At 47.8% G+C, this 66,375-nt stretch overlaps 3 protein-coding genes and 1 long non-coding RNA gene across 8 annotated transcripts; 3 read left to right on the plus strand and 1 right to left on the minus strand.

Annotated features, from left to right (window-relative positions):
* The first annotated feature begins 23,943 nt into the window (after positions 1–23,943).
* On the plus strand, positions 23,944–24,884 carry LOC114095735 (metallothionein-1E). The gene is made up of 3 exons (XM_027939126.2): positions 23,944–24,094; positions 24,374–24,439; positions 24,656–24,884. Exons 1-3 carry the CDS (start codon positions 24,067–24,069, stop codon positions 24,745–24,747), a joined length of 186 nt encoding a protein of 61 aa, XP_027794927.1. The 5' UTR covers positions 23,944–24,066; the 3' UTR covers positions 24,748–24,884.
* A 14,113-nt stretch (positions 24,885–38,997) lies between these two features.
* Positions 38,998–40,209, plus strand: LOC114095743 (metallothionein-2). The gene is made up of 3 exons (XM_027939143.2): positions 38,998–39,125; positions 39,612–39,677; positions 39,981–40,209. Exons 1-3 carry the CDS (start codon positions 39,098–39,100, stop codon positions 40,070–40,072), a joined length of 186 nt encoding a protein of 61 aa, XP_027794944.1. The 5' UTR covers positions 38,998–39,097; the 3' UTR covers positions 40,073–40,209.
* Positions 40,210–40,744: 535 nt separating this feature from the next.
* LOC139702661 (uncharacterized) lies at positions 40,745–48,902 on the minus strand. 5 transcript variants are annotated; one of them, XR_011705224.1, is made up of 5 exons: positions 48,780–48,902; positions 47,950–48,051; positions 42,961–43,825; positions 42,408–42,626; positions 40,745–42,095 (listed from the first exon to the last, which is right to left on the minus strand). It is a non-coding gene; the product is annotated as an uncharacterized lncRNA (long non-coding RNA). The 5 variants fall into 5 exon arrangements; XR_011705223.1 differs by adding an exon at positions 47,624–47,778 and having other exon boundaries at positions 40,745–42,626; positions 42,961–43,063; XR_011705221.1 differs by having other exon boundaries at positions 40,745–42,626; positions 47,950–48,034.
* LOC114095757 (metallothionein-2-like) lies at positions 42,792–44,681 on the plus strand. Its single transcript, XM_027939159.2, has 3 exons — positions 42,792–43,037; positions 43,801–43,866; positions 44,440–44,681. Exons 1-3 carry the CDS (start codon positions 43,010–43,012, stop codon positions 44,529–44,531), a joined length of 186 nt encoding a protein of 61 aa, XP_027794960.1. The 5' UTR covers positions 42,792–43,009; the 3' UTR covers positions 44,532–44,681.
* Positions 48,903–66,375: the final 17,473 nt, after the last annotated feature.

Raw genomic sequence — 66,375 nt, forward strand, 5'->3', positions numbered from 1 at the left:
CCTTGCCTCATTTGAATGGCTTCTTCCCAATAAAAGGGACATGCTCCTCTCTCTTTCCCTGCCTTGCCCCCCCCCCTGTGGGAGCTACAGCTGAGGAGAGATCACTGAACCCAAAGAAAAGGTACTTTCTGTGTCTGGGTCTTTATTTATTCCCCAAATTCCCTTGGAGTGACCCTGATCAGACGAGACAAGGAGGGAGCCATCCCTCTCAGTTCCCATGTTCGGGAACCTCAGTCTGTTGGAGAAAAGTCCCATCTCCTACAGGAAGGAAATATGTAGACAAGATCCAGGAGTTCCAAGGAGTGCCGGTTCCAAGGAGAGGATGTCTTGCTGCCCGCAGGAATGGAGAATTCCTGAAGGAGGTGGCATTTGAACAGGATGTGTAAGATGGTAAACAAATGGACATTATGTGCAGGATAGTCCAGAAGAAGTAACAGGAAGCAGAAGCACAGAGACAGGGAACCTTGGGATATATTTCTGAATTAACATGATCACATTTGATTGGCGCAGGTGAGTGGGAGAGTTGTAAAGGCAAGCTAAGGGGAACTGGGTGTTATTTGCTAACCCCAGCTCCTTGAAGATTTCTAAACAGGAGAGTAAAACTAGGGTTACTGTTAATTGAGCATCTACTATGTGTTGAACAATATGCATGAAGAATTTCCTTGATGTTAATCATAACCCAAGAGTTAAATATATTAATATCACCATAGAATAACTGAGAAAAAACTGGGGAGAATCAAACTCTGCTCTGTCTGACACCAAAGTCATTGCTTTTTAAGAATGTCAGTCTTCAGGCCACACACTTACAACCATTTGATGCTTCACAAAAGTGCCAAAAATGTATGTCGGAGAAAAGACAGCCTTTTTAACAAATGGTTTTGGGAAAACTGGATATCTACATGGAGAAGAATGAAATGAGATCCCCGCATCTTTGCACAAAAATCAAATAAAAATGTACCAAAGATTTAGGAATTAGACCAGAAACCTTGCAATTGCTAGAAGAAAACATAAAGCCAACACTCTGACACATTGGCACAGGCACTGACTTCCTCCACAAGACCCCTAAAGCTCAGAAATAAAACCAAGAATCAGTAAGTGGAATGGCATCCAGTTACAAAGCTCTTACACAGCAAAGGAAACGATGGAGAGAGTGGAAAGATACCGCAGAATGGGAGGAAATCCTAGCCAGCTGCTCCCTCTGACAGGGTTAAATCCAGAATATAAAAAGGACTCAAAAAACACGGTGTCCCCAAAGCAAATAACCCAATCAATAAACGAGCAAAAGAATGAAACAGACATTTCTCAAAAGAAGAAACACAAATGGCCAACAAATACATTTTTTAAAAAAATGGTTACTATGTCTAGCAATCAGGGAAATGCCAATCAAAATTACACTAAGATTTCATTTCACTGTAGTCAAAATGGTGATTTTTAAGAATATGAGTAATAATAAATGTTGGCAAGAATGTGGAGGGAAAGGTTCACTCATACATTGTTGTTGGGGCTGCAAATTAGTACATCCTCTTGGGAAAGCAGGAATGGAACCACCATATCCATATCGCCCAGCCATCCCCTGCCCCGTATTTATTCAAAAGAACTAAAATCAGCCTCGACAGTGATACAGTCATTACCATGTTCACAGAGCACAATCCACCAGTGAGACGGGCCGACAGGAGCCTGGGCTTGGCGGTACAGCCTTCCAGTTATCACTGCATTGTGGATGCTTCTGTGCTCTTATTCTTGAGTTGGCCCAGTGCCTGCCCCTCCGTGTCCTGTCCTTGCCTTGCTCACCCTGGGTTTCAGCAGTGATCCTAAGGCTCCTGAGCACCGTGCCAGGGGCACCATCAGCCATCAGATGAGGAAACCAGAGACAGCATGAGTCTTGGCCAAAATCACAAGGTGACCTCTGTCCCTATTACATTAGAAGGTGGTTCAGGGACTTAGGAAGCACCTGTGTTGCAGAGGTTAGGGTCAGGGGCAAACATCAGGAACCCGGCCACCTTAGGCACTCCTGCAGATGGAGGCAGCTTTCCCTGACTCCTTTCCCCCAGTGCACCCCATCCCACCCAGGACCAAACTGGAGCAGAATCTCCTGTGGCCTTAGCATCGGCACAGTGGCACCTGGCTGGGGAGACGCAGGGAGGGAGTGGAAAGAGAATTGGCCGCCAGAATGGATCTGTGTGCTCAGGGCACCGGCCTGGTGGAGGGCAGTGTTCCCCTGATTGCTGTCCTTGAGAACCACCTAATTTTAGTCATGATTACATATCAGCTGGTCTAGTATTATCCTGAAATTTATTTTAAAAGGAAATCTTGTATCACTATTGTTGGGGAGACACGGGGTCCTTTGCCATAAACAAGAGGTAACCATGGAGATAAATACAGAGAAAATATAAATATAGCAAACCCATAACAGTTGTAGCCAGGTACCGAGGCCTTCTGAGGCTCCCTCCCCTGTCCTTTCCCTGACTCCTCTGCCCTCTCTTTCAAAAATAAAGGGGGTGGGGGAGCAGCATGGGAGACTGCACTGAAGACATCTTAGCACCAAGCTGAGTCTCCTTGAGATAATCAGGAAGGTTGGCAGGGAACCAAAAGGAGAATCACCATGTTGTTATGTGATTCAAGATTGATTTATTAAAACCATCTCACTCCGGAAAGTTAGACCAGTGGGATGTGACTTGAAGTCAGGAGACATGATTCAAATTCTAGCTTCATTACAACCTTGCTATATGACTTTGGCCGAGACCCATGTGGTCTCTGGTTTCCTTGTCTGTTAAAATAAGGAAGTTTTCAGAAAGGAGACTCTGGATCACCACTCAAACTCTGGGGTAAGTGGGACCAGGATAGGACAGGGAGTGATGGGGCATTTACCAGATCAAGGGTAAATTGATCTGAGGAATCAGTAATCTGGTGACCTTGGGAAGTCAATTTAGGAAAGGGTAGAATTTAGGCACCCAGAACCTCGTTATTACCACTCACAATGACTACTTCCGATTCAGAGACTTAGTCTCCTGCAGATGAGAGTGGGCTCCCTGTCACATTGGAAAGATAGGCTTGGTCTGCTTGGAGTGGATGGTTTATGCACACAGGGGAGTGTGAGGTCAAAGTTCTGACACCCTTTGATGTGGGAGATCACACACAGTATCATGGGCCAAGCTATGGGTTGTCTCAGGGTTGTGGCAGGTCACAGAGGGTCTGAGTGGGGCATTTCCAGGGACTGTGGGCCTACCATGGAAGTGGACTTTTCTAGTTGCATACCGGAAAGTTCCGTGATTCCATGAAGTTGGCACATAAAGTATCAAAGTATAATCAACTGTCTGAGAGCCAGTGCATAGCATGCCTAAAAACTGGAATTCGTGGTGAATTGAATTAAAGATATTGGGGTGGGCTGAATACCGTGGTACTTAGAGTCAAGTTCTGGGTCTGATGCCAGGATAGTCACTTAATCTCCCTGAGCCTCAGTTTCCTTTCCTACAAAAATGGTATTCACAATGTTTAACGTTTACATCCTGTGCATGTACGAATATGTAACAACCAATCTCACTATTCTGCATAATTATAATGCACCAATAAAAATATGAAAGGGTAATAGCTAATGTAAGTCAATGAAATAATATGTGAAATTCTTAGCTTCACATGATGTTCAATATGGCGCCCGGTGCACAGTAAACCCCCAGCTGATGAACCCAGCCTAATTCCATCTGAAGATTGGGAGCCATCTTGTCACAGAGTCATGAAAAGTTAATTTCTGTTTTACTATAAATTTCTGTGATTTCTAAACTTGTTTGGAATTCCTGCCTGTGCCTTGAACTCACCCATGCCTGGCTCCCCCTGACCAGATAACAACCCTCTCTGAAACCTCAGTGGCGTCTCATAAATTCTGATGTTGGAATCTGAGTTTATTTCTTACCTTGAAATGTCAAGCCATGTAGATCGTAAAGCTATTATCTGCCTTTGTATTATGCTTATCAAAATCCTGTTATCTGTAAGTTCTCAAGACACCCCCCTTTGCAACTTTTTGTGCTATACAACCGTGTTCCTAGAGAGCTAGGGTGCTGATCTCCAGCCCGGGGTTTTGGGAGAGACAGTCCTGGCCAGCTCCTGTGTACACAAATATAAGCTTGCTTTAATTGATTCAAAAGTGGAGCCTGTGGTCTTTTCTTTGCGTTATGGTTTAACACCAGCAAGTGAAGCCACTGTCATTTGGTCAACCCATGTGAAACTTGAGTACAGACTAGGGACAGTCCACAAAATTATTTCTAGGCAAGTTGGAGCTAGAAACCATGAGCCTGCTGGACCAGTGCCCCTTCTCCAGTTTCATCTGTGGACAAAATTGCTCGTTAAACATTTATTCATTGGAGAGTACTCTAAGAAAAGACTTTATTTGCAGATAAGCATATTTGCCAATTCCTTTTTGCATTCCATTGTTTACCTGGGTTCCTAAAATCCTGGCCAACTGTTCAGTCCCAGGATAGTAAATTGGGAAATTCTTTGAGAACGAATCCTACACTGGATTAATTTCAACTAGGTGTGGGACTTGCTGGGCTCTTAGCTTTTTTCTGAGATCATCTGGGGATTTTCCACCCCTTGGTTGGTGTGACCCTGAGTGATCTCCACCCTGCAGCTACTAGGTCCTGCCCATTGGCCCCAATCTAAGTGAAAAGATCCAAGTCTCAGTGAACAACCTTCTCCCACAAAGCCTGAGAATAATGTGTGACTCAGGTGGCCCAAGCCGACACCCACAATACTGCCATCAAGTGGAGGCTACTATGTTTAGGGAAACTCAGAGCTGAGGCTGACTGTGAGGCTGAGTGTCACCCAGGAGCTCTGAGAGCCAAGGCTCCCTGCAGGTCCTCACCTGGCTTCCTCATGTAGAAAAGATGAGAGCCAAAGTGGCTAAAGGCCCCATTGTGTTTTCCAAGTGCCATCCCATTTAAACCCCTGACAAATCTATGAAATAGGAACTAACAGTATTCCCATTTTCCCCTGAAGTGACCCAAGGCACAAATACATTAAGTAACTTGGTAGTCATTTACTAGTACATTGTTGAGAGCCACAGCCCAAGGGGCCCCAGCAAACTTCCAGCTGATTGGCTCACCGTGGCCCCAGCAAACTTCCAGCAGCCAGCTGATTGGCTCCTCTGCAGTGATGCTCATTGGGCTGTTTCCCCACCCTTTCAGACCACAGAGCTGCTCATTGGGGGACTCTTTTGGCTCCGCCCACACGACCCAGCCAATTGGCCTCAAGAGCAGGAGGAGTGGGGGGTTGAGAAGCTCCCTGGAAGCCGTGGTGGCAGTTGGGCTCTGAGGGAATTCCTGAAGGGCTCATTTGGTGTGGCCTGTGTGTTCTAAAAATAAAGTTTGTTTCTGCTTGACAAGTGGCTCATGAATTGTGCCCAGCCAGACTGCGGCAGTACGTGGTAGAGTCCCCGTGTGAACTCAGCTGGCATATCTTCATTCATTCATTCGTTCATCCATCACTCATTTACTAAGTGTATCCTGTATCCCAGGCACTCTTACAGGCACTTCAGTACGTCAGTGAACATCAACAATGGTCCTGCTGTCATCTGCAAAAGTTCTAGCAGAAGGAGACAGGCAATTGGAAGCATTTCAGATACATAAGTCATTTAATTTATTAGAAGATGTTAAATGCTATTTTTTTAAAAAAAAGAAAGATTAAGCAAAGTAAAGAGGATCAGGAGTACCCGGAAGTTGAGGCCCTGTTATAATTTTATTTTTTATATTTATTTATTTATTTATTTATTTATGCTATCAAAGAACAGAATTATGACAGTGTAATTTAACGATCCTAATTGGCTTCATTTTATTATTTTTTATTTTTTTAAGAATTTTTAATATTTATTTTTTAGTTATCGGCGGACACAACATCTTTGTATGTGGTGCTGAGGATCGAACCTGGGGCGCACGCATGCCAGGCGAGCGCGCTACCGCTTGAGCCACATCCCAGCCCAATTGGCTTCATTTTAAATTTTAAAATCAGGTAACACTTCTTCCCATAAAACAGAATCAGTTTTCCTATGAGCCAAGCACTCATCAAAAATAATTTGATGATTAACATCAGATTATTTATTTTGCTTACACAAAATAAGGACAAGGGAACTTCATTATTTCACCAGTTGAGAATGGCTGTTCTCCCTCCAATCCAGATTTCTCTTGGAGGTCCAGATATGTCAGCTTGGTTTGATTGACTCCATGTTTTGTTTTGGTTTTTTTCCCCCTGGAATACTTTTTTTTCAATATCTATTTTTTAGTTGTAGTTGGATACAATATCTTTATTTTTATGTGGTGCTGAGGATCCAACCCAGGACCTTGCCCATGCTAGGCGAGCACTCTACCGCTGAGCCACAACCCCAGCCGCTCCCCCTGGAATATTGTCTCTACTGAAAAATTGGCTTCACAAAGAAGGTGGCAGCAGGAAAATTTCAGAATCCAAAGCTTAAAAATAAGTCTTGGGCAGTGTGGGGTCATTTTATGTCTCTGGGGGGGATCATCCAGTGTCCGAGGCCTGGGGACAGAGGCAAAGTCCCCAGCCGCCCATCTAGGAGATGTCACTCTCAGTAGCATCTGGTGTCCTGACCAGGATGACGGTGGGTAAGGAGCAGCAGGTCACAGGGGCCCCCTGACCCTCTGGGAGACAGAGTTGTCCCTGGGCAGACCCCAGGGCTGAGGGTCAGCAACCAGGGGAGAATCAACAACTGTCCCCGCCTGTGGTCCCTGAGGTCCTGGGGCAGGGATGCAGGAGGCAGCCAGTGTCACAAGATGTCCCCTTCCCCAGCCAGGCCGGGCGCCTGGCTAAGCGAGGAGAAAGACAGTGTCCCTTCTCAGGGCCTGGCCCCTGCGCCTGGTCTCACTTCCTTGCCAGCACCACCTGGAAGGGGAGGAAGTGACACCCAGGAGAAGGCCGGGAAATGAGGCCACCGTCACATTCAAGTTCAGGGTGCGACAGCTCAGTCTGCCTCTCAACAGGCCCCATACTCGGCTCCCCTTCATGGGCCACATCCCTTCTGAGAGTCATGCCCTACCCTTTATAGGCACAAGGACCCAGAAGTTCCAGGGACACGTCCATGTTTAGGCCCTCGGATCCGGAAGTTCCTCAGGCATCCATGTTTAGGCCCCCGGATCCAGAAGTTCCTCAGACGCACGTCCATGTTTAGGCCTTGGCATCCGGAAGTGCCTCAGGTGCAGGTCCATGTTTAGGCTCTAGGATCCGGAAGTTCCTCAGGTGTCCATATTTAGGCCCACGGATCAGGAAGTTCCTCGGGTGCACATCCATGTTTAAGCCCCCAGATCCGGAAGTTCCTCAGGCATCCATGTTTAGGCCCCCGGAACTAGAAGTTCCTCAGGCGCACGTCCACGTTTAAGCCCCAGGATCCGGAAATTCGATGGGTACACGTCCATATTTAGGCCCCTGGATTCGGAAGTTCCTTGGGCGTATATCCATGTTTAGGCCATAGCATCTGGAAGTGCCTCAGGTGCAGGTCCATGTTTAGGCTCTAGGATCCGGAAGTTCCTCAGGCATCCATATTTAGGCCCACGGATCTGGAAGTTCCTTAGGCATCCATGTTTAGGCTCTGAGATCCAGAAATGACTCAGGCATCCATGTTTAGGCCCCCGGATCCGGAAGTTCCTCAGGCGTATGTCCATGTTTAGGCCCCTGGATCTGGAAGTTCCTCAGTTGCACGTCCATGTTTAGGCTTTAGGATCCGGAAGTTCCTTTAGTGCACATCCATGTTGAGACTCTAGGATTCGGAAGATCCTCAGGCGCCCATGTTTAGGCCCCCAGATCCAGAAGTTCCTCAGGTACACGTCCATCTTTGGGCCTTCAGATCCGTAAGTGCCTCAGGCGTCCATGTTTAGGCTGTAGCATCCACAAGGCCCTGCTATAATTTTAAATAGGCTGATCATGGTGGGCTTCACAGGGAAAGCAAGATTGGGGCCAGGACAAGCAGCTAAGAAAGAAGTGAATCCGGGAGTTGCCTGGATGTTTGGGGGTGGAAAAGCACAGGCACAGGGATTTGGACGACGAGATTTCACATTGTGGAAATGGGCTCAAGGGGTGCAAGGGGAATTAAGGGGGGCAGTGAGGGGACCCCTGGAGCAACACATCTACATGAAAGGCCTCTCAGAGGTCACAGAGGTTGAGGCCTGAGGGGCAAAGGGCCCAAGAATGAGGGGATGTTGTCTTTCTCAATATCTCAGCATTCCAGCTCAGAAACCTGAGAGGCCACAGGGAACGAAGAGAGGTGCCTGGATACAGAAACCCAAGGGTCGGGGCCTAGGAAGGGCAATAGGAGGCCAGAGGAAGAATGAAAGCAGGGCTGTGGTTGTGGCTCAGGGGTAGAACCCTTGCCTAGCGTGGGTGAGGTTCTGGGTTCCATCCTCAGCACCACTTTAAATAAATAAATAAACGTCCATTGACACTAAAAAAAATACTTTTAAAAAATGAAAACAAATGAACAGTCACAAATCTGGTGCTAGAGTTGGGGGCTGAGAACCACCAACCACCTTGGGCTTCAAGTTCAAGAGATGTTAAATGACCTCATCTCTTCCTCCGCCTCCTCTATATCCCCCTCCTTGTTCTTCTCATTTTTTATTTTCTCCTTCCACTTCACTGTAACTTTGCCTCATGGACCATTACATGGTGGTCCTGCAAAGAACAGTTTGGGGAAACTAGCTAGCTCGGCCCCTCTGTGGAGGCTGTTTGGAGACCTATGGCCACTAACAATGGGGGAGAAGGGTTTCCAGCTAAGAGTTCATAGAACTTGCCCAGCTCCTGTTGGGAACCGAGGCTCGGCTTTGCATAGGGACAGTCGGAGCCATGCTAAGTCTCTCCATGGAGTCCCAGTATCCCCTTCTCTGTAAAACCAAACTCTGAAACCTTCCTTGGGGAGCAGTTTGAGAACCCCTCCAAAGAGGGAGAGACGGGGTGCCCAGGGGATGTCTCTTTAAAAGGAAGTGAAAGTAATGGTGAGAAAGGTTTTGAGAGCCTTTGAGAGGACATGTGGAGGAACTTCCACTCTGGGGAAGGCAATGGATGTTCCAGCCACCTAAGGATCCTGACCCTTCTGGTCTCCAGTTTTCAAACACTGTATGGCAGGCACCTGGAATTATCTTGTTTTTTTTTTGTTTGTTTTGTTTTGTTTTACTCCCTTCCTAAGCAAGCTTTGTACCTCAGATAAACCCCAAGACAATTATGTGAAGGGCCCCTGCACCACAGGCGGGAAAAGTGAGGGCTTCCTGCGGGAGTCACCATGTGGTCGCCATGTCTGGAATGCCACACTGCCCAGCCTCCTATTTCTGCAGCCTGTGACCCCTTGTCTCTTGCTTTTCCTTTGCTCCTCTGGTTCCTGGGTATCGAGTGTCTTCATTTTCCCTGTTGAGTTTACCGCCAGCAAGGACGTGAATGGCAAATCAGTGTCAGAAATAACATTTCCACCCACACAGCCTCCTGACTCTCAACATAATGTTTCTGACTCAATTTTGGGCTCTGGAGGGCAGCGGCCTGCCCTTTCCTCACCCAGGGTTATGGTTTAAATGTTTTCTTCTTGGGGCTGATTTCCCCATTGTGACTGGTTCTTCATCCAAAACTGGCCCTAGCCTTTCTTTGGGGCCCATCATAATGCTCGATTTCCCCTGGCCCCCAACTCTGTGAAAATGTTGGCAAGCAAGGCAGATTTTTGAAACGTCTCAGAGGGACTAAGGAGACAGTTACACTATGGACCACACAATGGCATTTTAAAATGCTCTTAACAGAGTTCCTCTCCTAGCCCTGCCCCCTTCTTCTCTCCTCTACCCCAAACTTCGGAGGGGTGGGGGCTCCTGGATGACCTATCTGTTGAAGAGCAGTTTTCTCTCACTCTGCTTCTCCAGGGATCACCCTCATTACCCTGCTCAGCTGTGAAGGATCCTCTTGGCAGGCTTCCTTGGAAGGTCCTTGTCCCACCGCTGACCTTGGCATATGATGTCAGAACTCCAGCAACCAGGAAGTGGGGGAGTTATTCCCCAGAGCTGAATCTGGGTCTGGAGTTGGAGTAGAAGGTAATGGGTCCCTGTTACCTACAATGTAAATAAACTTCTTCTCACTTTGCATTTAAATCCCCTATCTAAGCATTGTTGTACCTAGGCTTTCTTCTGTAAATAGAAAAATCTTATGCGTCTTCACTGACTTTGATAAACCTCCTTCCTGGATGAATGGGGGAGGGGTGATGGCGACAAGCCCCCACTAATAATCTCTCTGAGTACTTAAGTTCTGAGTTCTAGGCCTTGTTCTATCTCAGGCTCATTCTGGGACCTAAGAGGATCTTCCTTTCGGGCCTCCTTTTCCTAATTTGTATAACGGAGCAATAGGAGTCACAGATCTCAAGGTGCTGGGCAGAATGGAGGCGGAATGGAAGACGATCCTTGTCCCTGCACGTCAGGCTCAGTGTGATGGGTCTCTTTCTGCCCCCAGCTCAGCACCCCGTTTGGATAAAACTGGCGCCAAAATTCCAGGATATCGGGGGCACAAGGCAAGAAAGGGTTGGAAAATGCACAAAACATCTTTGCCTCCCTCCACTTCCAGAGATGGTACGTGCTCACTTCCTCTGGCGGTGGCTGCAGCCGCGGCCGCGTCCCGGGTGGTTCCCAGGGCGGGGAGCCGCCGAGCACTCGGCTGCAGGGCGGGGTACCGGGAGAGCCGACCCGGGCACAGCGTCCGCAGCGCGCGCAGCGGGGACGGGGGGACACTTGCCGCAGTACGCCGGGACCCGTGCGCACAGACCGAGAGCGGGCGTTGTGCGCAGGGGCGGGCGCCCAGCGGGCTTGGCATGCGCGCCCCCGCCCGGGGCTATAAAAGCCTTGCCACCTGCTGCCACTAGCCACGCAGTTCGTCCACTTACTGGAGGAGCCAAGTCACCGTCTCCAGTGCTGCTTGCCTCGACATGGACCCTGAGACCTGCCCCTGCCCTACTGGTGAGCCCCCGCCTCCCTCCTGCGGCACAGCGCACCCCTTTACCGGCAAAGAATCCCACGCCCCATGCTCCGTTCAAGGACACTTGGGGGAGGGGCCCCTTATTTCCCATTTGGAACCTCGTGAAGGATGAGGATGCCCATGTGGCGAAGAGCACGGGATCCGGCAGCCCATCTCCTCCTAGGCCCGGGGCCACCAGGGTTTTACCGCATTAACCCTTCCTGTGGCGTCACCCACTCTAGGTGGTTCCTGCACCTGCACCGACTCCTGCAAGTGCGAGGGATGCAAATGCACCAACTGTAAGAAGAGTGAGTGCACCCCCCGCCGCCATCTCCCCCGCCCCGCACCTCCCCCCCCCCCGCACCTCCCCCCCCCCCCGCACCTCCCCCCCCCCCCCCCCCCCGCGTCTGGCTGGATACAGAGGGACTCCTAGGCTCCGCGTCCAAACCTGCAGGTAGACGTTAAAATACAGAGGCCCAGAGACTGATGCAGTGGGGTTGCGATGAGACCTTTTTGCCAATTCCCAGAAGATTCCAGCGGGCAGCTGGGGGTGGAGAACAGCTCCTCTGGTCCAACCTCTGTCATGGAGCCCGCCCTTCAAAAACCCAGGTGCCTGGGGAGGCCATGAGCCAAGCTGGGGTTAGCTCGGAAGTTCCAGTCCTTGGTCCCTCTCAGGCCTGTGGATGCCCCTCAATTTGGCCTCCCCACCTCTCAGCAGTATGAAATTCATAGAGGGGACAGGAGAGGGAAGGAAGGCTGACTTCTTCCACTGGGTGCAAGAACAGGCACAGATCCCTTTGGAGTTCCTGACCCCCCACACTGCACCATCCCAACTCCTCTGAGTTGATCCTGCAAGGCCTCTTCCAAGACCATTTGCCTGGCAAGGTTTCTCCTCAAGGCCTAGCCCTCTCTGAGCCTGGGCCTCAGCTCAGCATGACTGGCACCCACCAAAGGAGCTATGAGCTGGTGGGAGCCGGGAATACTCCTATAGAAGCCCAGTATGCAGCTGGGGCACCATAGGTGCTGAGTCAGACCAGGTGTGAGAGAAGGAAGCGGGCAGCCACCAGCACAGGCTAAACGGGGATGACTCCCCACCTCCCAGCACCTGTCCCCCTCCCCTTCCTCTGCTGGGGACAGATGGGAGACATCAGACGAGCACCCCCATTTTGTCCGCAGGCTGCTGCTCCTGCTGCCCTGCGGAATGTGAGAAGTGTGCCAAGGACTGTGTGTGCAAGGGTGGCGAGGGCGCCGAGGCGGAGGCAGAGAAGTGCAGCTGCTGCCAGTGAGGACGTGTCCCTCTGGGTGACTCGTGTGTGAATAGTGCCCGGTGGCTCAGGGCCATCTCTGCCATGGTGGGGTGTGGCTGTTGTCCCCTTCACCTGCTGCCCACTGAGAGTGACAATAAACCTGATGAACAGCATGAACCAAGCCCTGGTCTCTTCTTAAAATGGGGAAGGATGTGGAGAGATGGGGACCCACTCCAAGGTACCCTCCAGTTAAAAGTGAAATCCAGAGGCTTGACCACTGGTGTGCACAGGGTGGGGATGGAGCCCCGAGGACAGTACATTCCCTTCCACTATCAGATAGCACCTGATCCTCCTGCCCAGCTCTGGGGAGAGAGCAGAGACCAGATCCACCAAAGTTTGCCGCTCCAGCCTCCAAACTCACTTGCTCCATCTGTACAGTGGGGCTGGTACCGCCAGACCCAAGTACCCCCAGACCCAAGGGCTTGTGATTCTGGAACTCTCTAGTTGTTCCCGTGAAAATGTCTGTTTTCAGAGTCCTTGGAGGAGAATCCAGAGGCCTGGGGTTTATCTTGGCACACTGTGGGCTCTGTTACCAAGGCCACCTCCCTGAATGGCTGGTCTCCCCAAAGCGATTGTCCAGCTCTTCTTCAAATGTCACTTGGCAATTTGTTGCCTTCTTTGATCCAGGGGAAGTAGGATCATAAGAGCTTTTATCCGCAGTGGTTGTGGTCTGATCCTTGAGGAAAGAACTCCCAGACCTACCTGGGAGTAGGAGAGAAGGGAAAGATTGAATTCTGGGAGACAGACGTTTCCCTTTAAAAGAATAAAAGGAGTCAAACACAAACCTTTTCCTCCAGGTTAGTTTCTTAGGATTTTGCATTCCAGACTCAGCCACCACAGTTACCATTATTTTTTATCTAACAGGCTGAATTTAGAAAAGGAGAGTGTGTAAGAAGAGCCAAGCCAGTGTTGAAAAGGAACAAAAGGGGCTTGCTCTAACGGGCTAGCACTACTTGTTCCAAAGCTCTAGGAAGTGGGGTTGGCTCAGGAATAGATCAGTTGACAGAGAGGAGGGGCCAGAAACAGACCCTTAAAGCCAAAAGTAAGAGATGATGAAGTGTGTGTGTGTGTGTGTGTGTGTGTGTGTGGTGAGGATGCACTAGTCACCAAAGGACTACCCTTGGAAAATCATGTAGAAAATAAATCTGAATTCATCTACACACCTAGGGGCAAAAGTCAAAGCTATGAAAGAATGTGGAAGGGGGAAGATAGGAGGAGGATTTTTACTTTGGGTTCTTAAAGACACATTAAAAAAGATTGCTGGGCTGGGGTGGTGGCTCAGTGGTGGAAAGCTTGCCTAGCATGTTTGAGGCACTGGGTTCAATTCTCAGCACTGCATATAAATAAGTGAATAAAAATAAAGGTCCATCAGCAACTAAAAAACATTAAAAAAAAAAGATTGCTAAATCTGAGATCGCCTTGTGCTAAATCCTTTAAGCACCTTATCTTACTGAAATTATAACTCTAGAAGAGCAGCATGACTGTTCTACCCATTTCACAGATTAGGCAATGGGGTCTGGGAGGATTTGCATGAGGTGCATGGCTAGATTGTGGCGAAGCCAAGATGTGGACATAAGCTGCCTAACTAAAGTCTAGTTAGTTAAACTTGACTACAAGTTGTTCTCTGTCTACTGGCTGGCCTGTGGCACAAAAAACAAAGCCACGGCTGGGGATGTAGCTCAGTTGGTAGAGTGCTTGCCTTGCACACACAAAGCCCTGGGTTCGATCCCCAGCACCCCAAAAAACAAACAAACAACAACAACAAAAAGCCAAATCATCTCATACCTATTAGGATGGCTAGAAGAAAGAAAAGAAAAAGTCTTGATCAGGATATGTAGAAAACAGCCTCTGTGCATTGCTAGTGGAAATATAAAATTGGGCAGTCCCTATAGAAAGCAGTTAGGCAGTTCCTCAAAGGCTAAAAATAGAACTAGCATATGATCCAGCAATTCCACTTCTCCAAAAGAAATAAACAGGGTCTTGAATAACATATTTGTATACTCTTATTCATAGCAGCCTTATTCATAATAGCCAGAAAGTATTGAGGAAGTAACTCGAGTGTCCACTGACGAATGAATGAATGGGTAAACAAAATGTGGTACGTACAGGCGATGGAATGTCATTCAACCTAAAAACAGTACTGAAGTTTTGACACATAATACAACATGAGTGAACCTTGACGACACCAAGTTAGTGAAATGAGCCAATCATGAGAAGGCAATATTGTTTGTTTCCATGGTACCATGTCCCTGGGGGGCAGGAGAGTGAGAGTTGTTTCATGGAAGTTAAGTTTCAGTTTTGCAAGAGGAAGAGTTCTGGAAATTGGTTGTTCAACAATCTCAGTGTGCTTAGTATTACTGAATTGTACGCTCAAAAATTTTAAAATCTTAAGTGATGCTGGGCGTGGTAGTGCACCCCTGTAATCCCAGTGACTCAGAAGACTGAGGCAGGAGGATTGCAAGTTCAAAGCCAGCCTCAGCAACTTAGTGAGGCCCTAAGCAACTCAGTGAGATCCTATCTCAAAATAAAAAAATAAAAAGGCTGAGGATGTGGCTCAATGGTGAAGTACCCCTGGGTTCAACCTCTGGTACTAAAAAAAAAAAAAAAAGTCTTAAGTTGGTACATTTTGGAGAAGAGGATCAAAGTTCAAAGCCAGCCTCAGCAACTTAGGGAGGCCTTAAGCAACTCAGTGAGACCCTGTCTCAAAATAATAATTTTTTAAAAAAAGGGTTGGGAATGTGGCTAAGTGGTAAAGGGTCCCTGGGTTCAATCCCCAGTACCAAACAAAAACAAAACCCCCAAAGCTAACTGCAATAGAAAATATTTGTTATATGTATGTGCAATGAGCTGAACTATGTCCCCCAACTCATTGATGGAGGCCCTCTAATGAGTGAGTCAGGAATAAACAAGATCTAAGGGTGAGCCTTGATATAATAGGACCAGTGCCCTTATGAGAATCGTGAGAGAGGTGGCTCACCAGCTCTTTCATCTCATGCACAAAGAAGAGGCTATGTGAGTGCTCGGTGAGGTGGGGGCTCCCTGGTGATTCAGGAAGAAAGGCCTCACCAGTAACAACCAGGATTTCTAGCTTCTAAAACTGTGAGAAAATAAATTTCTGTTAAGTAACCCAGTCTACAACATTTTGTTACAGCAGCCTGAACTGACTAATACAGTGTGTATATATACTTTTGATCTTCTATCGTGTGTGTATACATATTGATCCTTTGTGCACATATCCATATACTTGATAAAAGTTCGATATCTGTGCTATATAGAGTTCTTACAGGGCTGGGTTGTGGCTTAGAGGTAGAGCACATGCCTAGCATGCATGAGGCACTGGGTTTGATTCTCAGCACCACAAAGTAAAATAAAGACATTGTGTCCACCTATAACTAAAAGATAAATATTTTAAAAAATGAGTTCTTATAAACAGATAAAAAGTGGACAACTCAATTTGGAAAAGAGGCCAAGAGCATAAACAAGCAATTCAAGGAAAAATAAACTTAAAAGATCAAAAAACAGGGAAATGATATTTGCCCTCATTCTAGCAAGGAAAACACGAACTTGCATAATATTTTGCCCTTCCAAAATACTGTAAGATATTGTGATTTTTTAAATTAATAGTGAAGGATAGATGAATGGTGACATACTTCCATCTCCTGCTGGAGTGTAAACTGGTTCAGCCACTTTGGAAGGTATTTTAGCAGCACTTTCTCAAGCTGAAAATACATACCTTCAACCTAGGAAGCCAACTGCACCATCATTTGTATCCTCAGAAGTCTGGAAGCAACCTAAACCTCCTTCAGGTGGGAGGTGATTTAAAGATGATCAGAATGAAGGTGGGTGTAGTGGTGCACACCTGTAATCCCAGGGACTACAGCCTTGATGGGAGGCTGAAGCAAGAGGATCATAAGTTAGAGGCCGCACCTGTTCCTTTAGTAGTGAGGTTGAACATCTTTCCGTTAGTTGATGTGCAGTGTCATCATTTCTGAGAACTTCTGGTTCAAGTCTTCAGTTCTTTTTTTCTACTCAGGTGTAGAAGCTGTTTATATATTTTGGCCACTGGTCTTTTGTCTTCCATTTACCAGAAAGTTCTCAAAGTTTCTAGCCCATTACAGGCAATCTCTTTTAAAGACATTTTTTGAATGAAGATAAATTTATATGCCATAAAATTCACTCATTGTAAGGATACTATTCAATGTTATTGGCACATTTTTAGAGTTATGCAACCTTCACAAAAGCCAGCTTTAGAACATTCCCATCATCCAAGTTCTCTTGTGCCTGTTTGCAGTTCATCCTGCTGTCACACACCCCAGGTCCCTAGGTAACCCCTGATCTGCTTTCTGTTTCTCAGTTTGCCTTTTCTTGACATTTCATATAAATGGACCCATACAATACGTGGTGCTTTACATCTGATTTCTTTCACTTCGTATGATACTTTTGAGATTCAAGGTTTTTTCCTTTTTTCTTTTTTTGGTCTGGATGACATTTAATATAGTACACTTAAGTTATATAAATGACTTTTTTTTTTTTGGTGGTGGTGATGCTGGGGATTGAACCTAGGGGTCTTGTGCATGCAAGGCAAGCACTCTACCAACTGAGCTATATCCTAAAGCCCCGTTAGTTATTTTTTTAAATATTTTATTTCTTAGTTGTAGTTGGACACAACACCTTTATTTTACTTATTTATTTTTATGTGGTGCTGAGGATCAAACCCAGGGTCTCGCACATGTGAGGCAAGCGCTCTACCGCTGAACCACAACCCTAGCCCCCTGTTAGTTTTTAATTTCTGAATAGTGTTTGGATACACCACATTTTGCTTACCCATTTACCAGTTGATACTGCTAAGAAAACAAACACGAACTGGAAGAAACCACTTATGAAACATATCTGATAAAGGACTGGCATCCAGAATATATATGAAAGCAGTGGTATTTGTAAAACAATGTTCACAGTAGCATTACACAGAGAGGTCGAAAGGACTCAAATGTTTATTGATGAATAGTTGGATAAAATCTGAAATCTACATATGTAATGGAATATTTATTGAACCTTAAAAAGGAATAAAGTTTAACATGTTACAACATGGGTCAGCCTTACAGACATCACACCAACACACCAGGACAGATATTGTATGGTTCCACTTTCACAAGATACCGAGAGTCGTTCAATTCAGAGAGACAGAAAGTAGCACGGTGGTACCACGGTTAGGGGGCTAGGTTTAATGGATGCGGAATTTGGGAAGATGGGAACGTTCTAGAGATGAATGACGTTGATGGTTTATACAACACTATGAATGCCCTTAGTGTCCCACCCTGTCCTGCACACCTAAAATGGTTAAGTGGGCGATATCCATGTCACAACAATGAAAAAGAAAAACATGGGCAAAATATTCAAATAGATATGTCACTAGAGCAAGTGCATGAGCAGCTAATAAGCAGAGAAAGATATCCAACCTCGCTGGTCGTTAGGGAAATGCAGATTAAAATCACACTTGCTAGAACAGGTCTAATGAAAAAGAAAGAAAAAGACAGAGAGCAAGAGGTGATAATGAGGATGTGGAGAAACTGAAACCTCTGTGCACTGCTGGTAGAAATGATGCAGTCACTTCTGAAAGCAATTTTGGCAATTTCTTCAAAAGTTAAACACAGAGTTACCATATAACCCAGCAATTCTACTCTAGATATCTAATACCAGGATCAATGAAAATATATGTTCACCCAAAGACAGGTGGACACATGTTCATCATCATTTATGAACACAGCTATCTTTGAAAATGTCAAAACACAAAAGCATGTGCCAAGAGCCCCCAACTCGGACCCAGGCCACTGCTTTTGTCCCTAGGTAGCCAGACTTGGAGGGACGCCCTAGCCTCCCCAGCCTTGGGGATGCCTTTGTGGGATGGACCTAGTATGACTTGCTTCTGCTAAATAGAGCACAGCAAAAGTGATGGGTGTCACCTGCACGATTAGGTGACAAAAGATTGTGACTAAATTCTTAAAATTGGAGGAAAAAGGAGGAGGAGGAAGAGGAGGAGGCTGGGGCAGAGCTCATGGTTAGCATGCCTGAGGTCCCAGGCTAGACCCCGGCCGCCTCCTCCAAACAAAGGAGACACCGAGGAAGCTGTTTTCCAAATAACTTGGAAAAGGAAGGCATTTTTATTTTATGGAATAAAGAGTAGCAGGAGCCAGGCGTGATGGCGCACACCTGTAATCCCAGTGGCTCGGGAGGCTGAGGCAGGAGGATCGCAAGTTCAAAGCCAGCCTCAGCAACTTACCGAGACCCTGTCTGTAAATAAAAAATAAAAAGGACTGGGATGTGGCTCAGGGATGAAGCACCCCTGCGTTCAATCCTTGGTACAAAAATAAATAAATAAACAAACAAACAAACAAAAAAGGAGTGCAGGGAAAATTTCAAAAATTATTTACAAAGAGGATTTTTCCTAGGTTAGAGGCAGTCTTTTAGAATCCAAACCTTCATCTGAATTGATTACAGGTTGACAATGGTGTGTCTTTTCTGTTCTTTAAAATAGAAAGCTTCTCTCCACTCCAGTCCCTTGTGAAGCAGGGGAGGAAGGAATGTATCTTGCCAGGTTGCTATCATTTTTGTTTTAAGTTTTTTTTTTTTTTAAGTTGTTGATGGACCTTTATTTTATTTATATGTGGTGCTGAGACTTGAACCTAGTGCCTCACACATGCCAGGCAAGCGCTCTACCACTAAGCTCCAGCTCCAACCCATCATTTAAAAACAAAAATCCAAAAACCTGGGAATTGAATCATTTTTAAACCACTGAGCCACATTCCCAGCCCCCCTTTTATTCCTTTTGTATTTTGAGAGAGGCTCTAGAGCCTTGCTAAGTTGCTGAGGCTGGCCTCCCACTTGCAATCCTCCTGCCTCAGCCAGCCTCTGGGGTCACTGGGATTGCAGGCGCAGCCACCACGCGGCCACTGCTGTCATCTTACTATTTGAGCCACACAGTTGAGACCTCACACCTTCGACGCTCTCTGAACAAATGCAGCATCCTTAGCTGTCACTATATATGAATGCATGCGAGGCCGTCCCTTCTGTCCCACTCACCCTCTGGTGGGCACTCTCTGCCCCCAGTGACGCTCAGCAGAGGGGCCCACGGCAGAGCTGATGCAGGCTCCAGAGCTCCGCTGAAGCAGTCCCAGCCTCAGGGCCACAGCCCAAGAGCACAGTCCTGCCCGCAGCCACAGAGGAAGCTTGCAGGCAGATCCTGTCCCTGCCAACCCTTGAGATGACTGCCACCCTGATGACACCTGGGGCCAGCAGGCCCCTCCATGTGTGGCCTGAATCCTGTCCCACAGAAGTGACACGCATGATCATCCACGGGTGTGGCCTTCAGCTGCTGGGTCATGGGGTGATCTGTTCTGCAGCAGCAGGTACTTAACACACTCCAGCATGAAGGCAGGGTCAGTCCTCTTTGTAAGTCTTTTTAAATTCTTTTCCCTGTACTATTTTTTTTTTTTTTTTTTTTTGGTACCAGGGGTTAAACGCAGGGGTGCTTCATCACTGAGCCACATCCCCAGCCCTTTTTATTTTTATTTACAGACAGAGGTCTCACTAAGTTGCTTAGGCCTCATTAAGTTGCTGAGGCTGGCTTTGAACTTGCGATCCTCCTGCCTCGGCCTCCCGAGTCACTGGGATTACAGGTGTGCGCCATCAGGTCTGGCTCCCGCTACTCTTTGTTCCATAAAATAAGGCAGGGCCAGAGGGGAGAGCCGAGAGCCCACAATTGGTACCTGTGATGGGAGGTCTGCCCAGAGAGGAAGGGGACTTACCCCTGCTGTCCCTCTAACTCATGCTGGCATCTGGCAGCCTTTCTATAGCTGTGGCGACAGGGAACTGTCTCTCAAGGTGGTCCCTGGGCTTGGGGCCAGCTCAATTGCAAGAAAGGCCCTTCTGACTTGGAGCAGAATCTTTTTCCCTGTAACCTCCTCCACTCAATTGTCCTGGTTTTGCCCCTCGGATGGCAGAAAGCAACCCTGATCTCTTCTTTCCCGTGTGGCACAAACATGCGCGGGGTCAGCATGGGGCGTCACCCTCTGGGAGTCATCCCATTCTGCTCTCACAAGCTGGATGTGGCCCTGCCATACCTGTGCGCCCAGCCTCTGCCGTAGAGGGCTGTTCTAGGTTTTGTGACTGATTTTACTTTGGGGGACGGGGTGGTGCTGCGAGGGAACCCAGGGCTTTGCAGCCTCGCGTCGGGTTTAAGTGAGACAAGTTCATAACCTCCTCAGCACAAGTGCCGAGGGGTCGGGTCCGTGCCCCACGACTGCCCTGGCAGATGAGAGGTGCTACAGGGCCACTGCAGCCCTCCCTCCCGTCGAGACCCTGGGTCCCCTGCCCTGGAGTCTGGGCTGGTTCTCTGACTGCTTGACCACAGAACGTGGCACAAGTGACCCGTGCTGGGCGCAGGGTCCATCCAGCCATGAAGGACTCCCGGCGCCTACTCTTGGAGCCCTAGCACTTGTGTCTTTGGGGTCCTGGGCCACACGGCCCAGCTGAAGGGGCCAGCTGAGCCCCCCTCAGGCCCCCTGGGACAGCCCAGCCTCCAGACGAATTTCAACCAAGTGACCTCGGGCAGCAGCAGCGAGAAAAAGAACCCCCCAAGTGAACTCTGCTCCCGTTCCTGACCCAAAAACAGGAAAGACGGTAACATAATTGTCTTCGCTGCTCAAATTTGGGTAATTTTGTTGCATAACCGGATGCGCAGACCCCGTCAGATATCTGATAATGATGGCTGCCTTCAAGACTGAGCCTCCTCCCCTGCACCCCGCAGTGGCTGCTCTCGCCTCTTAGGACCCCTGAGATCAGCTCTCTTCTGGACAGAAGCTCGGCCAGTGGACCCAGCCCTCAGAGTGGTCTGCCCAGAGCAGCTAGAATTCTACCCAGAATAACTTAAGCAGCCAGGCATGCAGGCACACGCCTGTAATCCCAGCTACTCAGGAGGCAGAGGCAGGAGGATCGCAAGTTGGAGGCCAACCTGGGCAATTTAGTAATACCCTGTCTCAAAATAAAAAGGGCTGGGGATGTAGCTTAGTGATAGAGTGCCCTTGGGTTCATCCCCACGACCACAGAAGCAGAAGGAGCAAACAAAAATCCAGAATGATTTAAACAAAAAGGAAATTAATGAGTCCCAATGTCTTCAGGCATGGCTGGATCCGGGTGCTCCCCTGTTTTCAAACTCCATTTCCTTTGGGAAGACTTCATTGTTAGATTCTTCTCGTGACAACAAATGACTTTAGAGACAGCTTTTTGTCCTCTCAGGTTCACGTCCACATTCTCACAACATTCCCAGCAAAAGTTTCATTGATTCTCTTTGAGGCATGGCTGTGGGGCCTAATCAGAGCCAATCACAGTGGCAAGATAGGTGGAAATGCCTGGGAGCCCATGGACAGCAGGGATTAAGAATAGAGAGGGTGATTCTCTAAAGGAAAACCAAGGACATCCTCACAAGGGAAGAATGAGTGGATGCCTGGTGGCAGAACTATATATATATCCCCCTCAATGATTAAAACTAGTGAAAAATCACCTCCCTCACTGTAGATGACATACTTCTATTAATACAGTGCAGGGTGACAGCATCATCTTACAGTGATGACTCATACCAGATGCTCGAGGGGATGTGTTTCACGTCCAGGGCTGCTCAGAATCATCTCCTTCATCCCCTACAGAGTCAGGGGTGTAAGCATGTGAAAGTCCTCCCTCTCCATTCCTGTCTCAAGCCCAGTGAGGCTTTTGGGGACATGGAGATGAACAAAACTAGACCTGTGTCCCTCCCTGAGTGAGCACCCCTCCCTCTCCTCGCAGAGTCAAAGGAACTCCTGGGAGAACACGGAGGCCCAGAAGCAAATTTCACTGCTGAGATGGATGTCGTGAACCCAGGGTCAGACCCGACACTCTGCAGGGCCAGGCAGGCCCTGGCCACCTGCACAGAGGTGGCTGGTGGTTTGGCACAGAAGGCGTGGGCACAGGTAAGTAACAAAACAAGGAACCTGGCCAGTGCCCAAGAGCTGGCAGGGCACGGGGACTTGTGAGAAGCTGGCTCTAAAATCACGGATGTTTGAAAGTGACCCCCGAATTCATCTCACAGGTGGGTCAAGAGATGCTCAGAAGGGCACACACACACCCCAGGGTCAATGACCAGTGACTGACAGAGCGACCCCCAGAATCCAGTCCTCCAACAGCTCACCTCTCCCACCCAGGAGCCCTGAGCGAGCCCAGGTTGTCAGGGGGCATCATGTGACCAGACCCCTCTAATCTAGGAGGGAGCTGGGAGGGGGGCAGCCAGGGGTCCCTCTGTTCACCCATTTGAAAGCCATCAAGAATCCCCCAAGTTCCCAGCCCAGGGCACTGGGCACTGACAGGGTGTTCACCAGCACATTCCACAGTGGCCTCTACTACTAGGGTCAGGAGTGCTCACTGGTGGGACTTCCCCGCCCAGCTGGGAAGATACATACACAGGTCTTTATGTGAGGGCTGCAGGGACCGCCTGTCCCTTGGTGCCCACTGCCCACTGCAGCATAGGCGTCCCCTAGCCTGCGAGGAAGCTCCCGGGAGCCGCCAGACTCCTCCTGGACAACACTTGGACATTCCAAGCACCATGACCTACCAGTTGGCACAGTGCCAGGCGTGTGCAGGCTGGGAGGCAGGATGTGGCTCCCCGGGCAGGAATCTGGACACTACCTTGGCTCTTCCCTCAGCTGGGCCTGGAGGAGAGCTCCCTTCGGGTTTTCCCCCTGGGTGTCCCTGGGCACTGCCAGCTGGCAGCCTCCCGCCTGGCAAAACCTGGTCACCCCAGGCCACAGTGCTGCCTGGCCCAGGCCCCCCTTCTCTCTGCTCTCCCTGCCCCTGAGCTTCCCCTGGGAGGGAAAGGTGTCTGTGTCCCTTTTCCTGCTCACTCCTAGGGCTGCCTGCCTCACTGAACTCACTAGTGGTGAGAAATGGGAGTTTCCCCTGCACGAGGCTTGGGACGTCTTGATCCCTACTCCCCTTCCGTGGAGACACCGACCCTTAGGTCATCTTTAGCATCTGCTGGGGCCTCTGGTTTGAATCTCTACACTCTGCCACTCTAGCTCTGTGACCTTAGGGAAGTTAAGGTCATCCATGTCCTCCTGTCAAAAATGAGATTAATGGGTAGTCCTTACCCATGGGTTGTTACAGGATTAAAGAGATCTCGCCCATAATACACTGAAAATCCCAGTTGAACACTAAAGCAGTCAGTATAGAGCGGGCGTGTCGCCATCCCACAGGATGCGACACTAAGCATTGAACGGTTCAAAGGTTTGGGGGACCTGTCCGCACTTGCGATGGGAATCCCCACGACCAGCTTAAGCCGGCTCCCTGATCGCTGGGGTTCAGACACAGGACAGGCGGCTGGGAGCGGTGCACACGGCGGCGGGCAGGGGCCGGGGGCAGCGGGCGCCACACGGCCCGGCTCTCGGCACACGGCGTCCCTCTGCACTCAGCCCGCGGCGCGCGGCTCCCGCCTGGACGTGCACGTGGGCCGCCTTCCGGGAACTGGCTCCCTGGGGTCCGTGTGCACAGGCTGCTGCGCTCGGCCCCGGGCGCCGCGCGGAGCAGCGAGTGACTCAGCGCTTGGCGAGCGCAGGCTGCGCCCGGCCCGCGCGGAGTTTTTGCACTCGCCCCGGCTCGGGCGGCTATAAAGGCAGCGCGCGGCGCGCTCCGCTGCACCACGCCTCCTCCGGATCCTGTCATCCAGCCGCCTCTGTCTGCCGACTCCAGCCTCCAGCCACCGCCTCGGCTCGCCATGGACCCCAACTGCTCCTGCGCCACCGGTAACTGACCGGGACCGCGTCGTGGGTCGGGGGAGGCAATTTCTCGTCCCTCATTCTCCAAGCCCTCAACCTCTAACCGCCCCTTCCCAAAGCGATCTGGTGTGTTTCTGTTATAGAGTATTCGGAGCCCCGTTTTACCAAGAAGCCACCGAGTTAGTGGCTTTCCAAGGTTCCCACGAGCTGTTGTTGGGACTGAAGGACTCGCACCCGGACTCCTAGCGCGCAGCCCCGCGCTCGGGTGTCCGGGAGCCGCCCTCACCCCCGCCTTTCTTCCTCCAGGTGGTTCCTGCACCTGCGCCGGCTCCTGCAAATGCAAAGAGTGCAAATGCACCTCCTGCAAGAAGAGTGAGTGGGGGGTCTCTCTGCCCCTGACCCGCCCCCTTAGTCCCCCAACCCGTGCCCGTCCCTCTACTCCGTCCGCGGGATGATTCAAGCAGCCCGGGGGTCGCCTTCTCTCGCTAGTCGGCGCCTCCGCAGCCGCAGGGGTCCGGGTCCGGGAGGGCGGGATGCTCGTCGAGCCCTTTCTCCCTGGCGCTCATCGCCGCCGCCTCTCGCCCGCAGGTTGCTGCTCCTGCTGCCCCGTGGGCTGTGCCAAGTGTGCCAAGGGCTGCGTCTGCAAAGGGGCAGTGGAAAAGTGCAGTTGCTGCGCCTGATGTGGAGGGAGCCCCGCTTCCACGTGTAAATAGAACAACATGAAGAAGCCCGGATTTTTTTTTTTTTACAACCCTGACCCATTCCTACATTTTTTTTCTATAAAATCTGTAACTGACAATAAAAGTTGTTGACTTGGTTTTGACTCCGGTTTCCTTTGTGTCCCTAGAAGAAAGGCCGGGGTGAGGGACTGAATGGGGGATGCAGGGCCGGCTCTGGATTCCAATGTAAGCCTCTTGCAAACCGAGAGCTTTCAGGCAAACCAGGCGACATGACTGAGCCTCAGCTTGGGGACAACACAGGGTGGTGTACCAGATCCTACCGTGTGTTTGGGGGACAGTTACAGAATTCCCTTCGCAGTGAAAACTTATGCAAATATTTATTCCCTGGTTTTTCAGTTCCCCATTGGGTCTTAGGTTTAAGAAACAAAGGGTGTGGGATCCAACTCCATTTGCTCCAATCTTATCTGGAGCTTGTGTAAACAATAGGATTTTATCTTCTATCAATCACAGATCCAAGCTTTAGTAAAAATGAGTTAATAACAAAATGAACAGGGGCTGCGGTTGTAGCTCAGTGGTAGAGCGCTTGCCTAGCATGTGAGAGTTACTGGGTTTGATTCTCAGCATCCCATATAAATAAAGTTTCATTGGCAACTAAAATAAATAAATATATACACGCATTTAGGCACTATGGTGCCTGCCTGTAATCCCTGCAGTTTGGGAGGCTGAGGCAGGAGGATCACGAATTCAAGGCCAGACTTCACAACTTAGTGAGCTCCTGTCTCAAAATCAAAAGGTCTGGGGATGTACTCAGTGATAAAGCACCCCTAGGTTCAGTCTCTAGTACTGCCAAAAGAAAAAAATATACGAATCCCATTTTTGAGTCAACAGGAAAATGTACATAAATATGTGGTAAACAAAACAACAGGAAAAATAGAACCAAACATCTTTCAAGGGTGTGCATTGCAGACTGGAAGTGATCAGGCAGCTTGCTGGCCTGCACCTCCCCACAAAGAGCCTTAGTCTTGGTTTGCACAGGACACTGATGGGACCCTTAGGACTCTACCTCTGAGAGCTCCCCGTTGTGACTTGGCTGTCAATCTTTGGAATTCCTCCCAAAGTCCGGTTGAAATCTGCTGTCCTTCACATCCCAGCCCCTAGCTACTTCAGACTGGCCAATGGACTAGGGGTTTGGAGAGACTTGCCCAGCATTTTCCTGGGAAGATAAGTGAACATGAGCTTCAGGTCAGGAGGAGGTACCTAGTGTCTACCCACGCAGGGGTGAGGGTGGATTCTGCACTGTGGAAGGTGCGGTTTATCTGGGAGACCTATAATTAAAATCAACGGTTAGTGCCTCCCAGCTATTTGTTAAGCGAGTGCATTTGATGTTCAAAGAGGAAGACTCTTGGCCAGAAGTAAGGGCCAAACCTGAGCTCTGGTTCCTAACAAGAAGGCATGAGATTTGGTGACAGGCAGCCCTGGTTCACACCCTTTCCAGCTGTGTGTGGCCTGGGCATGTTACTGAACCTCTCTGAACCTCCAGTTCTGTTGCTAGAGTGAACCCTGAATTACTGTTAGCCTGTCAGTCAGAGGCCTCTGACCGGAAGTGAAAGCCTGGTTGATGATCACCACCTGCTCCAGAGGGGACACATCCCCAACCACAAGGGGGCTCCTCAAGGTTCCATATAGCTCACATACCACCTTGACACCTCAGATGATCTTGGGCTCATTGTAATCTCATTATATTGATAAAAAATGAAATAAAACAAAATACGCATCAGCATCTGGACAGATCTGACCCTGCCCAAATTAGACAATAAAAGACACTGGCACCCTGATCTCTGGAAACCTCCCCTTTCCCATGAGAGGCTCTGATGGCAGCACACTGCCACACCCCTCATCACCCAGCCGGAGGGAAGCCCTGACCCCAGACCTGCTGGGGAGAGGGGCCTTTGGAGCGCAGGCTCCTTCTCCACTCCTTAGCCATGGGATCGAGTTTCCTGTCTGCTCCCAGAACAGTTTGCTTATTTGCAAATGTCACAGAGTAGGAACAGAACTTGCAGATTCCATAAGAGCTCCTCATGTGTATCTCCCAGGAGATACACCTGAATGTAGAGATTAAGTGAGACAGACTCCCGACTCCTACCTAGGGCTTACCATCCGTGACAGTTATGATCAGTCTGTCCACATGGACTTTCTGGAGAGACAGTCCCTGTCTCAACAAACCCTGGGGAAAGATCTGCCTGGGAAGGAGAACTCTGGGTGACAGCTGGGAGAGGCGGGAGCCTGGGTTCCCAGGAAGGGTAGAGGAACTGCACCAGGCCCTCTGTGATCAGGCAAGGCTGCGGCATTTCAACAAACACAAAAGCCCTGCCATCTCCTATTATAGGAACCTCCCACAGGAGAGAGTTAACGTGAGGGGACTGGTGTAATTGTGTTCTTTCAGAGTGGCTAAGCAACTTGCCCAAGGTTGTACAACTCAGCCATCAGAGGTCTGGCCTCTTGCCCTAGTCATAGCTGCCAAATCGCGATGTCACTAGATGGCAAACCCTATCTCTCACAGTTCAGAAGCTACAGATGGTCTGGCCCACAGGTCACATGCTAAGGTATTAGACGAGGACAATACAGGGTACTTGACAGGCCTGGCTTATTTGTCTGAAGGTAGGATAATGTTCCCCACATGTATTTCTGCCAGAGAGACACGATTATTATACTCCTTTTACAGTAGAGCTGACTCAGCCACAAACAGGTTATCATGCCCAGGTACAGGTGACTTAGGTGAGATGTGATCTGCTCTCCAGCGGTTGCCTCTAGTGTGAGCAAGTCAGTCCGTGAGTTTGGGGTCCACACAGAAAGATGCCTGACACCCTGTTTCCACCTAGGCTAGGCCCCACAAATATTTTATTTAACATTTTTCCTTTAAATGACTCATATTTTCCCAAATATGAATTACTATTACTATTACTACTGGTACCCCAGAGAAAGAGAACCAATAGGATGTACACAGGTTGAATTAGAAGGAAAAAGATTTATTTTAAGAAACTGGCTTGTGTGTGTGTGTGGGGGGGGGGGTGCTGGCTAACATGAGGCTCCAGCACAGGCCAGCAGCCTGAAACTGTTTCGGGGGTTGAGGGTGCACTCTTTACTGTGGTGAAGGCAGTCTGGAGGGAGAATTCCTTTCTCATTGTGTCATGCTGCAGTCAGAGTGGACAGTAATTCCTTTCTCACCTGGGGACCTCGGTCTTTTCTCCTAAGGACTTCCACTAACTGAACGAGGTTTACTAATAATGTGGGCCAGACTCTGCTTCATTCTAAGTCTATTGATCTAGAAAACAACATCAGAGTGACATTACACTAATGTTTGAGCAAAGAACCTAGTGAAGCGAATGTGAAAAATTAAACATCACAAAAGAAAAATTTGCTAACTCTACTAATATTTAGAATCAGTCTTACTTTCTTACTTCCAGAGATTATGCTAAAATATATATAGTGATTGATATATAAAATAAGTGTAATATATCCTGGGATATATATCATATATAATGTATGCTAATGATATGTAGTGATTAGGCTTATATATTGATATATATATATATATAGTGCATGTAATATATATGTATTGATATTTTATATATCACATGTATATCATGTATATATATCATATGTGATGTCTACTTTCACATGAATTAAAAGTCTACATTTAAAGGTCACTTTCAAATACTCTGGTCACCAACAACACTATTAAATTAATTATTACACCTTATCATAAGAAACTTTTTTTTTCCTGACCTGGACCTAAAAGAAAAACAGGTCTGAGAATGCCTTTGCTCAATAAGTGGGAGAATTGTGATTTATATTTCTAGGACCTGATTACTTACACTCTTTTTTTTGGTAAATATTTATTTTTTTAGGTGTAGATGGACACAACACAGTGCCTTTATTTTTATGTGGAGCTGAGGATCGAACCCAGGGCCTCCCACAGACTAGGCGAGAGAGTGCTCTACCGCTGAGCCACAACCCCAGCCCCTACTTACACTCTTAATCACACTTTCCAGCAAACCCTGAACTCTCCACCAGTGGTGTAGTGCTGTGTAAGCTCACAAAGCAGAACGGTAAACCGCCTGGTGGGAATGACAGTGATTTTTCATCAAAGAAAAAAAGAAAGAAAAATGACCCCTAGTAGGTAATGGCTAACATGTCCAGTCACCAACCCTAAGGAAGACTTAAAATATCCTCTTAGATCATGTCTTTGTACTATAGATGCATGATTATATATATGAATATATTTATTTATTTATTTTTTGGGGGGAACCTGGGATTGAACTCAGGGGCACTCGACCACTGAGTCACATCCCCAGCCCTATTTTGTATTTTATTTAGAGACAGAGTTGAGCTGCTCACTGAGTTGCTTAGCACTTCACTTTTACTGAAGCTGGCTTTGAACTCGTGATCCTCCTGCCTTAGTATACACATTAGTGGGACTTGTCACAGATTTTACATATATATAAATAAGTCTGGCTAAGGTGTATGTAGCTAGTGTGTTCCTCCCCAGGGCCTGCTGTTGGGGACCCTGCCCTGTCTCTCACTGTATGCACCTTTTGTTTTTCTCAATAAAATCAGTCTGTGCCTCACTTTGACAGGTCCCTAAATTCCTTTCTGGGACAAAGTCAAGAGCCTTAGGACCTGAGTCGAGGTTCCCCTCTCTCTCTCTCTCTCTCTGAACCCCGGTCCCAGTGACACTCCTTCTTATTTAGAAAGTATTTGTACAGGGTCTGCACATCACGTACAGTGACCCTTCCTTTGGGTGGCTCCCCCTTTTCAAAACTGCCATCCTGGAGGGGCTGGACCTGCTAGCCTGTGGCTAGGTCCGCAAAAACTTTCTGACAAATAGGACCCAGACATCGTGGCCGCACAGTCTCAGGCTGGACAAAGGAAGAGAGAAAGCCGAGTTTGGGTGGACGGGCTGAACCGAGCCCAGAGGACCCGCTACGCGGGGGAAGGAAAAGTGTCGTCACCCACGCTGTCCTTTGCTCACAACCCTTGCTTTGCGCCCCGCTGAGCCGACACAGGGAACCCGAGCCTGGCCTGCACACGGACCCCGGGAATGACTAAGCAGATGACAGCGCGAGCGCGGGGGCCGGGACACCAGCGAGGTCCCCGGGTCCAGTTCCAGGAACAATTAGGGGTGGTGGGGTGGGGACAGCAATCTGGAGAAATTGGGAAAGAGCTGTGGGGCGGCAGGAATACCGTGTTCGGAAAAAACACACAGTCCCTCGGGACGAAGGAACAGTTCCCGCTGTGTGCAACCAGCGGAGCTGCAGGATCCCGCCAGGGGCGCGCGTGCAAAACCTGGGCGGCGCCTCTGCTCTCGGCGGTCACCTGACTATGCAGCCTCCCGAGCTCTTTCCTCGCCTTTCCCTGCATTTGCAACCTCCCAGGGTCTCCGAAAGGACCCAGACTGCTTCTGCGCCTCTGGAACCCTTCCCAGTTACAGACCAAAGTCCCCAGCAGTGGAGGGCGCATTCTGAGTATTGGCTGGGTAGGACTCACTTCTTTTGTAGTTCTAACGCCTTCCCTCTTGCCAAACACCTTTGTCGTCCCTTAGAGCATTAATACCCTTCCAGCAAATCTCATTTCAGAGGCTAGAGTATTCACGCTCATAACCCCCCCTGCGCCATGTCACATTGCCGTCGGGGCCTACTACACTGAGCCTGAGTGCTTTGTCCATCCAGTGTCCTCATAAAATAGGAACTCTATGTACAATAAGAAAATAGCTTATTCTGAACCAAATACCAGTGGCCATGGCACCAGAACCCCAATTCAAGTGACCCTGAATGACATGGAAAACATTATAATTCAAGTGACTTAAATGACCCCTGGAAAACATTAAATGAACTTCTGTAGTCACACAACAAAAAGAACGTTGTAAATATGTTTAGCAATTATACCGGTGAGAGTAGGAAGCAGGTGGGCTACAGCAAGGTGGGAAAATCCCTTTTGTAAGTTCCAGATGTTTTTTTTTTTTTTTTTTCCCCAGCATCTTAGCTTTAGGGTTGATGGAGGTTAGAGGTCAGCTGAGCTTAGAGATGCATCCTGGGAGTTTTACCTGATAGTCACAAGAATGGTAGGTCAGATACAAAAATTATGGACTTCAGTTCACACCAGCACTTGAGTTGCCCAGACTGAAAAGGAGGCAGTGGATTTGGTCTCTCCCAATTGAAGGACAAAAGGCCATGCCATCCTGTGGGGAGGGAAGCACTGTGCCCTAAGCGGGACAGGCCAGGCCTTGCACTGAGCGGGTAGCATGTCCGCTGAGTGCTGTGTTTCCTGCATCTCCTTGCTCACTGCAAGGCCTTCTCATGTTCACAGGTGGCCCTGCAAATGCCAAGGGTGCAGGCGCACCTCCTGCAGGAAGAGTGAGTGTGGGGTCTTTCCTGGGAAACCAAGGGCTGGCCAGGAGCCAGGGGAATGATCCTGATCTCAACAGGCAGGAGCAGGCCATGATAGGAAGACTCAGGCATCCACCCCAGACCTCAGCTTTACCAACAGAAGATAAAATAAAACGAATTAGTATTAAAAATAATAAATACTTCATCTGGAACAAATCGTACCTATACTATATCCTGCCTGGATAAGGCTGGGCAATTCTCTACAAATCCCCAGACACTTTACGGGTTCCAAGTGGCCAAGGTCTGGAACTTGGAAGAGTTCAGGCTGACTTGGGGAGAAATCCCCAAGGATTCAGAGCCAAGACACAATAGAGAGCTCTTGGGGGTCAGTGCCAGGCAGGTCATTGGCTCTGGGCTGGCCAGAACTCATGGTACCCACAGGTTGTCTGGGCTGGTGTTCAAGGTGTGTGTGTGATTCACACACTGGGGCTGGCCTGGGAACTGTTCTGTGAACATACCTAGTACAAGTATGTAGTGTTTGTAAATCTATTTCTTCTCGTTTTTCTTTCTGGTTTATTGGTTTGTTTTGGTACTGGGGATTGAACCCAGGAGTACTTTGCCCCCTGAGCTACATCCCCAGTCCTTTTTTTTTTTAATTTTGAGACAGGGTTTCACTAAGTTGCTTGAGGGTATCAATAAGTTGGTGAGTCTGGTCTTGAACTTTTGATCCTCCTGCTTAAACTTCACAAGTCACTGGAGTTACAGGTGTGTGCCATCGTGTCCAGCTGTAATTCTTTTATTTTTGCTTTTCATGTATTTATTGAAATATTTCTCCAAGATCTAATCCAATGGGTTCCATATTTTGTGGTTTTATTTTTAATACTAATTCATTTTATTTAATTTATTTACATATACACAAAGTAGCCTGGCCTGGTGTGCTTAGACCTGTATCCCCTTCATTATCATCTATTACATGAACATGTAACCTGTGGTCCAAAGAGAATTATTCACTCTTGCCACAAAACTGTGATCCACACTAGGGAGGGACATAAAGCTAGGAGCAACTCCGTCCTCATGCCAGATACAGAATTATGATTATCATTTCTGCAACCATCTGGACCATGTTACTTAACATCTGTGTTGAAATGGTTCATGTTCCTATAATTTATATGAAAAACAAACCCTACCAACACAGAAAATGAGCATCAGTCTCATTCCAGATAGAGAAGATAGCTAGAAAAAAATAATGTCCAAGTCTGTAAAGATACAGACAAAATATATAGATGCCACTTACAGATGGCTCTTGTCACTGGCCAAGGTGGAGCTGGCGGCTCGTTCCTGTGGGAAAGGTTTCCTGTTGTGCAGAGGGTGGAGGATTTGCCTGGGTCTAAGCGAGATTTCATCACGGAGGAGGCTCATGGGATTCCAGTTCCTGATCCACTTCCTAGCTCTGGGACTTCGAGCAAGTTCCTTGAATTCTTTGTGTTGTAGTTGTTTGACTCATAAATAGTATTTCCCTTTTTTGGTGAGGTTCAGAATATAAGCGATCAAATAGGGCCTGACATTAGAGACTACATGTTGTGCAGTGGTCAGGAATATTGAAAGAGAAATACTCACTTCTCCCGCTATTTAGGGCAGGGTCTGCATATTACCTAAAATAATCCCTCTTTCGGGGCATCCCCAGTTTTCAGACTGCCATCCTGGAGTAGAGTGGGACTGCTAAAATGTAGATAGTCCCAGGAGAATACTAAGCTAAGAAAGACCCGGGCAGGGTGACCACACATCCCCTCAAGCGCGAAGAATGGAAGGGAGAGAGAGCCCTGGAACACTGTTGGCCTCTGTCCTGTGCACAGGAGGTGGGGTCCAAAAGACTGAGACAGAGCCACGGGCGATGCGGGGGAGGGGAAGCTCATAGGCAGGGCTAGTTCTTTGCACAAAACGTCCTCTCCCAGCTGTCCAGGAGCATGACGAGCCTGGGGTTGCACACAGACTCCAGGAAAGGCGACTCTGAGGACAACAGCGCTGCTGACGACCATAGACAAGGCAGAACGCATGGGGGCGGTGATGGCCAGTAATCTCGGAGAAATTGGGACTCCGCGTACTGCACGTCGCAGGGCCCCTCCGCGGCGAGCCGGCGCCAAAGGGGCGGTCCTGCGGTGCACACGGAGCTTAGCTGGGGGAGTGGCGCGCCGGGTGCTACTGGAGTCGCCGGGTGCACTCAGCTCCGCCCCTCGGGTGCAAGGGCCGGGGCGGGGCTTTGCGCCCGGGCCGATCACCTGACTGCACAATAAACGGGCCGCCTGCAAGCGTCCAGCGCGCCTTGCAGGAGTCCCACTTACTTTTCGTCGCTCACTTTGCCTCTCTAGTCTCACCAAGAGCTCGAAGGAGCCCCCAGTTCTTCCTGCGTCACTGAAAAGTTTTGGGTCCTTAAAATTCCCGTAAACCGATCACGAATAAATGTCCCTGGGAGTGCAGGGTGCATTTTGAGTCCTGGCTGGAATAGACTTGTAGTGCTTTTTTCTCTTGCCAAGCACCTTCATCAGCTCTTAGAGAATTTCCAACCTTCCAACGAGTCCCCTTTCAGAGCTCAGACTGCTCAGGCTCATAACTGCCCTGCTCCATGTCAGCCAGGCAGTGGGAGATACTAGTCTGAACCTAACTGCACTGCCCAGCATTTAAGTTGCATAGACCAAATTCCGGATCAAGGACATTAGGCTCATTATAGCCTATGGGGAGACAAGTGGGATTAGGCGTCCTTGAGGTCTTAATGGGACAGAGCTAGTAGGCTGGCATTGCACTGAGCTGGGCACATTTGCGGACCAATTGCTTTTTCTCCTGCAACACACTCCTTGCTCACTGCCTGCCTTTCTCCTCTTTACACGCAGCTCCTGCAAATGCTTAGCGTGAGTGCAGGTGCACCACCAGCAAGAAGAGTGAGTGCAGGGCCTTCCCTGGGAATCTGGGGACTGGACTGATTCAGAGGTCAGACCCAGAGTGTAGTAGGTAGGAGCAGATCAATGACCAGCTCCCCTGACATCCTCTTCCCTCAGTACCTGATACAGCAGCAGAGCAGGAGAACTTTAGAGATGGTTCATTTATTTCTTAGAACCTTTATTTCTTAGAACAAGGAAACTGAGACCCAGAGAGTACACCAGGCAGACAAGCACGGGCCCAATACTTAAGGAATGGACTTTCTTTACCGAATAGTTCTGGGGATTTCTGGCTTTCCTTTGCCCCCATGGGACCTATCACTGCCCATCCAAGCATTTGGCCCTGTACTGGGCTCAGGTGAGTTTGAGCAGCCTTCTTATAGCATGATTCACCCCAAAGGTCCATCAGCTGCCTCCTCACAGAGCAGCTGAGGGTCTTCAACTAAGAGTCCTGTGGGGCTGGGGCAGAGCTCCAGCCAGGCCAGCTGGGAGATGCTGGTAAGTCTGCTCTGACTTCTTGCTCTCCTCTTTCTTCCCCAGGCTGCTGGTCTGCCAGTCTGTGTGCCCAAGACTGTGTCCGCAAAGGGGCATCAGACAAGCACCACTGCTGTACCTGATGTGGAGCAAGCCCTGCTCCACATCTAAATAGAGTGATGCGTGCAAACATGGACTTTTCATGCATCCCTGACCCTTTGTTACATTTCTTCCTCTATGAAATATGTGAATGATAATAAAAAGTTGCAGACTGATTCTGCCTCTGGTTTTATTTATTTATTTTTTTTTTGTGAGCCCTGAACCATGTCCAGCAGAGCTGGGAGTGCAGAAACCTGAAAGTTGCAACCATATCCTATCAAGATAAACCTGGTGCCTCAGGCACATCAGTTTACCTGTCTCGGTTTCAGTTTCTCAGCTGAAAACATTGAGAACATTATACTAGATGGTATGAGGACACTGGAATCAAACAGACATAAGCTTTGGTAAGAAAATGAACATGCACAAAATACAGCAGCCAACTTTCAATAAATACATAAAACAACAGGGGAATAAAAGAATTACAGCCAGGTGCAGTGGTGCATGCAGGATTGCAAGTTCAAAGCCAGCCTCAGCAAAAAGCAAGGTGCTAAGCAACTCATTTTTATTTAGAGACCCTGTCTCTAAATAAACTACAAAATAGGGCTGGGAATGTGGCTTAGTGGTCAAGTGCCCCTGAGTTCAATAAAAAAGAATTACAAACATTATACATTTTTAAAGGAGTGTGCATTGCGGATGGGAGACAGTTTGCAGGCTTTATCCAGTGCACCTGGACATCCCTATGAGGAACCATTAGTCTTGGCTTGCACAGAGACACTCACAGGATGCTCAGTGACACCTGAGAACTGTTATGATGTGGCTCTGAATCTTTGACAGTTCCTTGTAAGGTCAGGCTGAAGTCTGGTCTTACTTCAAATTTTAGCCCTTGGGTGCTTAAAATCAGCAAAGTGACTAGGGATTTGGAGGAAATTCAAGGAAGAACTTTTTGCAGCTGAAGTACCTTGTGTCTGCCTATGCAAGACTGACATCAGATAATGCAGTTTCCAAGCTACCGTGACATTCAATAGAATGGAGTGAGGCCCTGGGTGACTAATTAATAGAAGAAGTTCTTTCCCTTAGCTCCTTGTTGAAGGAATTGCTATTTGATATTCGAAGAAAATGATGAGTCATGTGGTCCAGAGGCAGGACTGTGATTGCCTGCAGGTGTCCTGTGAGAAAGAGGGTTTCAGGAGACAGCTTGTGCCATGTGCATGAGTTTTGGTGTCAGACATCCTGGTCAACAGTTCACTTCACCCCCTACTGCCCATATAAAGGCTCTCTGAGCTTCCTTCACTCGTTTGAAGAGAAAAGATTGTATATCTATGGAGAGATAAATGTGATCATGGACTGGCTTCTGGATAGAGCTTTCTTTATATGTGTGTAGCTCAACCACTGAACTACATCCCCAAATCTTTTTATTTTACTTTGAGAAAGAGTCTGGCTAACTTGCCAAGGCTGGCCTTGAACTTTTGATGCTCCTGCCTCAGCCTCCCTAGTTGTTGGGATTGCAAGTACACGCTACTGCCCCAAGCTACACTACAGCATTTTAATCATTAGGTCTCCATGACTTTCTGGAGTCAGAATTCTGTTAGGTTCCATTAGGTTCTTGGAAAAGGCCCAAATGCTTGGGAAGCATAACTGTGGATTGCAACTGCTGATGGATTTGAACTCCACTGACCTATTCCAAAACCATGAGTATGGCCAGGTCAGGTGGCTCATGAATGTAATCCCAGCTATTTTGGAGGCTGAGGCCAGAGAATCCCAAATTTAAGGTCAGCCTCCCTAGCAGAGCCAGACCGAAAATAAAGTACAAAGGGCTTGGATGTAGCTCAGTGGTAAAATGCTTGTCTGGCATTTGTAAAGCCCTGGGTTCCATTCCCAGTCTCACAAAACCAAATAAGCGCAGTTCTTACATACTAAGCCTTTCTCAAGCTATTGACCCTTGCTTTTGTGGGGCCAATGAGAATGAATGTGCAGGGTTGGTCCTGAACTCCAGAAGAGCAAGGAGACCTGTCCACAGTCCCACAGCTCAGCAGTAAAGGTGTGAATGGATTAGTGCTATAGTGTCCTTATGCCCTAGACACAGCTGCCATAACATGTCCTCACTGGATTCTATATTCTGCCCCTCACAACTCTGAGCGGGAAGGGTCCTTGGTTCATGAGTTCAGTTGTGCCTTTGATTTGAGAGAAGGTACATGGAGGGCACAGAGGTCAGAGCTCTGCAGGACATCTGATTGTCAGCTCAGATGTCTTCCCACTGGTGCCTCTGTGCCAGATTTCAGTGTCCTGCTCTTTCACGGGACAGGGTGACACAGGGTGGAGGGTGAGGGCATGATGAAGTCCACTTTCCTGAGTACAAATCTCAACAGTGTCACTTTAATCTGTGTGACACAACCTCTCTGGTCTCAGTCTCCTCCGCTGCAAATGGGGCATAATAAGAAGGTGGGGCATTTAGGACTAATGACATAATGTATGTGAGACCGTAGCATGGCTCTGGCCAAGTGACGACTGCTCCATAACTTATTTACTTATTTGTCGTATTACTGGCGACCGGACCCAGAGCTTACTCCCCAATGCTGAGTGATGCTCCACCAGTGAGCGACATCCTCAGCTCTTTTTAAAATTTTGAGACAGTCTCCTTAGGTTGTCCAGGTGGCCTTGAACTTGTAATCCTTACACTTCAGCTACCTAACGAGCTGTGATTACAGGCATGCACCACAACCTGTGGCTATGGTGTTTGTTTGTTTTTTTTCACAGCGCAGAAGACATTTTACTCACAGCAATAAGCCATGCCCGGCAGGGCCAGCTCTGTGTCCTTGGTTCTTCTCATAAGCCACATGAGCGTGTGACCTGTAGCCCAGCAGTTCTGAGCTCCTCTGCTCTTCCCTCCACACACTGATCCACGCTGGGTAATAAGCAGTGCTCAACACACCTGATGTCGTTCATGAGTGATGCCCCAGAGTGCCTGCCATTTCTGGACCATTTTTCTTTGACAGAACTTGTATTTCATTAAAGTCACTCGCATGAAGAGCAACCCTTCTCCACTACTGGGGGTGAGAACCAGTCTCACTTGCAGGAGGCGGCCATGAAATGACATCTATCCCTTCAGTGCCACTCTTGTGGCTCCCTTGATTGACCTGGAGCTTCCTCTTTTCTTTGATTTCAAGCAGTAGAGAGGTGGGGAGGACACCTAGGCCAAAGGGAAGCTCCATCCTTGACCTCTTTCCCTGTGAATTTGGATTCAGATTCAGCATCCCAGGTCCTGGCCCTGTGACCCCAGGCAGGGAACTTTATAACTCCTTGTCTTGTAGATATTTTCTTAGGAAAACAGGTTAAATAGTATTTACTGAAGGCTTTGTGAGTTCAAAGATCCAAAGTGATCAAACAGGGCTTGGCACAACTAAAGTGTCTATTTATCAGAAATATGAGGGGGAGGGGCAAGTGGTGATACACACCTGTAATCCCATTAACTCAGGAGTTTTGAGACAAGAGGATTGTAAATTCAAAGCCAGCCTCAACAATTTAGCAAGGCCCTAAGCAACTCAGTGAGACACTAAATAAAATGCAAAATAGGGCTGGGGATGTGGCTCAGCGGTCAAGTGCCCCTGAGTTCAATTTCCAGTACCCCCCCCCCCAATAATAATAAAATAAGTATCAAAAGGAAAGTAAGCAGATACCTGGCTTCTGTACTTAACTCAGGGTCTGCACATCACCTAACAAGTGGCTCTCCTTTGGGGACCCCAGGCTTTGGGACTCCCCATCCACGTATGTGGCCTGGTTAGGCTGTGGGAAGCTACAGGTGAGTTTAAGCAGCTCAGAAACCTGACAAAAGTACCCATGCATCTTCTCTGAAGTGCAGAAGGGAAGGAGGGAGGAAGCACCTTGTGTCCCTATGCGACTGTGCAAAAAAGAAACATGACATAAATGACTAAGGGGACAGGGACAGGCGACACAGGGGAGGTGGATGAAAAACTGATGGTCAGTGTTCTGCCCCATTTCCGTGGCTCCCCTCCTGGACTGGTGCAGATCTGGGTCAGTGAGCACGAGGCTGGGGCTGCACACAGATCAGAGAAAAGAAAAATACTGAGGGAAAGGGCGCCAGGGCTGGGCTGCAGGAATGGGTTCCCGGAACTCACATTGGGGGTTGGGACCCTCTAGGAAGGTTAGAAGGGCAGCAGGGACACCGCGTGGGGCCGAGTGCACAGGCCCTCTGGCGCCGGCAGCACGGGGGCGGCGGGGTGCTGCACGCGGACCCTTGCGCGCGGCCCGCGGGGTGCGCCTAGCTCAAGGCCAGCGGGCCGTGCGGACTCGGCCCGGCGAGTGCAGGGCGGGGGCGGAGCCTTTGCGCACGGCCCGCCCCCGACTATAAAGGGAATAGGGCGGCTTCCCAAGCTCCAGCACGCTTTCCTGCAGCTGCTCCGCCTGCTAGATCTTTGCTGGGACCTCGACTCACTTCCATTCGAAATGGACCCCAACTGCTCCTGCGCCACCGGTAAGGCTCTCCGGCTTTCAGGGACTTCGGAATTCCATTTCTCAGCCGGGCCCCTTTGGTTGGGGGAGGGCACACCCTTAGTTCCGAGTGTGAAGTAGACTCCTTACTTTCCACTCCTTTCTCTCTGGCTAAGTGTCTTCAACATCCTTTTGGATCCCCCCCCACCACCACCACCACCACGCAACAGCTGACCTCCCATTTCAGAGTAACCACAGGGAGGTTCAAAGCCGCCCTGCTCCATTATCACCTTCCTGAGCTAGGTCTGGAATCAGGGGCGCTCCTTCCCTGGGGAGAAAACACAGGGGGTGCCCGGTGCTTCCCAGCAGCAGTGTGGAGAAGATGGAATGACACTTCAGCGGTTCTCTGTGGGACAGGAGCTGCCAGGGCTGGGTCAGCGTGGCCACGGTGAAGGATGTCAGTGACATCCCTCTGCTGGTTCTCCAGCATCACACCCATAGCTCCCTGCCTGTCTTTAATCCTTTACAGGTGACTCCTGCACCTGTGCCGGCTCTTGCACATGCAAAGAGTGCAAATGCACCTCCTGCAAGAAGAGTGAGTTTGGGGACTTCCCTGGGAAGCTGGGCTGGCTGAGGCTGGGGGAGAACCCAGAGCTGGCTCCTGTGTAAGCCTCTGGGGAATGGGTCTTCCTTTGCCTCCAGAGGTCATTCCACTTTCTCTCCAGACTGAGCTCAGATGAGCCAGAGCAGCCTTTTCTATGGGGATACAAACCCCAAAGTTGTTTCTTATTGTCCCAGAATGCAGCTGAGCTCTTATAATAACGTGGGCTGGGGAGGAGCCAGGCCTGCTGTGGGGCTAAGTCTGTTCTGACCTCTCACTCTTCGCATTTTTCCCCAGGCTGCTGCTCCTGCTGCCCTGTGGGCTGTGCCAAGTGTGCCCAGGGGTGTGTCTGCAAAGGGGCATCAGACAAGTGCAGCTGCTGCGCCTGAGGTGGAGTGAACCATGCTCCCATGTGTACATAGAGCCCTGTGGGCAAACCTGGATTTCCTATTCTTGTATCCAGACCTGTTTGAATCATCCCTTTTTCTACGAAGCATGTGAATGATAATAAAATGTGTTTACTTGATTTTTGACTCTGGTTTTCGTTGTGTGCTATGACTATAAGGAACTGAGGCAGGGGAGTGAATTCTAACTGCAGAGCCTTTGAATTATTAGCCTTAAATACTGTGTTCCTGCAAACAGAGAGACGTTACTGAGCTTCATCTTCTATAAAATAGAAAAGTTTTGGGCCAAATCCATTTGATGAGTCTGTGTGTTCGATTGGGGGGAGGGATACGTGCCCACGTCCATTCTCATGTGAAGTGTTGAAGGCATGGAAACTTCTTGATTTTTTTTTTTTTTAATTGTCTGATTTCCTGGACTAACTTTCCTTCCTCATTGGATTTTTAGGCTTGAAAGTGACTTCACGGGGGTGAGGCTGTAGCTCAGTGGTAGAGTGCTTGCCTCACAGGTGTGAGGCCCTGGGTTCAATCCTCAGCACCACATAAAAATAAATAAATAATAAATAGTGATATTTTTTTAAAAAAAGAAGAAAGTGACTTTAGGGTATGAACTCCAACTTCCCAGTTCTTTTTGTCCTTAGGGATACTCAAACCCCATGGTGAATAAACAATTTTTATTTTTTTCTCTAGAAAAAAAATTTTTCTTTTTCTCTAGAAAATTAATTCTAGAGAAAATTAAATCCAAGAAGAAAATGCACAAACCCATTTTTTAGATTCAACAGGAAAATTTCAATAAATGCATGAAGAGGGGAAAAAAACTAACAATCTACACACTTTGCACATATGTTCATTGGCAATATGCATTGCAGACTGTCCCCAGTGTGTGGCCTCCTGTGACCTAGCTGCACTGGTCAAGATATTTTTACTAGGAACCCTCAATCTTAGTTCACCCAGATCTACTGACAGGACACGCACTGATCCCTCAGCATACCCTGTTTTCTTTTCTTGGGTCCTGGGGATTGAACCCAGGGTTGCTTAACTACTGAGCCACATCCCCAGCCCTCTTTAATATTTTATTTAGAGACAGGGTCTTGCTGAGTTGCTTAGGGCCTCTCTAAAATGCTGAGGCTGACTTTGAACTGGTGATTCTCCTACCTCAGCCTCCCGGCTACCAAAGTCAGGATGAATTTGCTCCTCTTTCTTTTTCTGGTACTGGGGATCATTCATCCCAGGGGTGCTATGTTGTTCTCAGGAATCATCTATGCACTAAGCTAAAGTAGTCCTCAGACCCTCCTGCTCTTTTCTTTTGGAGATAGGGTCCTGATAAATTGCTTATGGACTCACTAAATTGCCGAGACTGGCTTTTAATTTGCCATCCTCCTGCCTCAACCTCCTGAGCCTCAGGGATTACAGGTGTGCACCACTGTGCTGGGCTTGATCCTCTTTCAATCCCAGCCTTCAGCTGCTTCTAATGAGCTTTGTGTCTAGGGACCTGGAGGGAACAGCTTAGCATTTTTCTAGCAATATAACATATGTGAACTGATGAACTACTTCGTGTCTCTGTATGCAGGGGTGAAACTGGAGTCTAAATTCTGAGGGTGTGGTGGTGTTCTCTAGGAAGGACTGAGGTCCTGTTCATAGGAACCAGTGAGACAATGAACCGGAAGGTTTGTCAAGATTGTCCTGTCTTCCATAGTAGTAGACCACCTTCCCAAGATCCCACAAGCTCAGCAGTAAAGATGCGAATGAATTAGCGATATAGCTGTCCTTACGCCTTGGACACAGCTGGCACAACAGGATGTCACTGGATGCTCCACTCTGCCTCTCAGTTTTGAGCTGGAAGGGCCCTCAGGTGGCAAGTCCAATTGTGCCTCTGATTTGAGAGAAGGTACACGAAGGGTAGAGAGGTCACAGATCTCTGCAGGGGCATCTGACTGCCAGCTCAGTGGTCTTCCAGCTGGTGCCTCTATACCAGATTTGAGTGCTCCAGACTTCCACAGGATAGGGTGACCTAGGGTGAAGGGCAAGGCAGGATGTTGCAGTTAACCTGGCTGAGTGCAAATCTCACCAGTGTCCCTTCATGATGCAGCCTCTCTGGGCTCGGTCTCCTCTACTGTATAACGGGCATAATAGGCTTGGGCTTGCGTGAGCAAAGGAGTGGATACATGCAAAGAACTTAGAATGGTGCCAGGCACATGATGAGGGTGGTAGGGTATTAGGCAGTCTTTCATCATCTTTAAGCCAGCCTGGTGTTGCCCTGTGTCCTCTGTTATTCTCATCAACCACTTATGCATGTGTCTCAGACCCAGTCCTCCAGTCTTACCTGCTGTGACAAAGGACTGCAGTGGGGACCGGGACAGACAGTTCAAGGGAGGCAAAGGTGACACCTGTAGTTTATGCGCGCAACTCCCCCACTGCTCTCCGGGTCTTAGAGATGCGGAAATGCAGGCACGAGGTTGGCACTGCATACACACTCCTCCGGGAAGGCTAAGATGACTCCGTGGTTCAGGGCTGCAGGTGGGGGACGGCCACTACCGGTTTCCTGGAACGATTGGGGGCGAAGGTGACCAGCAAACTTGCGGGAACTGGTAAGGGGCAGTGGAGCAGCAGGGACATCCCGCGGGGCCGGACCCTGCCTTCCAAGGGGGTCAAAGGGACAGCTCCCGCCGTGCGCACCCCTGAGCCTGGCGGGGGCGGGGATTGTGCGCCCGGCCCTCTAAGTGCGCTCAGCTCGGAGGCAGCGGGCTGCACCGACTCACCCGCTCGCTTGCAAAGGCCGGGCGGGCCTGCGCCCGGCCCCCTGCGCCCGGCCCCCTGCGCCCGGCATAAAAGGAGCAAGCGGGGTTTGGGCTCTGGCGCTCCTTCCTGCAGCTCACCTTCGTTTGCACCTGTTGCTTCCGATCGCCAGCTTCAGTCGGACTCGAGATGGACCCCAACTGCTCCTGCGCCACTGGTAAGGGTCCCTGACTTGATTCTGAACTACAGAATAAAGTGTCCCTAGGTTTTAGGAAGTCACTTTTGGGGGGGAAGAGGGGGGTACCGGGGATTAAACCCAAGGGCACTCAACCACTGAGCCACATCCCCAGCCCTGTTGTGTATTATATTTAGAAACAGGGTCTCACTGAGGAGCTTAGCATCTCGCTGTTGCTGAGGCTGGCTTTGAACTCGAGATCCTCCTGCCTCAGCCTCCTGAGCCGCTGGGATTACAGGGCGCCACCGCGCCTGGCAGGGTCACATTTTGAGTTCTGAGCTAAATGGATTCTTCATTTGCTCTCTATGTTCCCTTTTCACTGAGCTCCTGACAATACTTCTGTCTTCCCCGTGTCTGCACGTGGGGAGGAGTTCAGGGCACTGAGACTCAATGCTGTCCTCCTGATGTCACTCAACTCGGGGTGGCTACTGGCTCCAGGCCTTGGAGTAGTTAGGGTGATTGAAGGCAGAGGAGGTTGCTTCTTTGGAACTCGGGAGATAATAAGATCTTGGCCTCCAGTCCTAGTTATCCTGGGCTGGAGTCTGGGACCTTCTTTGTGAAGTAAAAGCAGGAGGTAGCACTTCCTCTTCCTGGAAGGGAAGGGAAGAAAGACCCTGCTTCTCTGCCTCCCGCTTGAGCTGGAAAGGAGCTCTTGGGACTGGCCCTGCTTGAGAAGCATCTCTGGAGGTTAATGGCAAGCACTGTTATGGCTGCATCTCCTGGCTCACTGCCTCTTTCCTTCCAGGTGACTCCTGCACCTGTGCCGGCTCCTGCAAATGCAAAGAGTGCAGATGCACCTCCTGCAAGAAGAGTGAGTGGGGGCCCTTCCTTGGGAAGCTGGGCTGGCTGAGTCAGAGGAGCCACTCAGAGCTCAGCAGGCAGGAGGGGGCCAATAAGCGTCTTCATCCCCGTCCCTCAGCACCTGATTCAGAAACAGAGGGCTAAAAGAGCCATAGAGAAGGGAGAGTCCCAACCTCTCATTACAGAACTGTGATCCTGTGGCCTAGAGAGGTCACCTACTTGTGTCAGGGTCTGAGTCAGATTCTGAACGTAGGCCTTGCTTCTTGAAGCAGCTTTCTCCATATACCCAGGTCCTGATGTACTCAGCGCACAGGATCTTGGGGTTTCTGACCGGCTGGGTCAGGCTTTTCCTGTAGTCATCCCAGTGCTTCCCTGGCCCTCGCCAGAGCTGCTTTGTCAGGGGTTTGCCCTGTCTTGAGTGTTCTCATTTCATTGCAGAGTTCGGGAGACTTGGCCTTCCTTTACCACCCAGAGACCCATGCCCTGCCTTTCCAGGCTCTCTGTCATGTCGTCCTGAACTAAGGGTCCTGTAGGCTGGGGGCTAAGTCTGCTCTGACCTCTCATTCTCCCCTTTGCTCCCCAGGCTGCTGCTCCTGCTGCCCCGTGGGCTGTGCCAAGTGTGCCCAGGGATGCGTCTGCAAAGGGGCAGTGGACAAGTGCAGCTGCTGCGCCTGAGGTGGGGAGAGTCTCGTGACCACGTGTGCATAGAGTGACCTCTGAAAACCTGGATTTTTGTTTGTTTTTTACACTTCTCATCCATTTACATAAAATATCTCATTTCATTTAAATGCATATGGAATTTGACAATAAACTATTTTGACTTCATCTGCCTCATGGTGTGGGGGGATATGGAAGTTGGTTCTCATTGGGCTGTAGGGGATTGCACTTTAAAGGAGGCAGGAGGGAGGAATAGCAGGGACTGGTCCAAGTGCATGCACACTATTTTTTTTCTCCTAGTACCAACATACAGAAGGAGTCCACTGAGCTACATGCTCATCTCCAGCCCTTTTTATTTTATTTTATTTTATTTTTTTGAGTCAGGATCTCACTAAGTCATCCAGACTGGCCTTACAACCTATGGTCCTCCTGCCTCAGCCTCCAATGCACTAGGATTATAGGCATGTACTGCTGGCCCAGCTCATGCGATCTATTTTGGACTTGGCTCTCTCCTCTGAGCTATGGAAGAGGATTTCCCCTACAATATTCTAGAAATAGTCAATTGGTGCTTGCTCCCCTTTTTGCCTATATCTGTCACAGACTAAACTCAATAGCCACTTATGGGGCACCTACTGCATACACAGGCATGCTGCTCTCTATGAGAGGAACATGGTGCTTAGACTGCTGGAGAGACAGGTAATTATGGAAGAGGAAGTCTTGCAAAAAAACAAAAAAACAATGGCTGTGCCTAGAAGTGCACGCAGCCTCTTGCACAGACACCTGGGGTCTCTCTTCTTGCCAGAGAGCATGGCTTGGGCAAAGGCCTAAGAGTAGGGAAGGGCTTGGTGTCTCCAGGAAACAAGTCCAGTCTGTGGTAGTGTGTCACGCCCCTTTGGAGAAGGGGAAACAGTATGTACCTTACTCATCTGAACAACACCCCACCCCCTGCCTCTCGGGTACTGTGCTCACCTCACCACTCTCCACCCCCTGCTCCCCTTCTGATTTCTTGGTTCTAAGATGGAACTTGTAATAAAAGTGCCCAAGGTTGCAACTCACTGAAATGGTTATATGGAATCATCTGGTGAAATAGAATGACCTCAGTCGTTTCCTCTCCAACTTCAAGCCCAGGAAATCTCTCTCCCCCAGTTGGTATTGGAAGCAACTCCCCAATACCTGGCTGCCTGCACTGGTGGCTGGGAACCAGGCCTCACTATGCAGGGAGCAGGTGTCCCCATAGAGACCAAACCTGGCTCAGAGGGTAGGTGGAGCCTCCTCGGCTGCTCACCACGGAGGCAGGGAGGGAGAGGCCTGGTGTCTGAGCCACCGTGAACCTCGTGGGGCATGGCAGGGCTGTGATGTGTTTATTTCAGACTCGGTCTGAAAGCCCTGGTGCCAAGTCACACGTGTACCCAGCCGTTGCTCTTTCATAACTGTTTTGGGGAATTAGTTTCCAAACCTTTCCATGGCCTGGTGCACAGTATTTTCACTGGGCCTGACAAACAGGATCATTCCACTGCAGCTCTTTGTTTTCTAATTTAAATGGCATCCCTGAGCCACCCCTGACCCCTGGCCGGAAGCTCTGGGTGGGTGGAGCATGACCATTGTGGGTGTCTGTTGGAGAGAGCAATTTATAAAAGGAAAAGAAAAGATGTGGCTGTTACTGGAATGCCTTGTTTAATTTCAGAAGTTTCAGTGCCAAGGGCAGCATTGTGAACAGTCTGGTAGAGCAGGGAAGAGCCAGCCTGCCTGGCTAGAACCACAGCTCCACTACTCAAGCAAGTAGTGTGCCCGGCTGTGCCTCAAGTTTCTCATCTGTAAAGTGGGGACAATATAAAAGCCTACCCCATTGGGTCGTTGTGAGTTTGACTGTTTCTAGAATAGTCCCTGGCATGCATCAGGGGTTCCGTAAGTGCTGCTTCCCTCCTGGTCAGGCATGGTCTCTTGCGATCAGTAGGTGATCCATAAGTGCCTTCTATTCAATCCAGTGAACACCTATTGGACTCCTTCTGTATGTTAATTATTGTATTGGGCACAGAGAGTGAAGATAATATATAAATATGATCTAATCCCCTTGCTGGAGATCTTATTTAAGTACCTGTTGTCCCAGAACAACCCAGTCCTAGCGTATGAGGTGCTCTGAGACTGAGAAAAGAGCCAGGATTACACAGAGAGCAATGAATTGGGGGCACTTAGTGACAGAAGCATGCTCCTGAGTGGCAGTTGGATCCCTGCAATTTAATCAGAAAGAGGGGCATATCTAGAGAGGACCAAAGTGACTTCATCCTGGCTGGAATGTATCTGGTTTATCTTAAAATGATATTCAAGAGTCAGGTAGGTCCCAGCAGCCAGGGGCTGGTTGTGAAGCTTCACATCCATATATCTTTAGTGGTTTTATCTATTTATGGTTTGCAGGGAACTGTGTAGGGAAAAAGGACTAGGATTAGTCTGGGGGCAACGGTGGCACTTCCCACATAATATGCTACAGTTGTGTCAAGCTGTGTCCACGCCCTGTTGAATTCAGGGAGAGATTCTCTACCACTACAAGAGGCAGCTGCTGACCTGGGGTGAAGGGCCACACAGTCTGCACATTGCTACCTTCAAAAGGAAGGATCCATCGCACACTGACTCTAGGACAGGCCGAGGTGGCAAACTAAGACACAGGCATGAAAACTTTGGGAGCAGGGTGAGATTCACCCCTTCTGATGAGAAGGCCAGGTGGAAACCCCACTCCCTCACTCTTTACTTGGCCACATCATGCAGAGAACACCGTGGGTGGGTTGAAGGAGCAGGAGGCTAACTCTTCCCCATGGGCTGGCACGAGGCTCTGCCCACTGCAGATGACAAGTATCAGATGAAGGCAACCAAACCAATCAGATTCTTCTGAGAAGTATAAACTCAGGGTTCAGGGAGTAGGATGAGGGTAAAAGGGCACCTCAGCTCAGGTGTGACTAGAGCAACATCAAGAGAGCAGTAAAGAGCCCGACCTAAATGGCATCCATGAGGACCATCAGGACAAATTTCTTGTCTTTCTCCCAGAGCTGCTATATTTCTGTCTTCAAGGACGCAGAGAGGCTGAGCCTTTGCTGAGAGGGTTCCCAATGACGCCTCACCTCCCTTTGAATCCTGTATCTGTCACAATTCCTTGGATGCGGGCAACAGAAATGGATCCAGCTACACCAGGCAAAACAAATTCACTGGAAGGATATTGGGGGTCCACGGAATTGACGGGTGGAATGGAAAACCAGGCTCAGAAAATGGACAGGAGCTGTGGGCGGTCAGACAGCAGGTTGTAACCCATGTACAGTCTGAGTGGACTATAGCAGTTGACAGAGCTGTCATTGCAGCTGCTGCTGTCCCCAAATACCCACGCCATTGCCACTGATCCCCACTACAGTGAACAAAACCTAAACTGTCCATTGAGGTTTTCACCCTTTACCTGAAATCCAAAGTCCCAGGAGGGCCAGCTGGGTGGCAATGGTGGCGAAGAATAACTGGCCGCCTTCATTCCCCTGAGCTTCTTCCTACACCAGTAAGAATCCTTAGCAGGAAATCAGAAAGTAACCAGCGGAAAGTTTAATCAAGAGACTATTTACAAAGGAGTAGGCGGTCTCGGGAGAAATGAACCAGAGCTGTGTCCCAGGCCTGCCACGGTCGGGAGCAATTACCAGGCCCAGGCCTAGCAGCACTGGGATCCAGAGAGTTGCTGCAGGAGAGGTGTCCCAAGATGAGCTGTGACCTTGCCACTCACCCTGGCCAGTGGAACCCCGGGTGGACCTTCTGTGAAGTCCTCCCTCTCCCATTCCTGCCAGTGTGCTCCTGGAGAACGCAGCCAGACGCTGTCCCTCCCAGAATCAAACTGATCTGAGTATGGAGTGGGGAGAGGGAGGGGTGGGGGAGATGGTGGGAGCCTTGTGTTGCTGGGGCAGGGACAGGAGGCCGTGCAAACCATCCGAGGCCTCTCAGAGGCCTGCCTACAGCTGTGACCCAGCAGGTCTCAGGGGGAGATCTTGGATCACACCCCTAGGTCCCTGTGGCCACCTGTGGCCTCACAAAACCTGCTGAGCCTCCCTTTCAGGGTGATCCCAGGGGCTTCCAGGACTGACTGAAGACCCACACCCCCCTCCTTCCTGGGCAAAACTGTGAAGTCCGCAAGTTTCCCTGGGGTCCCCTCACACCTCACTGTCCCAACCCAGCTCCCTCCCGGCCCCTCCCTCCTCTGAGCAGCCTCTCTCCCTCCAGCAGGCGAGGCTGCTGCCCTCCACTTACCTATTCAGCAGGGAGCGGGGAGGCCCCAGGCCTTCAGTAAAGGCCCCTGCTGTCTCAGGGGGTCAGAGAGCCCTGCTCTGAGCCTCTGCCTGGACAGACCTGGTGATCCTTGAGTCCTCACAGGAGGAGACCAAGGCAAGGCCAGGAGGCGGGGCCGTCACCAAATCCTGGCAACTCAAAGGTCTCCAGAGACTGGCCCACAGGAACTCCAGAGGTTGCCTCAGGACGCTGGAGGAGGGGAGCTGAGCCGCCCCCAGCCACGGGCCTGCCATAGGCTTCATTCCCATCCTGGGGGGTGGGGGCTCACACCCCAAGCCCGAGCAAGGCTAAACCAGGACCTGCACCACAGAAGTAGGCGTAGGAGGTCAGGGATCTCGGGTCACCCAGCCTGGGAGAGTTTGCCAGCCTAAGTGACCCTTCGGGGAGGGAGACCAATGCTTCATCTTGAGATGGACTCTCTGCAGGTGGATCCAGACTTGCGATGGGCATCTACCAAGTCAGGCATCCATCCCGCCGCTTCCTTCCCAGAATTCCCTCGGCCTCGTTGTGTGCACCCTTGGTGTGACAGACAGGGAGTCAGGGGTCTGGCTCCAGCTACCAAGACTGGAGGGCCACACCCTTTCTCCAGGGAGCCTGCACCAATTAGATGTTCACTTTGGGAACTCTGAGATGTGGAGTAGAACAAGACTAAAAAGACATTTGTTACGGGCAAATGTCCAAACCAGACGTTTTGGGCTCCAAGATCAGGCCTGTGGCCCCCACACCCAAACCCTGACCTCTTTCCTTCCAAGTTTGGTCCCACTGCCTCCCACCATTTACCCTTCCAAAAAATGACCCTTAGCTTAATTTTATTGCTTGCAACCAAGGAGTCAGGACATTGTTCCCTTTGGCAGGGAGGATGGTTGAGTGAGGAGCTTCCTCTGCAGCATCACACAACCATGCAGTGTGGTCAGGACTGTTCTTACCAGAACCCCAGGGCCTGAGACTCGCAGCAGAACAGGGCAGGGGATGGGGGATCACCTATCCAGGCCGCCCTTGTTGCCTGGGCCTGTGAAACACACCCACGGTTGAGGTTCTCTTTGGACAGGGACAGGCAGGTACTTCCTGCCCTTGGGGCCTGCTACTTCTGGCCTGGGAAAACTTTCTTTCTTGGCAGTATTTCAAAGTTTGTACCAGTTAGAAGAGGCTTCTCAGAGTCCTGTCACATGGGGCTGGGGCCCTGGTACAACTTAAAAAACAAGACAAAATTCCCAAGGCAAATTTCCCTAGAGAGAAAAAACGCAAAGAGGACATGTATGCAGGGTCCCTGTTGTTTCTGATTCCCCTTACCACACACCCACTCAGTGTGGGCCCGTGACGTCTCCCAGAGCAGGGAACAGAACAAGAAGAGACTTAGGAATAGAGAGATTCCTATCTGATGTCTTCCCAGATAATAGGGAGCCATAGAAGATTAAGGAGTAAAGATGAATGTAGCTGGGGCTATTCTTTTGTTCATTCCCGGCTACTTCTGACAAGGACTGGATAATAATGTAAATAAGACAGTTCTTGTCCTGCTGGGACATCAATCTGGGAAATGAACAAAACAGTTCAATATAGGGTGAAAGACAGGGGGTAGTATCAGGCTGACTCCCACCACTTCTTACCTACTACCCCCACCACCCCCACCACCCACTGCCACCCGGTCCAAGGCGCCCTCTGCTTCTCCTGGATTTTTATTTTGAAGCAAAATTAAATTGCCAATCTGGCCTCAAACTTGCTATCCTCATTCAGTCCCAGATGCTCTTTCTTTTGAATTAACTAAAGTCTGTGCTTCTTTCAGATTTCCCCTGTTCGCCTCTGAAGCCCCCTGTCTGTTCCAGGGTCCCATCTAAACTATCACAGCACATTCAGTTGTCACGTCTCCTTAAGCTCCTCTCTGCTGTGACAGTTTCAACAGATGACCCTTGTTTCGCTGACCTCCACAGTGTGGGGAACACTGGTCCAGGTGTATTGTAGGAGGCTCTTTTGTTGAAATTACTCTGATGCTTTTCTCTTTAGTAGACTGGAGTTATAGGTTTGGGAGAGGAAGACACAAAGTCCAGTATCAAGGGTACAGTAATACCCACTGGACTGTTGATTTTGACCTGATCACCTGGTCCAGGTGGATTTTTTTTTTCTTTTTTTGGTCCTGGGGATTGAACGAAGCGGCTCTCTACCGTTTTTCTATACCCAGCCCTTTTTACTTTTCATTTTGAGACAGGTTCTTGCTAAGTTGCTGAGGCTGGCCTTGAACTGTCAATTCTCCAATCTCAGCCCCCAGAGTCGCTGGGATTCCAGGCCTGCGCCACCACACCTGGCCCAGGTGGTATTTGTTAGGTGTCTCCACTGTGAAGTTACTCTTTTATTTTCCCTCTTTCCATACTGTACTCTTTGAAGGAAGTCACCAAATACAACTCAGCCTTAAGGAGTAAGGGTGAGGCTCTTGGGGGCAAGTGTCTACATAAATTATTTGGAATTCTATACAGGAGATTTATTTTCTTTTCTATTTGTAAGTATGGATTCGTGGCTTTTTCTTTTTTTAGTTGTAGATGGACACAGTGCCTTTGCTTTATTTTTATGTGGTGCTGAGGATCAAACCCAGTGCCTTATACGTACCAGGCAAGCACTCTGTCACTGAGCCACGACCCCAGCCCTGGATTCATAGCTTTTTAAAAAATATATTTTTAGGAGCTGAGCTGTGGCTCAGCGGTAGCGCACTTGCCTGGCGTGTGACACACTGGGTTGGATTCTCAATACCACATATTAATAAATAAAATAAAGGTCTATCAACAAGTAAAACATATATGTGTGTGTGTGTGTATATATATATTAGTTATAGATGAACACAATACGTTTTATTTACTATTTATTTATTTGTTTATTTATAGATGGTGCTGAGGATCAAACCCAGTGCCTCACACCTGCTGGGCAAGCACTCTACCACTGAGTCACAACCTCAGACATCATAGCTATATATTGTATGCTTTGGGTTACAATCTGACACTATTTTCTTTTGTTACTCATATTGTTCTAGCTTTGGCCATAAAGCTGTCTTGCAGCTGGCTCCGGTGTCCCTTTGACACACCCTGTCATGATGGATTACCTTTTTTCTTATTCTCTCTCCGCTTTTGAGTACAACACTTCTTGACTTTCTGTCCATACCCACTTTTCTTTTTAATTTTTTAATTTGTTCTTTTTAGTTATACATGACAGTAGAATGTAGTTTGACGTATCATACATACATGGTGTGTAACTTCCCATTTTTGTGGTTGTACATGATGTGGAGTTACACTGGTCGTGTGTTCATATATGAACACAGGAAAGTTATGTCCGATCATTCTGCTGTCTTTCCTGTTCCCAACCCCCTCTCTTTCCTTCATTCCCCTTTGTCTAACCCAGTGAACTTCTATTCCTTCTGCCCTGCCTTATTGTGTGTTACTGTGTCTGATCCACATATCAGACAGAATATTCGCCTTTGGTTTTTTGGGATTGGCTTATTTCACTTAGCACGATAGTCTCCAGTTCCATCCATTTATTGACAAATGCCAAAATTTTATTCTTCTTTATGGCTGAGTGATATTCTCAGTATATATACAACATTTTCTTTTTTTTTTTTAATTTTTTTTTTAAAGAGAGAGAGAGAGAATTTTTTTTAATATTTAGTTTTTAGTTTTCGGCAGTCACAGCATCTTTGTTTGTATGTGGTGCTGAGGATCGAACCTGGGCCGCACGCATGCCAGGCGAGCGCGCTACCGCTTGAGCCACATCCCCAGCCCACAACATTTTCTTTATCGATTTATCTGTTGAAGGGCACCTGGGTTGGTTCCATAGCTTAACTATTGTGAATTGAGGTGCTACAAACATTGATGTGGCTGTGTCACTGTAGTATGCTTATTTTAGTCCTTTGGGTATATAGGGAGGAGTGGGATAGCTGGGCCAAATGGTGGTTCCATTCCAAGTTTTCTGAGTAATCTCCATACTGCTTTCCAGAGTGGTTTTACCAATTTGCAGTCCCACTAACAATGTGTGAGTGTACCTTTTGCCCACATCCTCACCAACATTTATTGTTACTTGTACTTTTGATAATTGCCATTCTGATTGGAGTGAAATAAAATTTCAGTGTAGTTTTAATTTGCCTTTTTCTAAATGCTAGAGATGTTGAATATATTTTCATATATTTGTTGACCGATCATATTTCTTCTGTGAAGTGTCTGTTCAGTTCCTTTGCCCATTTATTGATTGCATACCCATATTTCTATGGGATGTTCATATTCTTTTTATTGCATTTCACTCCTACCTAATATACTCTTGAATTTTTTCAGAATGAGTCTTTTGATGAGCCACAGATCTTACTTTTAAAAAAGCTCTTACTTTTAAAGATCTTTTGGTGAGCAAAATATCTTACTTTTAAATGTATCAAATTGTATTAAATAATCAGTTCTTGGGCTGGCGTTGTGGCTCAGTGGTACAGCGCTTGCCTAGCATGTGTGAAGCACTGAGTTAGATCCTCAGCACCACATACAAATAAATAAATAAAATAGAGGTGTTGTGTCCATCTACAACTAAAAAAAAAAAAATTTAAAAAAAATCAGTTCTTTTTTGACTTGTTTTGCTACCAAGGCTAAAAGATATTTGAATATCTAAAACTATCTAATATCTATTAATTTACTTTTTGTTATCAGGAATTGAACCCAGGGCCACATCCCTAGCCCTTTTTATTTTTTATTTTTAGACAAGTTCTCTCTAAGTTACTTAAGGCCTTGCTAAATTGCTCAGGATGGCTTCAAATTTGCAATCCTTCTGCCTCAGCCTCCCGTATGTGTCACCATGCCCAACTTTAAGATGTTTTTCTTTTCTTTTCTTTTTTGAAGGAGGAAGTGTGTGGGTCGGGGAGATGGAGCAGAGAATGTATGTGTCCTGTAAAGCCTAAAATAATTACTATCTGGTCCTTTAAAGAAGATTTTGCAGTTCCTTGGCATATATGATAAAAAATACAGTATATTGGGGTGCAGTGGTGCACAACTGCAATCCCAGTGACTCAAGAGGCTGAGGCAGGAGGATCACAAGTTCAAAGCTAACCTCAGCAATTTAGTGAGACCCTAAGCAACTCAATGAGACTCTGTCTCAAATAAATAAATAAATAAAAAGGGCTGTGTATGTGGCTCAGTGATAAAGTACCCCTGTGTTCAATCTACAGTACCAAAAAAAGTGTGTGTGTGTGTGTGTGTGTGTATATATATATATATATATATATATATATATATATATATATATATTACAATCAATAACTGATGGGCTTGGTGCAGTGGCACACACCTGTAATCCCAGTGGCTTGGGAAGCTAAGACAGGAGGATCACAAGTTCAAAACCAGCCTCGGCAATGGCGAGGTGCCAAGCAACTCAGTGAGACTCTGTCTCTAAATAAAATTCAAAATAGTGCTGGAGATGTGGCTCAGTGGTCAAATTCCCCTGAGTTCAATCCCTGGGACCCATCACCCCAAAAAAGAACTGATGGGACATGTATGGAAATAGCACACTGAACCCCTTAATATGGACAAGTAATACATGTTAGTAAAAATTTTTCAAAAACAGATGGGTTTTGAATATTTATTACCTTCATTTGAAATATGTTATTTGATTATAAGTTTATGTGATTTTTAAAATGACTCTGTTTAAAACTGGCTTGCAAAATTCCTGAAAATTTAACAACTAATTCTCATAAGCCAGTGCTTATTGGCTTCAAAAACCATTGTTCATCTTTTCATTTTTTTAAGAAAATGAATGTCTCTTGATAAAGCTTTTTGATTTTCCCTGTGATAAGTTGGAACATAATTTGTCATATTCCTGGGTACTTGATATTTTCTGATAATTCTGTAAGTGGTGTCTACTTTTGCATTTTTGTTTGTTTGTTCCTGGTGTATAGAAATATAGCTAAAATTTTTGTGTGTAGTCATTTTATCAAACTCTTTTATTATTTCTAACAATTGAATTGTATATTCTTTTGTATTTCAATGTAAATGAACACATTACCTGCAAATAATAATATTTTATTTCTCTTAAGTCTTTATGCTTATATTATTTCATTCGCCTGGCTAAGATTTTTAATAGAATGTGAAGAGAAGACAAGTGGTAATCTTTGTCTCATTCTTGATTTTAAAGAAACTGACTCCAGCAGGGAACCTAAGTAGGTTGAAATGTGGATACATTAAATCGGGGGAAAAAAAAAAGAAGAAAATCAGTTGCATAATGTAGCTATGGTTACCCAGAATTCTAAGTACCTTTCCTCCCACATCGATTTCCATCTTCAAGCCTTGCGTGACTGGAATGTTGAGCAGGATAGACTTTGTTTGTTGGGCATCTTCTGCCATCTGGTGGTCATTACTCTTCATCACAACTTGGGGAAAATCCTAGTTCAGAATCAAAAGGTTAAGATAAAGCCAAGCCTTGGCCAAAAGCAAGGTGCTAAGCAACTCAGTGAGACTCTGTCTCTAAATAAAATACAAAAACGGGCAGGGACATGGCTCAGTGGTTTCAGTGCCCCTGGTACCAAAGAAAAAAGGTTAAGATACTTTTCTTCAGAGGCTGGAAAGCAGTTCCAAGATTCACAGCTCTGTTGGTGAGAGGTGTGCAGGCAGGACCTCAGGAAGGAAGGCTGGTGTCATGAGCTGTGTAAACAGTGGTTTATGCACTTTCCTTGGGCCTATCTTTGTTTGAACTTTTAAGAAATTTTTAGGACATCCACTCTGCCTCCAACTTCCTACTGCTAAATCTCTTATTTGGAATGCATTTATAATTGGCGATCAAGTGCATTAGAACTTGCTTTGTGAGGACAGTTTTGAGAATTCCATAGTGTACTACTTGAAGATGTGGTCGGACACTTTCAGGATGCTTTACGTGGGGACATCTTACCTTAACGTGGGGTTTTCCAAATTTGTCTGATTATAAGAACCAGAAAAATGGGTTCAATAAGCCTCAGGTGGACCCTTCTGGCAGACTTAGGAACAAGACCATGGGGGCCTCTGTCTGGGGTGTTAGAGCTGTTGCTATGGAAACTGTGCTGGTTGACCTTGAGGATGATGAGTTTTCCTGAGACTCAGTTTCCAGGCTTGTGTCCCCTCCCTATCCATCTGGGCCCAGCTCAATTGGTTGCTCAGGGCTCAGTTCCACAACTGTTATTAAAATGAATACTATTTAATAGTGATAATGATGTTTGGAGAGGCCTGGAGGCAATTCAGGTGAGTGCAGCTAGAACTTTGTTCTGGTTTGAATGCAGCAGCCAGACTCATCAAGTTCATGTCGCCCCTGGGCTCCAAACCCATCTGCGGTTTGTCCCTTCTCTTGGAGTAGAAGTCAGAGTCCCTATCTTGGCCTTCAAGGGCCAATGACTCCCTGCCACAGGCCACAGTGGCCTCATCCTTTTCAAGATTACCCAAAGTGTTCTGCCTCAGGGCCTTTGCACTTGCCATCCCCAGTACCTGGGATGCTTGTCTGGCTGCCCCTCATCTCCCTCAAGTTGGCTCACCTTATCGCCTTGGCTTTAGTATTTTCCATCTGCCATCATCTAACCTTCTATATTTTTCTTTGGGGCTTCATCTCCTTCCCTTGACAAGACTCGTGCTTTTTCAGGGCAAGGATTTTTTTTTTTTAATGGGAGAAAAATCTTTCTTGCCGCAGATATTAAATAGCAGGGTGGAGACTTAAGAAACAAGGCAGGCAGATAGAAAAAACTTACAAAGGAAAGATGTCTCTGTGGAAACAAAGACATTATTTGAAGGGAACAATTTAAAAGGCATCTAGTTATGGAAAAAGATGCTTTATAATCATGCTTTAAAAACTTCAACTTTGGGGCTGGGGATGTGGCTCAAGTGGTAGCACGCTCTCCTGGCATGCGTGTGGCCTGGGTTCGATCCTTAGCACCACATACCAACAACGATGATGTGTCCGCCAAAAACTAAAAAATAAATATTAAAAAATTATCTCTCTCTCTCACTCACTTAAAAAAAAAAAGAACTTCAACCTTTTTGGTTTAGCACATGAAACAATATAGCAACCCCATATCTCGCTTTCATAGGCCTGACACAGTGTGGACTATATCTCCCTGGTCACCCTGTTGATTCAGTCGAGGAAGAAGCCAGATAAGCCAAGGACAGTTGTGATGTCACTGTCTTGGACTCCAGAACAGCCACACGGGAGAACAAGTGCTGGGGAATGACACTTAGACACTGCTGCGGCTCTAATGGAACAAGAACTTAACCTCCAGTGGTTCTGAGGTCAGGGCTGGATGTGGCGCCTGCAGGCCTGGGGTCAAGAACTGTCTCCACTGCTCCTTGGGCAATCCCTGGGAGCTGATCAATTATTTTGTTCTAGCTCAGTGCCCAAAACAGTGCCTGGCACACAGTAGGTGCTCAGAAAAAAGGATAAGTTAAAAAGAATCCTGCATTGCCAGTGAAATCTGGGCATGCCGGAGGTGGCAGGGGTGGTTAGGAGATCCCTGGGACACAGGAAGAGCCCCAGGTGGGGAAGGAAGGGTGCTGGGAAGGACCCCTCCTATTCTGGTTTTGGTACTGGGGATTGATCACAGGGGCACTCTATCACTGAGTCACATCCCCAGCCCTTGTTTACTTTTTATTTGAGATTGGGTCTGGATAACTCGCTGAGGCTGGCCTTGTACTTTTGATCCTCCTGCCTCGGCCTCCTGAGAACCTGGGATTTCAGGCGTGCGCTGCTGTGCCCGGCTCTCCTTTTCTGTTTTGAAGGACTCAGAACAGTATAAATGATTACTGATGCCCAGGGACAGGGGTGGCACAGGGGAATCTGGTGGGGGAACAGCACTGCACAGAGAGCCTGCCCTGGAGAAGTTCACTACCAAGTGCAGGGTGAGTACCTGCTCTCCGTCTATGTGGGCCAGCATGGTCTTTGCCTCCCATGGGGGTATCAGAGCATGCTGAGAAGGGAGGGGTCTGTGCTTAGAGAATGTGGGGGAGTACAGGAAACCTTGGGTGGGGCCTGCAGAAATGAACAGGATGCAACAGGGGTGGGGGATCATATTTGGGGACAATGACATTTAGTTTCTTTCTTTTTCTTCTCCCTTCCTTCCTTCCCCAACCCTGATTGCTAAAGTCTCATGGTAGAAATTTCGTAAATTATAGAAAAGAACTAAAATCATACTATCTAGAGATAGTCCTTGCTAACATTTTAGTGTGTATTCATGCAGGGTATTTTTGGCATTATTAATTTTTAACGGTGCATAATGCATGAAGATATTCTTCCTGTAAGACATTAAAACATCCTAGAGATGTCTCCACTCCTCTTAGGCAGCCAGCCCCTCTCCTGCTCCCTCTATTCCAGCTTTTGCCCCTAAGGTGATCAGTTCATTGGGCAACAAACATCCTTCCAAGCTGTTCTCTGCATATATAGTGATGTAGAAAGCTTTTTTATTAGATGGAACTATATTTCTTTAAAAAAAAACATTTTTTAGTTGTCAATGAATCTTTATTTAATGTATTTACTTGTGTATTTATATGTGGTGCTGAGGATTGAACCCAGCATCTCACACGTGCTAGGCAAGCGCTCCACCACTGAGCCACAACCCCAGGCCCAAAACTATATTTCAAATTCAACTTTGTGCCTGTATTTTTTCCCCCTCTCATGTAAGTAGTTTTTCTCTCTGCTTGCACATGTACCTGTAGAAAATATTTTATTTGGCAGATTTTTAAATTCCTTTGAGCTCTGCTGCTTACCTGGATGTGCAGCTTCTGTGATAGTGACTTAGGGTAAAGGGACTAAGGGTGCAGGCTCTGGAGATTGCTTACGGAGATTGGAACTCTGTGTGACCTGGGCAGTTACTTAGCCTGTCTGTGTTTCAGTCCTCTCCTTTGTAGAGGGGGGGGGGGGGCTCTCAATCGTTATGTCCTACTTCCTCAAAGAGCTGCCCTGAATTCAAAACATGGTACAAGTCGACTCTTAAAAACCAACCTGCCTCATGGAGTGAGGAAAATGAATGTCAGGTGGCCTGAGTTTGCTCATATTGACAGGATACTCCCAGGTTGAGTGGGTAAATAGTCAAGACCTAAGGCAGAGGCTGGACAGCAGGATCGACTGCAGCTGGGCTTCCAACCGCAGGATGCCCACCAGCCCTGTGGGCTTGGGCAAGTTTCTTAGTATCTCTTTTCTTGATCTATAAAATAGCTTAATGGTAGCACCTATTTTGTAGAGTGAGAATTATGTCAATGTGTCTAATGTGGAGTCCATGAACCTCTGTGTTAGCCATAAGTTTCCTTTTTAAAGGTGGCTCATATCTGCCAGGTGTGGTGTCCACACCTGTAATCCCAGCAGCTCTGGAGGCTGAGGCAGGAGGATCCCAAGTTCAAAGCCAGCTTCAGTAACTTAGTGAGATCCTAGGAGACTTAGCAAGACCCTGTCTCAAAGTAAGAAATAAAAACGGCTGATGATGCGGTTCAGTGGTTAACCACCCCTGGTACCAAAAATAAAAATAAAAAGCTAATATCTCAAAGAATTAATATAATACAGTCTTTTTAAAAAGCTGTATATGAACACAATCCCGCTTTTGTTCTTATGTGGTGCTAAGGATCGAACCCAGTGCCTCACAAGGGCTAGGCAAGCGCTCTACCACTGAGCTACAACTCCAGCCCTTAATATAATTCAGTCTTGAGAACTTTTTCTGCTAATCGACATTAAGGCTGTTTACTCAATTCCTTCACTTCTGCCTAGAAGTGAATCTGCTGGGATGGTGGGAATATGCATTTCAACTTCTCAGTATTTAAGAGATAGATTTATCACGTTGTGTATTTGGGTGAGCAGTTTTAGCCAGTTTTTTCACTTGACTACTTAGTGTAATTTCTCAATATACTAAGTAGTGTATGGAATTTTCTTCATCTATATATAATAGGTATACATATATATTTTTGAGACAGTCTTCTTGTGTTATTTAGGTTGGCCCAAACTGCTGGGTTCAAGCGATCCTCCTGCCTCATTCTTCCTCCTGAGTATCTGGAACTATAAGCACAGGCCACCATGCCTGGCTAATTGATCTGTCTTTTAATGAACATCTTATTATGCAAAATTTCAAACATATACAAAAGCAGAGAGACTATTCTAAGGAGCCCCCGTTGTTCCGCACCTGCCTCAACAAATCTTAACATCTGTCACACGTGTGTGACATAATCAGTGATGCGCTAATGCACATCATAAGCATGTGTGGGAATTAAGCCTATTTCTTATTGTCAGAAAATATATGAATATTTTGTCACTACAGCCACAGGATTCCAGTGTCCTGCCTTTAGTAACAGGACAGGAGGTTTCCGCCATTCTGCTTGAGGGTTTGCCCTCCTCCACACTTAGCCTGTCACGCCCTCAGCCACCTCCTTGTGGTAGGAAGTTGTCTTAGCTCCGGGATTCTCAGGTGCAGAGCCAGAGACAGGTGCCTGTGATCTATGGAAGGAAGGAGACCAGAATGCAGAAGGGCCAAAGGAACAAAGGCTGGGAAGGAGCAAGTCCCAGCCTGCAGTCCCAGCTCTTCCAGAGGCTGAGACAGGAGGAATACAAGTTCCAAGTCAGCCTGGGAAATTGGTGAGACTCTGCCTGAAAATAAAATTAAAAGGGCCAGGGGCACAGCTTGGGGTAGAACACCCCTGGGGGCTCAATCCCCAGTGCAGAAAAAAGAAACCTAAATAAATAATAAAGGAACCCCCAGCTGCACCCTGATCTCCCAGGTCTCTGGAACCAAACTCAGGCCTTGGGATTGTTTCTCTGTGAGACAAGGGACTTTGGTTCCATCTGTCAGTCACTGTCTGGTATGCTAGGAGGGGCAGAGTCCCAGGGTCAGGTGACAACCGCAGCCCTCTCAGCCGCTGAGGGACAGTGACAGCCTGGGGAAGGATCAGGGAGACCCACACGCCCACATCCTGCCTGGTGAGATCCTCACTAACACCCACATCTGAGGGAGGCTTCGAGAGAAGCATCTGTGAGGTGAAGGCAGAGCCTCAGAGCTCTTGTAAGATCTGGGGCAGGAGGCAGGAGGCAGGAAATGAATCTCTTTTCTTTTCATATCTTGCTGCAAAGCCCCCAAATGCCCAAGCTCAGGCTGCAGCTAGATGTGAAATGAGATGAGGGATGGGCCATATGAGAGCCCAAATGGAATTTTAAAACCGAAACACACACACACACACACACACACACACACAGTTATTAGAAAGACAGCAGGATACAAAAGGGGAGATGGAGGAGAGATACTCTTTGGCAGATGAATGAGTCTTTGGGAAAAGCTCAGGAATTTCTGAGGAGGCCCTGGTTAGTCTGGGCGGTCCACACCCTGGACAGCGCTGCCCCCAGACATGTTTGATTTGACTAGAATGTTGGTTATGAGAATCTAGATCTTTAAAAATCTGGATTTCCAGGAGCATTCAGTCAGCTTCCCTGTATGGCCCCCATGGGACCATCTCAGAAATGGCCACCCCAGGGGTCCTGGCCCAGTCCCCACCATTCCCTAGTGCATCACATCTGCCACTTCACTCATTTACAATTCCCTGGCAGAGCGCCTTGGAGAAGTCCTACCTCAATTGTCTCTCTCTCTCTCTCTCTCTCTCTCTCTCTCCATCTCAGTTACCTTTTAAGCACTGTTCTCTACTTACAGCCTCAGCAACTTGTCTAACAGAGAAGTTGAGGATGCGGGGTGGGTGAGTGTGAGAGGAGACAGCAGGGCAAGGATGTAAGCCCCGGAACTTGGCTGGCTGCCTCAGATCCTAGCTCCTACGGCCCGTGTGAGCTGGGCAAGTTGCACTAACCCTTACTATGGGGATGTCCAAATGAATGAAGGCATGCAAAACCGAGTGTTTGTGAGGTGCTCAGTAAATGTTGGCTATTCCTGTGGTTGCTAGCCCTGGACACCAGTGTCATAGTCTGCCTGCCGCACAGGAGCTCTCCTAGGGCTGTGCTGTCATTGGCCATCAGCTACAGCTGCTCTTATTAACCACAGGGAGGCTCTCCCAGCCAGGGACAGAGACGGGTACAGAGGCAAAACCTGGGCTGCAGCATTTGCCTGACTTGAGTTCAAAACCTGCTTTGTTCTTTAGCTACGTGACCTTGAGCAACTTCCTCAACTGAGTCCCCATTCCTCCTCTGAAATGTGGGGACACTCTGAAGGTTTGTTGGAAGAACTAAATTTAATAGCATTAGTAAAGGGTCTAGTCTATAAATTACTTTCCCCTAATTTTCTTTTCATTATAATAAAGATCCTATTATAACCCTCCAGTGTTCATGGTTCCAGAGCAACAGAAATAGTGTTAATTCTACACATGCTAATAGTGCACCTTTGGGAGAGTGAAGTGTGAGGCTAAACTTTTTGCTAGATAAAGATAAATGCTAATCCTGCTTTCTGTTAAGGAGTGATTTGGGCGGGGTGCCAACTCCTTTGCTCCCTGCTTGATGAATGGAAGACAGGAAGCAAAGAGCCCTCTTTGCCAAACCAGATTGCAATAGTCATTGTTGTTTTTTGCAAAGGTCATTGTTGTTTGTTGTTGGCAGGTGGAATGAACCCTTGGCCTAGACTCCTCAAACCCACAGCACAGAAGTTATTGGTTTTCTTCTCATGTTATTGTGGATTTTGTTGTTGTTGTTGTTGTTTTGTTTTCATTCATTGGACACACTTAGTAAGTTCATATTGTGCATCAGGCTTTGCTTTTAACATATTTTAAATTTATTTCTGGTCATTAATTTCGGGAAAAACAAAGTAGAAAAGTTGACTCTCGTTAGTATAGATTTCTTCTGCAGGACTGGAATTGAATTCAGGGGTGCTCTACCACTGAGCTACCCCAGCCTTTGTTTATTTTTTTATTTTGAAACTAAGTTGCTCAGGCTGACTTTGAACTTGTGATCCCCTGCCTCAGCCCCCTGAGTCTCTGGAATGACAGGTGTGCACCACTGTGCTGGCTTGTTAGTACGGATTTAAAAAAAAAAACAAACATCAGAGAACTTTATTATTAAAAAATTGAAACTGTATTAGAATAAAATTATCCCTTCAAACCTTTCAGTTTTAACTGAGCCATGAAACCAAAGATCAGATTCCCAACATGCAAAATCAAATACATTACAAAAAGGAAAGGCTGGGAAAACCTGTATGGATTTTTTTTAAAAAGTAAAGAAATACAGCTTTTCCATCAGCCCGATGGATAGAGTTGGGTTCTCAACCAAGTGCCTTAGCTCTCTCCTAACTTTTTGCCTGACATTTTCAGGACTATTTTTCATTACCTAAAAAAGAACAAGACATCTAAGACAGCCATCAGCCCGGTGACTGCAGCCTCCGGAGTGTTGACTCCGGTGTTGGTTTACTGAGGTCTGATCTGCTCATCGCCAGGACTTGGCACCATCTCATCTCTGAGGCCAGTAAAGCTGCAACACAACACAGTTTCAGGAAGGTTTCCTGTGGCCAATAACATTACGGCTTGACTGGTTTGACCTCCCAGATGGGGCCACATTGAAGAGCTGGTCCCACCCCACTATGCCACACTTGACACTCTGAGCCCCAGTTTGGGTCAAATGCTGGGGCTGTCAGTTCTATTGAGGAATCCAGACTCTGCTTCAAACCATTTGATAACTGGAGGGGAGGGGTCAGGCGTAACCATTCTGAGAGTCCCTTGAAGGTTATTCAGCTCACATTCCTTGAGCACCCCCTAGTGGGCACAAAGTTTAATGTGACATGCCAGGGCTTCCAAGAGGTTCCAGTCTAGTGACATTTGTGAACAACTGCAATGTCCTTTATGCATGTAGAGTGCTTGGCAGTTTTGAGCTGGTGGGGCAAGAAAGCGTCTCCTCAATTCTAAAGTTTGGTGGCAACAGGCTTACCAGGAATAAATAGTTAACAGTTATTGAACACTTACTATATGCAAAGGTCTTTTCTAGTCTTTCATTAGTTCAAATCCCTTCAACAACCCTTCATGGTAGGTTATTAGTATTCCTGTAAGAATACCTACAGTCCAGACCCAGTGGTGCACACTTGTAATCCCAGTAGCTTGGGAGGCTGAGGCAGGAGGATAATGAGTTCAAAGCCAGCCTCAGCAAAATCAAGGTGCTAAGTGACTCAGTGAGATCCTGTCTCTGAATAAAATAAAAAATAGGGCTGGGGATGTGGCTCAGTGGTCGAGTGCCTCTGAGTTCAATCCCTGCAGCACCCCCCCCAAAAAAAAACCTACAGTGTGCTGAGGTAGTGCACCCCTATAATCCCAGTTACTTGGGAGGCCGAGGTAAGAGGATCACAAGTTTGAGGCCAGCCTCAGCAACTTAGGGAAAGCCTATTTCATAATAAAAAATAAAAAGGACTGGGAATGTAGGTAGGAGGACCAAGTCACCCTCCTTTACTATTGTCCTCCTGGGTTTGCACAGGATTAAATCCTCTGAATTCTAAGTGTGGTAAATGGCTACAAGTCGTTTCTGTTTCCTACTTTCACTCTTGGGGATACTTTTCTTTTGTCATCTAAGTTTTTTTTTTCTTCTTGAAACTCCAGCTGCAAATACATTTAATAACCAACCACAACAGAGCCCTTGACAGATGGGCCTTGGAACAGATGGCTCTATTGAAAGGCAGCCATTGAAAATGGAGGGTAATTTGAACCAATCAAGAAGATGAGGTCTCTTGGAAGCAAAGTTACTACAAAAACTGGAACTATATCCCACAAGCTCCCTGGGTACATTTTTTTACCCGCAGATGAGACTTCCTAGGGGGTGGATCCAACTTTCTTAAACATCTGGAATGTTGAAAAGGAAGAGAGAGAAGCCCTGGGGACTTGTCAATCAAATTCACTTTTCTTTTGGCAAATTCAGCAACAGTGACAAATTGCCCAATTTGATATAAACAAAGTTGATAGATGTCGGCAAAGCTGTTTCTAAACAGCAGCAATGGGGAGATGTGTAGGATGGGTTTTTTTCCTTTTCACTCAACAGTCAATATGTTTAATAACAAATAAAACAACCAGATGTTTGAGAAAACCTACCACCTTCACAATGTCATCTGATTGTCAGCTGCCGCTGGTTAATGAGAGTGTGGGATTCATTCCAATCTCAATTCAAAAAGTTGGCAGTCAAGTCCACTTAAGAACTTTGAAGCCAGGCACGGGGCGCATGCCTGTAAATCCCAGGGACTTGGGAGGCTGAGGCAGGAGACTCGCAAGTTCAAGGCCACCCTGGGCTACGTAGTGAGACCCTCAGCAACTTTGTGAGACCCGGTCTCAAAAGAAAAAAGAAAAGGGATTGGGGAGGTAGCTCAGTGGTAAAGCACCCAAGGTTCAATTCCCAGTACTCCCCTGCCACACACAAAAAGAACTTTGGATAGCTCCTTAAGATTTCCAGGGTTCTGGGCTTGGGCTGGGGCTGGGGCTCAGTGGTAGAGCACTTGCCTTGCATGTGTGAGGCACTGGGTTCGATCCTTAGCAGCACATAAAAATAAATAAAGATATTGTGTCCATCTACAACTAAACACACACACACACACATATATATATATACATATATACATATATATATGTGTGTGTGTATATATATATATATATATATATATATATATATATATATATATAAATTCCAAGCTTCTAAATTCACCTCTCAGGCTTTTTTAGAGTCGACAGCAGAAGACTCCCATCCCTTCTGGAACTTAGATTCCCCCAGGATACAGGATGAGCACAAACCCTGCCCTGCCTACCCCTAGCTGGTTGCAAGGTTCAAGAAAAACATTAGCTGTGAATCGCTTTTTTAAAATGTTACTTATCAGTTTATTGAGAAATAATTCCACCCCCTAAAATGCACACATCCTAAGTGTACGACTCAGTAAGTTTTGGCACAGAACTCCCGTGTTGACACTCATCTCAAGATGTAGAATATTTCTGGCCCTGCTCTCCTCAAAGTTCCCCATGCCCTTTCCTGGTTAATACATCCAAGGAATAATTCTCACTTCTATCATGACAGATTAGCTTTGCCTATTCTTGAACTTGATATAAATAGAGTCGCACAGTGTCTGTTGTTTTATGTCTGGCTTTCGGTTGACATACTCTATGAGATCCATTTATGTTGATGTAACGACTAGCTCATTCCCTGTCATTGTTGAAGACTGTTCCACATCACAGCTCTCTTATCCATTCATCCCCTGCTGATGGACACCTGGGTTGTTTCCAGTTTTGAGTTATTGTGCTTTGTGGTTGCTACTGCTGTTTTCTGAGATGGAGTCTTGTTATGTTGCCCAGGCTGCTCTCCAACTCCTGGGCTCAAGGGATCCTCCTGCCTCAGTCTCCCAAGAACCTGGGACCATAGGTATGTGCCACTGTGCCTGGCTTGAGGTATTACACACAAAGCTGCTAAGAACATTTTTGTAAAGTGTTGGTAAGTATGTTTTCATTTCTCTCAGCTAATAAAGACCTGGAGGTAGAATGGCTGGGTCCTAGGGTAGATGTGTGTTTAACTTTCTCAGTTTTCCAAAGTGGTAGTGTCATTTTCTATTCCTTCCAGAAAAAATAGGAGAACTGGTTCCTCCACATCTTCCCTGTTCTTGTCACTTTTAAAGTATGGCGTCCTCTAC

The sequence above is a fragment of the Marmota flaviventris genome, chromosome 18 (genome assembly GCF_047511675.1).
Source record: "Marmota flaviventris isolate mMarFla1 chromosome 18, mMarFla1.hap1, whole genome shotgun sequence".
Lineage (NCBI taxonomy): Eukaryota > Metazoa > Chordata > Mammalia > Rodentia > Sciuridae > Marmota > Marmota flaviventris.

Coding starts and splice junctions, on each gene's coding strand:
- LOC114095735 (XM_027939126.2), top strand. CDS start 24,067: ATGGACCCCAACTGCTCCTGCGCCACCG. Junction 24,095..24,373: donor CAACTGCTCCTGCGCCACCG/GTAACTGACCGG, acceptor TTCTTCCTCCAG/GTGGTTCCTGCACCTGCGCC. Junction 24,440..24,655: donor ATGCACCTCCTGCAAGAAGA/GTGAGTGGGGGG, acceptor TCTCGCCCGCAG/GTTGCTGCTCCTGCTGCCCC.
- LOC114095743 (XM_027939143.2), top strand. CDS start 39,098: ATGGACCCCAACTGCTCCTGCGCCACCG. Junction 39,126..39,611: donor CAACTGCTCCTGCGCCACCG/GTAAGGCTCTCC, acceptor AATCCTTTACAG/GTGACTCCTGCACCTGTGCC. Junction 39,678..39,980: donor ATGCACCTCCTGCAAGAAGA/GTGAGTTTGGGG, acceptor ATTTTTCCCCAG/GCTGCTGCTCCTGCTGCCCT.
- LOC114095757 (XM_027939159.2), top strand. CDS start 43,010: ATGGACCCCAACTGCTCCTGCGCCACTG. Junction 43,038..43,800: donor CAACTGCTCCTGCGCCACTG/GTAAGGGTCCCT, acceptor CTTTCCTTCCAG/GTGACTCCTGCACCTGTGCC. Junction 43,867..44,439: donor ATGCACCTCCTGCAAGAAGA/GTGAGTGGGGGC, acceptor TTTGCTCCCCAG/GCTGCTGCTCCTGCTGCCCC.